A 72,089-nucleotide genomic window follows, 5' to 3' on the forward strand; every position below is an offset into this window, starting at 1 on the left:
TGAAAACATCGTTAGTCCGCGTTAGTTGTATCCAAAACACAAAAATTAGAGGCAAAACAATAGCAAAAGTGTTCGGGAAAGTAGATACATTTTGGACGTATCAACTCCCCCCAAGCTTAGCTTATTGCTTGTCCTCAAGCAATTCAGTTAACAACTGAGTGCGATAAAAAGAACTTTCATGAACACATTTGCTCATATGATGTAAATATTCTCATGATATGGCAAACACTTAAGCAGTTCATAATAAGATACATGCAAATAAGATTATCTAATAGCTATGTCAATCATGGAAAGGTACCAACAATTAATAATAAGCATCATGAATCATGTCTATAACCAGGATTGCAATGTTCATAAAAGAGTATGATAAAGTGGTATCTCGCTTGCCCATATTTGATCAGCAAAACATAAATGCCCAGGCACCTCTGAGGTTCATAGAAAGACTAGAAATAGAGATTGTCAAAGATAAAAGCATCAAGGTTATACCACAGTCAATCATATTTTGGGACAAGCATATTATACTAAGAATGACAGTTGTGCTCTCAAGAAAGTGCTCAAAGAAAGGATGGAGACACAACATAAAAGTAAAAGATTGACCCTTCGCAGAGGGAAGCAGGGATTAACATGCGCTAGAGCTTTTCATTTTTAAAATAGGAGTAAAATTATTTTGAGAGGTGTTTGTTGTTGTCAACGAATGGTAATGGGTACACCAACTACCTCGCCAACCAGACTTTCAAGAGCGGCTCCCATGAAGGACGTTATTTCTACCAGCAAGGTAGATCATCCCTCTTCTCTTTTGTTTACACATGTACTTTAGTTTTTATTATGAGTGACACTCCCCCCAACCTTTGCTTACACAAGCCATGGCTAACCGAATCCTCGGGTGCCTTCCATCAATCTCATACCATGGAGGAGTGTCTATTTGTAAAATTAAGTTTCTTTCTGATGAATCAGAGCAAAACATGTGAAGAAAATTATTGATAAAGTTATTAGTTGGGGCTGGGCACCCCGTTGCCAGCTCTTATTATGAAAGTCCATCAAAAGTAAATGACAAGGTCGAAAGATAAACACCACATACTTCCTCATGAGCTATAAAACATTAACACAAATTGAGAAGCATTTTGAAGGTTTTAAAGGTAGCGCATGAGAATTTACTTGGAATGGTTTGAAATGCCATGCATAGGTATTTATGGTGGACACTTTGGAACAACTTGGTTTTCAGGTGTTTGGAAGCACGAGCAGCGTTCCCGCTCAGTACAAGTGAAGGCTAGCAATAGACTGGGGAGCGACAAATCAAGAGAGCAGTCACTGTCATAATTATGCTTGCGGAAAAATAAATTAACGGAGGCATAAAAGTGATACAAGAACTCTGAAACAATGTAAATCATAGAGGCTTAATTGACTTTTGTTCAGTCATATGCATGCGTGAGCATGTGCCAAGTCGATACAAATGAATTATTCAGAGGAGGATACCACAATGTCATACCTACTTATGAATAAAACAATGCAAGCAAACATCCATGATATGCTACTCATATTAATAAACTAGAGCTAAACATGAGAGATCACGAACTACTAGACTTTCTTAAATGACATATACCTCACATGAACCAACTAAGCATGCTCACATGGATGAGTATATGTACAAAAATGAAAACAAATAGAGTTCATACCAGCCTCTCACCACAATCGAATTGTCGTAGATCGTCATTATTGCCTTTCACTTGTGTAGCTTGGATAATATGAAATGAAAACCACGCTCCAGCCACCGAAGACCATTGAACTCATAGTGAACTTTACAAAACCAAAGAAGAACAGCAAATATTTTTGGTGTTTTTGTGTTTTAGGAAGGAAACAAAGCAAAAAACAAGAAAATGGAAACTAGAAGAGTCACATAAACACAAAGCAGCAGAAATTTGTCAAACTTGACAGCAGTATAGTACTCGATTTTAAAGAAATTCTTCCACTGCTCAAATCGAAAAGTGTTCAACTAATGAAAGTTAGATAACAACCTGGGAACATGCACAAAAATTGGCTTCGCAAAATATCGTTCTGGCTATTTTTGAGATTTTTTTGGTAACAGTCCAAAATCTGTTTTCAGGCAGCACTTCCCCAAATATCATCTCCCTCTCATTAGAAAACCACTCAAAGAAACTAAACAAGTATATACAAGTATCCAGCAACCATAATATGCAAAGAATGAGTGATGCCGGTATACCTCCCCCCAAGCTTAGGCTTTTGGCCTAAGTGGAGTTCAACCCCAGCGAGGGTCGCTGTTCCACGCCGGTGGATCATACATGTCGTAGTCATAGTGAGGTCCCTGTGCAGAAGAAAAGCGTGGAGGCTCCACATGTCCAAAATGTTGATGCGAAGAACTTGCTGCATCGGATGACGAGTCGAGGTGTTCCTCGGCCTCCTCCGTGTTGTCTCTTGCATGATGGCCTCCTCCCTCTATGTGTGCATTCAGTGCACCTTCTGTGACTGACCAATCCTCCCTGGAATCAAGGTTAAATAGAACAGGCGCAGGCAATCTTACTAGTTTTTCAGTTTTCTTAGTTGTTCTCCAAGTCTTCTTGTAAAATGTTATCTTGTAAGACAGGTTACTCAAGTTAGATGAATCAGAAACAAATTCATGTTTAATCATGGAGAATATGTCAAGTTTTTCTATGGAAAGTTGAATATCAAGATGGTGAGGTTCTACACCATGCAAAGCTAGTAAACGAGAGGCGATGAGACCTCCACAAATTCCGCCCTTCTCACGGTTAGTAGCAAGTCTGTAGGCTATCAATGCACCCAAATTATAAGCCATATTGCTTTGCAGTGCAGCAGCTAGAAAAGCTAAATCCTGGACAGATAATTTACTACCATTCTTTCTAGCAAGAACGCATTTAGTAATGAAATAAGCAAAGTAGCGGATAGCTGGGAGTTGAATGCTAGTGATTTTACCACCATCCTCTGAGAAACTCCTTCCATGACAAATCATCTCGAAGAGGCTTAAGAGCTCTCGCGGCGATCCCCTTATCTTCTCGCATGATCCCCATTGCGGTACTCTAATTGCTGTACAAAAATCATTGAATGGCAAGTTGACAGTTTTATTATAAATCTTGTACTGAACCATGGGGTTAGATTGCGACAAATTGAACTTAAAATCCTGCACAACATACATAGTCAACTTTGCATATTGGCATGGTTCTCCGTCAACAAAGTCATTCAACCCTGCACGAGAAATTTGATTCTGAACATCTCCCAAGATTCCTGCACTTCTCATGAAATCTGTGCACGGGTAGTAAGAGGGGTATACTCCCTCTTCGCGGTTCACTCTCATGACTTGTTGCACCTCCAATTCTTGTTGGTTTAGCTGATGTCTATTCCACTCCATTTTCTGAAATTTTCAACAATCATTATAAAATTTGATTTGGTGAAATATAATTGAGGGGAACTACTATAGGAACTTGCTGGAGTACTAATCATGCATCAAAACTAGTTTCTACAACTTAGGACAAGCATGCAAACTCACTAAACATGTTACCTACAGCAGCAAAATATTCAAAATATACTCAACCAAACAAAATTGTACTTGGATAATCGGAGGAGTCACATACCGGAGAGCAAATGTGCCAAATTTCAGACAGAAATCTGGGCTGAGCAAAGAGATCGAAAAATCCTGAGCTCTTGAGCAAAAACGCGAGTGAGAGAAAGCTGGTGTTGATTTTTTCGGGAGAGAGAAGAGTGTGGGAGGAAGAGATGCTGAAGTGGGGCAAAGGGGAGCCCACACAACAGGTTGGCGCGCCCCCCTTCCAGGCCGCGCCGGCCTGTGGGGTGCCACCCTGGGGTGCCCCACTGGTCATCCCCAGGTGCTCCCGAGTGCATTTTCGAAAAATAGGACCAACGGTATAATTTTTGTGAATTTTTGAAAACTTTGAAAAATGCACATTTCTGGGTATTAAGTTTATTATTACTGGCCAGGAAATTTTTTGAAATCTCTAATTAACTAAGGAACTTTGCAAAACAAAAGTGCTACAGCAAGTAGAACAAGTGGAGGAAGAAAGAGATGTTGTTTACCTCCTCTATGCATATAAAAAGTATTTGTTAACAAGGTTGATCAAGTCTTGCCACCAAATAAATTTTACATAGCATAAGAAGAAATAAACCTCAAATCAATCATGTTACCTTGAATTGTATTGATATGGATCCAATCATAAGATTTTGATATCCTTCTTTAGGCTCATATATAGGACAATCGATAGTTCCAACTTTGATAGTTCTCACATTAGAAATGGTATTAACTCCACATACTTTATCAATCCTCTTGGGGAAATAGACGGTATGCTCCTTATCATCAACATTGAAAGTAACATTTCCTTTATTGCAATCAATAACAGCCCCTGTGGTGTTAAGAAAAGGTCTCCCAAGAATAATAGACATATTATCATCTTCAGGCATTTCCAACACAACAAAATAAGTTAATATCAAGCAGTTATTAGTAACTTGAACAGGAACATCCTCACATATACCAACAGGAATAGCAGTAGATTTATCAGCCATTTGCAAAGATATATCAGTAGGTATCAACTTATCTAAGTAAAGTCTCTTATAAAGAGAAAAAGTCATAACACTAACACCGGCTCCCAAATCACATAGAACAGTTCTAACATAATTATTCTTAATAGAATAAGGAATAGTAGGTATACCTGGGTCGCCCAACTTCTTTGGAACTTTGCCATTGAAAGAGTAATTAGCAAGCATAGTGGAAATCTCCTCATTGGGGATTTTCCTCTCGTTAGTGACAATATCTTTCATATACTTTGAATAAGGAGGCGATTTAATAGAATCAGTCAAAGGGATTTGCAAGAATAGAGGTTTCATCCAATCGCAAAATTTATTATAGTGTTCTTCTTCCTTTGATTTTAGTTTCTTAGCAGGAAAAGGCATTTGCTTTTGTACCCAAGGTTCCCTTTCATTACCATGTTTCTTAGCAATAAAATCTTCTTTAGTATACTTTTTATTTTTAGCATGCTTTTCAGGTTCATCTTCAACCTCTTCTTTATCAGAAGCATCTTTCTTATCATTATCATTATCATTATCATTATCATGTTCATTACCACTTTCAGTTTCAGCATCAGATTTAGAAATACTATTAGGATCATTAACAGGTTCAGAGGATTCTACAACATTTTTATGTTTCTTTTTCTTTTTCTTAGAAGGAGCACTAGTTTCAATTCGTTGAGAATCTTGTTCAATTCTTTTGGGATGCCCTTCAGGATATAGAGGATCCTGGGTAGAGACACCACCTCTAGTTGTTACTTCATAAGCATGTTTCTCTTTAGAATTATTTTTTAACAAGTCATTTTGCACTTTAGTGAGTTGATCAATTTGAGTTTGAACCATTTGAAAATGTTTAACAAGCATCTTAACATCATTGGAGGTTCTCTCCACAATATCATGCAAATTGCTAATAGCTTGAGAATTTTCCATTAGATGATTCTCTACTCTCATATTAAAATTTTCTTGCTTAACAATATAATTATCAAACTCATCTAAGCATTGAGCAGGAGGTTTTGAATACGGAATATCTTCCCTAGTAAAGCGTTGAAGGGAGTTTACCTCAATCATGGATGAAGGGGGAGTTATCTCACATATATCTTCTATGGGAGGTAGATTCTTCACGTCTGCGGATTTAATACCTTTCTCCTTGAGAGACTTCTTGGCTTCCCTCATATCTTCATCATTCAATTTAATTAAACCCCTCTTCTTCAATATTGGCGTTGGAGTTGGTTCAGGTGTAGTCCAATCATCATGATTCCGGCCTATTTTAGCCAATAATTCTTCAGCTTCGTCTGGAGTTCTTTTCCTGAAAACACAACCAGCACAACTATCCAAATATGCCCTAGACTCAACGGTTAGTCCACTATAGAATATATCAAGTAAATCATGCTTTTCCAATTCATGTCTAGGTCGAGCCCTGATAAGAGAGCAAAATCTTGCCCATGCTTCAGGCAATTTCTCTCCATCTTCCTGGTCAAAGCTATAAATTTTCTGTAAAGCAGCATGTTGAGCACTAGCGGGAAAGTATTTCCGAAAGAAAACATCAAGCAAATCACCTTGACTTTTAATAGAACCAGGAGGCAAATTATTATACCAAGTTTTAGCATCATCCTTTAATGAGAAAGGAAAAATTTTAGCAACGAAATAAGTACGCATCTTAACATCATCAGAAAACAAGCTACTCATAGAAGAAAGTTCATTCATGTGTTCTACAACACTTTCTTTTTCAGTACCACAAAAGGGTGTTTTCTCAACAATAGCTATATGAGATAGATCAAGAGAAAAATCATAATCTTTATCCTTAATGCATATAGGAGATGTGGCAAATTTAGGATCAGGAGATAGCTTATGTCTAACAGTATATTGTGCGAGAAACTTTTTATTTTTTCTTGCATCAGCAGTAGCATTGCATCTATTAATAAAATCATCATTAAGCTCCACATAATCCTCATCAGGATCATCACTAGAATAATCAAGTTCAGGTGAATTAACAGGTGTAGCAGCATTAGGAGTTTCAGTATTTTCAATTTGTCTAGACCTAGCAATTGTAGCATCTAGAAAGGATCCCAATGAACCACTATCATCAAGCACAGCAGAACCATTATCAATATTATGAGAGTTTTCAGATTCAGCAGAAGTACCAGCAAGTGAAGCTTGCGACGGTGAAACAAGTTGACTTATCACAGATGGTGAATCAAGAGTAGCAGAGGTACTCAAAGTTGTACCTTTTCTTGTAGTGGATGGTAATATGGCGACTTTAGGATCGCGAGTTTTACCCATGATGGAGAATTTGCAGCGAACAATATCAATCCAAGTGAACTTCCAAATAAATCTATGCTCCCCGGCAACGGCGCCAGAAAACAGTCTTGATAACCCACAAGTATAGGGGATCGCAGCAGTCTTCGCGGGTAGTAAAACCCAATTTATTGATTCGACACAAGGGGAGACAAAGAATACTTGAAAGCCTTAACAGCGGAGTTGTCAATTCAGCTGCACCTGGAAACAGACTTGCTCGCAAGAGTTTATCAGTAGTAACAGTTTTATAGCAGTAGCAGTAGTGAAATAACAGCACCAGAGTAACAAAGACAGCAGTAGTGATTATAGTATACAGCAGGATTAAAATACTATAGGCACAGGGATGGATGACGGGCGTTGCATGGATGAGAGAAACTCATGTAACAATCAAAGCAGGGCATTTGCAGATAATAATAAAGCGGTGTCCAAGTACAAAGCAATCCATAGGCATGTGTTCCATATATAGTCGTACGTGCTCGCAATGAGAAACTTGCACAACATCTTTTGTCCTACCAGCCGGTGGTAGCCGGGCCTCTAGGGAATCTACTGGATATTAAGGTACTCCTTTTAATAGAGTACCGGAGCAAAGCATTACACTCCGTGAACACATGTGATCCTCACATCACTACCATCCCCTCCGGTTGTCCCGATTTCTGTCACTTCGGAGCCTTTGGTTCCGGACAGCAACATGTGTATACAACTTGCAGGTAAGATCATAAAACAATGCATATCATGATGAAATAATAACATGTTCAGATCTCAGATCATGGCAGTCGGGCCCTAGTGACAAGCATTAAGCATAACAAGTTGCAACAATATCATCAAAGTACCAACTACGGGCACTAGGCACTATGCCCTAACAATCTTATGCTATTACATGACCAATCTCATCCAATCCCTACCATCCCCTTCAGCCTACAGCAGGGGAATTACTCACACATGGATGGGGGAAACATGGCTGGTCGATGGAGAGACGTCGGTGGTGATGATGGCGATGATCTCCTCCAATTCCCCGTCCCGGCGGAGTGCCAGAACAGAGACTTCTGCCCCCCGAGACGGAGTTTTGCGATGTGGCGGCGTACTGGAGGGTTTCTGGCGACTTCGACTTCTTCCTCGTGATTTTTAGATCGAAACATTTTTATAGTCCAGAGGGGGGCGTCGGAGGCCAGCCGAGGGGGCCACACACTAGGGCGGCGCGCCCCCCCTGGGCCACGCCGGCCTGGTGTGTGGGGCCCTTGGGCCTCCACCTGGCTTTCCCTTCTGGCTCCCCAAGTCTTCTGGTAAAATAGGCCCATTGATATAAATTCCAAGGATTTTCCCGAAAGTTGAATTTCTGCACAAAAACAAGACACCAGAGCAATTCTGCTGAAAACGGCGTTAGTCCGTGTTAGTTGTATCCAAAACACAAAAATTAGAGGCAAAACAATAGCAAAATGTTCGGGAAAGTAGATACGTTTTGGACGTATCAGCCCGACACGTCAGCGGCATAGAAAAAATTCGTCCACCGCTCCCGCCTACTCACGCCTCTCCAGCCACATCGCTCCTCTCCCGCCGCACATTTATGCCATCCCAACACATTTGACCTATCCCGCCCGCCGATACATTTCTCCCTCCCGCCGTCGCTACGCTGTTCCTCCCGCCGCCACCCTCTCCCCATCCATGGTGCCTACAATGTGTTCAATGAAATGATTGTGCTTCCTTTGGTTAATTTGACGAGGCCATGGATTTGTACCGGAGGAACTCGGATGGGCATAAGTCGTTCGCGTTGATGCATTGCTATACCAAGCTCAAGAAGAACCACAAATGGAGGTTGACGCGAGTTTCGTTGTCGAAGGGGAAAGACGCCATTTATCTGGATGCGCCGCTGGCAACATCGGCAGGACGCCCTATTGGCAACAAGGCTGCCAAGGCCGCCTTGGCCGAGGCTGCGTCGGCCGAGAAGATGTAGGCGTCGCTCACGCAATGCCTCGTTGAGGTCTCCCCGACCTTGCTCTCTCGCGCCAAAAAGGCCGAGGAAAGGTGGGTGATACGTCTCCAACGTATCGATAATTTCTTATGTTCCATGCTTGTTTTATGACAATACCTACATGTTTTATACATACTTTATGTCATATTTATGCATTTTCCGGCACTAACCTATTAACAAGATGCCGAAGAGCCAGTTGCTGTTTTATGCTGTTTTTGGTTTCAGAAATCCTAGTAAGGAAATATTCTCGGAATTGGACGAAATCAACGCCCAGGATCTTATTTTTCCACGAAGCTTCCAGAAGTCCGAAAGGGAAACGAAGTGGGGCGACGAGGCGGCGACACGCCAGGGCGGCGCGACCCAGGCCCTGGCCGCGCGGCCCTGTTGTGTGGGCCCCTCGCATCGCCCCTAAACCTACCTCTCGTCCTATAAGAAGCCTTCGTCGATAATAACTCCAGTACTGAGAGCCACGATACGGAAAACCTTCCAGAGACGCCGCCGCCGCCAATCCCATCTCGGGGGATTCAGGAGATCGCCTCCGGCACCCTGCCGGAGAGGGGAATCATCTCCCGGAGGACTCTTCACCGCCATGGTCGCCTCCAGAGTGATGTGTGAGTAGTTCACCCCTGGACTATGGGTCCATAGCAGTAGCTAGATGGTTGTCTTCTCCTCATTGTGCTATCATTTGTAATTCTACATGTTGCGTTTGTTGGGATCCGATGAATATTGAATGCTATGTTATGTTGATTATCAATCTATCATCTATGTGTTGTTTATGATCTTGCATGCTCTCCGTTATTAGTAGAAGCTCTGGCCAAGTCGTTACTTGTAACTCCAAGAGGGAGTATTTATGCTCGATAGTGGGTTCATGCCTCCTTTAAATCTGGGACAGTGACATAAAGTTCTAAGGTTGTGGATGTGTTGTTGCCACCAGGGATAAAACATCAATGCTATGTCGAAGGATGTATTTGTTGATTACATTACGCACCATACTTAATGCAATTGTATGTTGTTTGCAACTTAATACTGGAAGGGGTTCGAAAGATAACCTGAAGGTGGACTTTTTAGGCATAGATGCATGCTGGATAGCGGTCTATGTACTTTGTCGTAATGCCCAATTGAATTTCACACTACTCATCATAACATGTATGTGCATTGTCATGCCATCTTTATTTGTCAATTGCCCAACTGTAATTTGTTCACCCAACATGCTATGTCTTATCGGAGAGACACCACTAGTGAACTGTGGACCCCGGTCCATTCTTTTACATCGAATACAATCTACTGCAATACTCGTTCTACTGTTTTCTGCAAACATCATCATCCACACTATACATCTAATCCTTTGTTACAGCAAGCCGGTGAGATTGACAACCTCACTGTTAAGTTGGGGCAAAGTATTTTGGTTGTGTTGTGCAGGTTCTACGTTGGCGCCGGAATCCCTGGTGTTGCGCCGCACTACACTCCGCCGCCATCAACCTTCAACGTGCTTCTTGACTCCTACTGGTTCGATAACCTTGGTTTCTTACTAAGGGAAAACTCGCTGCTGTACGCATCACACCTTCCTCTTGGGGTTCCCAACGGACGAGTGCTTTACCGTCACACGCCAGCAGCATTTTTTCTGGCGCCGTTGCCGGGGACGTGAAGGAAATTACACCACAAAGATTTCTAACTCCCCCGTCAACTACACGCCAGCAGCATTTTTTCTGGCGCCGTTGCCGGGGAGATCAAGACACGCTGCAAGGGGAGTCTCCACTTCCAATCTCTTTACTTTGTTTTTGTCTTGCTTTATTTTATTTACTTCTTTGTTTGCTGCATTATATCAAAATACAAAAAAATTAGTTGCTAGCTTTACTTTATTTACTGTCTTGTTTTCATTCTCCAAATTAAAAACACAAAAAAATTAGTTACTTGCATTTACTTTATTTGATTTTTGTTTATTTCATCATGTTTCCTCCTAAGTTTATTCTTAAAGATGTACCGGTAGGCCGAGGGTCTATCCTTGGGAAAGATAATATAGAAGATTTTTTTCACTCATATTAGCACGGTTGAAGATTTTGAAGATAGACACTTGGTAGAACTTGCTCCTACTTATGAAATTGATGTTGCTTCTTTAGTACACACGTTAGAAGCTAGATTTGTTAATCTCAATCCCATGATTCAACATATGTTTCTTACACTCAGTGATATGGAAGAAGGAGAAAAGAAAGATTTTGTATTAGAAACCCTTCTTAAAGAATTTGGTGGTGTAGCAAGAGAAGCTAGAAAAGTCTTTGCTAAATATAATATGCTTGGCTCTTATACCAACTTTGCTAGTACCCTTGAAAAGATGGAAAAAGATAGACAAAAGTACACTAATCAAGTTAATTATGAGGGGGATATTAAAACATCAATACCTTGCAAGCTCTTAGGAATGTGCGAGTCACTAGAAAACAATTATGATTGGATTGTTCCTGAAAATTTGTTTGATGAGAATAGCAAGCATAGTAATGAAAAAGGAACCTCTGAAACTTACATAGATAAGATACAATGCATAGTTGAGAAAACTCCAAACCCCGCTGTTAATGCATCATCTCTTGATGACACTTGATACACACTTTCTGCGCCTAGCTGAAAGGCGTTAAAGAAAAGCGCTTATGGGAGACAACCCATGATTTTACTTCTGTACTTTTGTTTTATATTTGAGTCTTGGAAGTTGTTACTACTGTAGCAACCTCTCCTTATCTTTATTTTATTGCATTGTTGTGCCAAGTAAAGTCTTTGATAGTAAGGTTCATACTAGATTTGGATTACTGCGCAGAAACAGATTTCTTGCTATCACGAATTTGAGCAGTAGTTTCTGTAGGTAGCTCAGAAAAATCTGCCAGTTTACGTGAGTAATCCTCAGATATGTACGCAACTTTCATTCAATTTGAGCATTTTCATTTGAGCAAGTCTGGTGCACCTAAAAAATTCGTCTTTACGGACTATTCTGTTTTGACAGATTCTGCCTTTTATTTCGCATTGCCTGTTTTGCTATGTTTGATGGATTTCTTTGTTCCATTAACTTTCAGTAGCTTTGTGCAATGTCCAGAAGTGTTAAGAATGATTATGTCACCTATTAACATGTGAATTTTGATTATGCACTAACCCTCTAATGAGTTGTTTTGAGTTTGGTGTGGAGGAAGTTTTCAAGGATCAAGAGAGGAGGATGATACAATATGATCAAGGAGTGTGAAAGATCTAAGCTTGGGGATGCCCCCGTGGTTCATCCCTGCATATTTCAAGAAGATTCAAGCATCTAAGCTTGGGGATGCCCAAGGCATCCCCTTCTTCATCGACAACATTATCAGGTTCCTCTAGTGAAACTATATTTTTATTCCGTTACATCTTATGTGCTTTACTTGGAGCGTCTGTATATTCTTGTTTTGTTTTGTTTGAATAAATTGGATCCTAGCATTCATTGTGTGGGAGAGAGACACGCTCCGCTGTTGCATATGAACACATATGTTCTTAGCTTTACTCATAATGTTCATGGTGAAGGTTGAAACTGCTTCGTTAATTGTTATATGGTTGGAAACGGGAAATGCTACATGTAGTAATTGGTATAATGTCTTGAATAATTTGATACTTGGCAATTGTTGTGCTCATAAGGATCTTATTTAAGCTCTTGCATCATATACCTTGCACCTATTAGTGAATAAATACATAGAGCTTGCTAAAATTCGGTTTGCATGATTGGTCTCTCTAAGGTCTAGATATTTTCTAGTAAGGGTTTGAACAACAAGGAAGACAGTGTAGAGTCTTATAATGTTTGCAATATGTTTTTATGTGAGTTTTGCTGTACCGGTTCATACTTGTGTTTTCTTCAAACAACCTTGCTAGCCTAAGCCTTGTATTGAGAGGGATTACTTCTCGTGCATCCAAAATCCTTGAGCCAAAAACTATGCCATTTGTGTCCACCATACCTACCTACTACATGGTATTTTCTGCCATTCCAAGTAAATTGCTTGAGTGCTACCTTTAAAATCCAATTTTTTATCTTTGCAATATATATCTCATGGGAAAAATAGCCTAAAAACTATTGTGGTATTGAATATGTACTTATGTATCTTATTTCTTATTAAGTTGCTTGTTGAGCGATAACCATGTTCCTGGGGACGCCATCAACTATCTTTGTTGAATATCATATGAGTTGCTATGCATGTTCGTCTTGTCTGAAGTAAGGGTGATTTATCATGAGTTGAATGGTTTGAGTATGCATATTGTTAGAGAAGAACATTGGGCCGCTAACTAAAGCCATTATCCATGGTGGAAGTTTCAGTTTTGGACAACAATCCTCAATCTCTTATGAGAATATTATCTGTTGTTGAATGCTTATGCATTAAAGAGGAGTCCATTATCTGTTGTCTATGTTGTCCCGGTATGGATGTCTAAGTTGAGAATAATCAAAAGCGAGAACTCCAATGCGAGCTTTCTCCTTAGACCTTTGTACAGGCGGCATAGAGGTACCCCTTTGTGATACTTGGTTAAAACATATGTATTGCAATGATAATCCATGAAAATCCAAGCTAATTAGGACAAGGTGCGGGCACTATTGGTAATCTATGCATGAGGCTTGCAACTTATAGGATATCTTATACATAACACATATGCTTTATTACTACCGTTGACAAAATTGTTTCTTGTTTTCAAAATAAAAGCTCTAGCACAAATATAGCAATCCATGCTTCCCTCTTCGAAGGGCCATTCTTCTACTTTTATGTTGAGTCAGTTTACCCACTTCTTTCCACCTTAGAAGCAAACACTTGTGTTAACTGTGCATTGATTCTTACATACTTGCATATTTGCATTCATCATATTACTTTTCATTAACAATTATCCATGAGATATACATGTTACAAGTTGAAAGCAACCGCTGAAACTTAATCTTCCTTTGTGTTGCTTCAATGCCTTTACTATGAATTTATTGCTTTATGAGTTAACTCTTATGCAAGACTTATTGATGCTTGTCTTGAAAGTACTATTCATGAAAAGTCTTTGCTATATGATTCAATTGTTTAACCATTATCTTTACCATTGCTTCGAATCGCTGCATTCATTACATGTGCTTACAATAGTATTGATCAAGATTATGATAGCATGTGATACGTCTCCAACGTATCGATAATTTCTTATGTTCCATGCCACTTTATTGATGATATCTACATGTTTTATGCATACTTTATGTCATATTTATGCATTTTCCGGCACTAACCTATTAACAAGATGCCGAAGAGCCAGTTGTTGTTTTCTGCTGTTTTTGGTTTCAGAAATCCTAGTAAGGAAATATTCTCGGAATTGGACGAAATCAACGCCCAGGGGCCTATTTTTGCACGAAGCTTCCAGAAGTCCGAGGGAGAGACGAAGTGGGGCCACGAGGTGGTGACACACTAGGGCGGCGCGGCCTAGCCCTTGGCCGCGCGGCCCTGTTGTGTGGGGTCCCCGTGACGCCCCTTGACCTGCCCTTCCGCCTACTTAAAGCCTTTGTCGCGAAACCCCCAGTACCGAGAGCCACGATACGGAGAACCTTCCAGAGCCGCCGCCGCCGCCAATCCCATCTCGGGGGATTCAGGAGATCGCCTCCGGCACCCTGCCGGAGAGGGGAATCATCTCCCGGAGGACTCTTCACCGCCATGGTCGCCTCCGGAGTGATGTGTGAGTAGTTCACCCCTGGACTATGGGTCCATAGCAGTAGCTAGATGGTCGTCTTCTCCTAATTGTGCTGCATTGTTGGATCTTGTGAGCTGCCTAACATGATCAAGATCATCTATCTGTAATGTTATATGTTGTGTTTGTTGGGATCAGATGAATAGAGAATACTATGCTATGTTGATTATCAATCTATTACCTATGTGTTGTTTATGAGCTTGCATGCTCTCCATTACTAGTAGAGGCTCTGGCCAAGTTTTTGCTTGTAACTCCAAGAGGGAGTATTTATGCTCGATAGTGGGTTCATGCCTCCATTAAATCTGGGACAGTGACAGAAAGTTCTAAGGTTGTGGATGTGCTGTTGCCACTAGGGATAAAACATCGATGCTATGTCTAAGGATGTAGTTGTTGATTACATTACGCACCATACTTAATGCAATTGTCTGTTGTTTGCAACTTAATACTGGAAGGGGTTCGGATGATAACCTGAAGGTGGACTTTTTAGGCATAGATGCATGCTGGATAGCGGTCTATGTACTTTGTCGTAATGCCCAATTAAATCTCACACTACTCATCATATCATGTATGTGCATGGTCAGGCCCTCTTTATTTGTCAATTGCCCAACTGTAATTTGTTCACCCAACATGCTTATTCTTATCGGAGAGACACCTCTAGTGAACTGTGGACCCCGGTCCATTCTTTTAATCGAATACAATCAACTGCAATACTTGTTCTACTGTTTTTTGCAAACAATCATCATCCACACTATACATCTAATCCTTTGTTACAGCAAGCCGGTGAGATTGACAACCTCACTGTCACGTTGGGGCAAAGTAATTTGGTTGTGTTGTGCAGGTTCCACGTTGGCGCCGGAATCCCTGGTGTTGCGCCGCACTACACTCCGCCACCATCAACCTTCAACGTGCTTCTTGGCTCCTACTGGTTCGATAAACCTTGGTTTCTTACTGAGGGAAAACTTGCCGCTGTACGCATCACACCTTCCTCTTGGGGTTCCCAACGGACGCGTGCTGTACGCGTATCAAGCTATTTTTCTGGCGCCGTTGCCGGGGAGATCAAGACACGCTGCAAGGGGAGTCTCCACCTCCAATCTCTTTACTTTGTTTTTGTCTTGCTTTACTTTTATTTACTACTTTGTTTGCTGCATTATATCAAAACACAAAAAAATTAGTTGCTAGCTTTACTTTATTTACTATCTTGTTTGCATTCTCGATATTAAAAATCTTGCATTTACTTTATCTAGTTTTCTTTATTTACTGTTGCTAAAATGGATACTCCTGAAAATACTAAGTTGTGTGACTTCACAAACACAAATAATAATGATTTCTTATGCACACCTATTGCTCCACCTGCTACTACAGCAGAATTCTTTGAAATTAAACCTGCTTTACTAAATCTTGTTATGAGAGAGCAATTTTCTGGTGTTAGTTCTGATGATGCTGCTGCCCATCTTAATAATTTTGTTAAACTATGTGAAATGCAAAAGTATAAGGATGTAGATGGTGACATTATAAAATTAAAATTGTTTCCTTTCTCATTAAGAGGAAGAGCTAAAGATTGGTTGCTATCTCTGCCTAAGAATAGTATTGATTCATGGACTAAATGCAAGGATGCTTTTATTGGTAGATATTATCCTCCTGCTAAAATTATATCTTTGAGAAGTAGCATAATGAATTTTAAACAATTGGATAATGAGCATGTTGCCCAAGCATGGGAAAGAATGAAATCTTTGGTTAAAAATTTCCCAACCCATGGACTGACTACTTGGATGATCATCCAAACCTTTTATGCAGGACTGAATTTTTCTTCGCGGAACCTATTGGATTCAGCTACTGGAGGTACCTTTATATCCATCACTCTAGGCGATGCAACAAAGCTTCTTGATAACATGTTGATTAATTACTCTGAATGGCACACGGAAAGAGCTCCACAAGGTAAGAAGGTAAATTCTGTCGAAGAAACCTCTTTCTTGAGTGATAAGATTGATGCTATTATGTCTATGCTTGTGAATGGTAGGACTAATGTTGATCCTAATAATGTTCCGTTAGCTTCATTGGTTGCTCAAGAAGAACATGTTGATGTAAACTTCATTAAAAATAATAATTTCAACAACAATGCTTACCGGAACAATTCTAGTAACAACTATAGGCCATATCCTTATAATAATGGCAACGGCTATGGTAATTCTTATGAGAATTCTTATAACAATAATAGGAATTCACCCCCTGGACTTGAAGCCATGATTAAAGAATTTATTAGTACACAAACTGCTTTTAACAAATCTGTTGAGGAAAAGCTTGGGAAAATTGATATACTTGTTTCTAAAGTCGATAGTCTTGCTGCTGATGTTGATCTATTGAAATCGAAAGTTATTCCTAATGAAAATAATAATAATAAAATTGTTACTACAACAAATGCCATCCAAGTTAGAATTAATGAGAATATAAGATTGATGGCCGAATTGCGTGCTAGGTGGGAAAAAGAAGAAAATGCTAAAGAAGATAATATAGCTAAAGTTTGGACTATTACCACCACTAGTAATGCTAATGCTCCACATGTTGCTGCACCTCCTACTATTAATGGTAAAATAATTGGTGTTGGCAATGTTTCCACTTCTAATGCAAAGCGTGAAAAACTGCCTAAAACTGCTAAAACTGCTGAAACTGCCTGTGATAAAACTGCTGAAATTTTTTCCAACATTGGGGACAATGATCCCATTGCTTTAGATTATAATGGTTTGGATTTTGATGATTGCCACATCTCTGAATTTATAAAGTTCTTACAAAAACTTGCTAAGAGTCCTAATGCTAGTGCTATAAATTTGGCTTTCACGAAACATATTACAAATGCTCTCATAAAAGCTAGAGAAGAGAAACTAAAACTTGAAACTTCTATTCCTAGGAAGTTGGAGGATGGTTGGGAGCCCATCATTAAGATGAAGGTCAATGACTTTGATTGTAATGCTTTATGTGATCTTGGTGCAAGTATTTCCGTTATGCCTAGAAAGATCTATAATATGCTTGACTTGCCACCATTGAAATTTTTTTATTTGGATGTTAATCTTGCTGATAATTCTACAAAGAAACCTTTGGGGAGAGTTGATAATGTTCGCATTACCGTTAACAATAACCTTGTCCCCGTTGATTTTTTTGTCTTGGATATTGAATGCAATGCATCTTGTCCCATTATATTGGGAAGACCTTTTCTTCGAACTGTTGGTGCTATTATTGATATGAAGGAAGGTAATATTAAATATCAATTTCCTCTCAAGAAAGGTATGGAACACTTCCATAGAAAGAGAATGAAGTTAACTTTTGATTCTATCATTAGAACAAATTATGATGTTGATGCTTCGTCTCTTGATAACACTTGATACACACTTTCTGCGCCTAGCTGAAAGGCGTTAAAGAAAAGCGCTTATGGGAGACAACCCATGATTTTACTACTGCACTTTTGTTTTATATTTGAGTCTTGGAAGTTGTTACTACTGTAGCAACCTCTCCTTATCTTAGTTTTGTTGCATTGTTGTGCCAAGTAAAGTCTTTGATAGTAAGGTTCATACTAGATTTGGATTACTGCACGGAAACAGATTTCGTGCTGTCATGAATCTGGGCCTAATTCTCTGTAGGTAACTCAAAAAATTATGCCAATTTACGTGAGTGATCCTCAGATATGTACGCAACTTTCATTCAACTTGAGAATTTTCATTTGAGCAAGTCTGGTGCCTCTTAGAAATTCGTCTTTACGGACTGTTCTGTTTTGACAGATTCTGCCTTTTATTTCGCATTGCCTGTTTTGCTATGCTTGATGGATTTTTCTATTCCATTGACTTTCAGTAGCTTTGTGCAATGTCCAGAAGTGTTAAGAATGATTATTTCACCTCTGAACATGTGAATTTTGATTGTGCACTAACCCTCTAATGAGTTGTTTTGAGTTTGGTGTGGAGGAAGTTTTCAAGGATCAAGAGAGGGAGATGATACAATATGATCAAGGAGAGTGAAAGCTCTAAGCTTGGGGATGCCCCGGTGGTTCACCCCTGCATATTTCAAGAAGACTCAAGCGTCTAAGCTTGGGGATTCCCAAGGCATCCCCTTCTTCATCGACAACATTATCAGGTTCCTCTAGTGAAACTATATTTTTATTCTATCACATCTTATGTACTTTGCTTGGAGCGTCGGTTTGTTTTTGTTTTTGTTTTGTTTGAATAAAATGGATCCTAGCATTCATTGTGTGGGAGAGAGACACGCTCCGCTGTTGCATATGGACAAATATGTCCTTAGGCTTTACTCATAATGTTCATGGCGAAGGTTGAATCTTCTTCGTTAAATTGTTATATGGTTGGAAAAGGGAAATGCTACATGTAGTAATTGGTAGAATGTCTTGAATAATGTGATACTTGGCAATTGTTGTGCTCATGTTTAATCTCTTGCATCATATACTTTGCACCCATTAATGAAGAAATACATAGAGCTTGCTAAAATTTGGTTTGCATAATTGGTCTCTCTAAGGTCTAGATAATTTCTAGTAAGGGTCGAACAACAAGGAAGACGGTGTAGAGTCTTATAATGTTTACAGTATGTCATTTATGTGAGTTTTGCTGCACCGGTTCATACTTGTGTTTGATTCAAATAACCTTGCTAGCCTAAACCTTGTATCGAGAGGGAATACTTCTCATGCATCCAAAATCCTTGAGCCAACCACTATGCCATTTGTGTCCACCATACCTACCTACTACATGGTATTTCTCCGCCATTCCAAAGTAAATTGCTTGAGTGCTACCTTTAAACAATTCAAAATTTATTACCTCTGATTTGTGCCAATGTTTTATAGCTCATGAGGAAGTATGTGGTGTTTATCTTTCAATCTTGTTGGGCAACTTTCACCAATGGACTAGTGGCTTCATCCGCTTATCCAATAAATTTGCAAAAAGAGCTGGCAATGGGATTCCTAGTCCCAAATTAATTAACCAAAATAGACACTCCTCCATGGTATGTGATTGTTGGACGGCACCCGAAGGATTCGGTTAGCCATGGCTTGAGAAAGCAAAGGTGGGGAGGAGTGTCATCATAATAAAACTAAAATAAAAAGGCACTCCTTCATGGTATGAGATTGTTGGCAGGCACCCGAGGATTCGGTTAGACATGGTTTGTGAAAGCAAAGGTTGGAAGGAGTGCCACCCAAAAATAAAAATAAAATGGGAGCCGCTCTTTGAAGGTTTGTCTGGCAAGGGGGTTAGAGTGCCCACTACCATTCGTTGACAACAACAAACACCTCTCAAAATTTTACTTTTATGCTCTCTATATGTTTTCAAAATCAAAGCTCTAGCACAAATATAGCAATCGATGCTTCGCTCTGAGAAGGGCCTTTCTTCTACTTTTATGTTGAGTCAGTTCACCTATTTCTCTCCATCTCAAGAAGCAAACACTTGTGTGAACTGTGCATTGATTCCTACATACTTGCATATTGCACTTATTATATTACTTTATGTTGACAATATCCATGAGATATACATGTTACAAGTTGAAAGCAACCGCTGAAACTTAATCTTCCTTTGGGTTGCTTCAATACCTTTACTTTGAATTTATTGCTTTATGAGTTAACTCTTATGCAAGACTTATTGATGCTTGTCTTGAAAGTACTATTCATGAAAAGTCTTTGCTATATGATTCATTTGTTTACTCATGTCATTTACATTGCTTGGATCGCTGCATTCATTACATGTGCTTACAATAGTATGATCAAGATTATGATGGCATGTCACTCCAGAAATTATCTTTGTTATCGTTTACCTACTCGGGACGAGTAGGAACTAAGCTTGGGGATGCTGATACGTCTCCAACGTATCGATAATTTCTTATGTTCCATGCCACTTTATTGATGATATCTACATGTTTTATGCATACTTTATGTCATATTTATGCATTTTCCGGCACTAACCTATTAACAAGATGCCGAAGAGCCAGTTGCTGTTTTCTGCTGTTTTTGGTTTCAGAAATCCTAGTAAGGAAATATTCTCGGAATTGGACGAAATCAACGCCCAGGGGCCTATTTTTGCACGAAGCTTCCAGAAGTCCGAGGGAGAGACGAAGTGGGGCCACGAGGTGGTGACACACCAGGGCGGCGCGGCCTGGCCCTTGGCCGCGCGGCCCTATTGTGTGGGGCCCCCGTGACACCCCTTGACCTGCCCTTCCGCCTAATTAAAGCCTTCGTCGCGAAACCCCAAGTACCGAGAGCCACGATACGGAAAACCTTCCAGAGACGCCGCCGCCGCCAATCCCATCTCGGGGGATTCAGGAGATCGCCTCCGGCACCCTGCCGGAGAGGGGAATCATCTCCCGGAGGACTCTTCACCGCCATGGTCGCCTCCGGAGTGATGTGTGAGTAGTTCACCCCTCGACTATGGGTCCATAGCAGTAGCTAGATGGTCGTCTTCTCCTAATTGTGCTTCATTGTTGGATTTTGTGAGCTGCCTAACATGATCAAGATCACCTATCTGTAATGTTATATGCTGTGTTTGTTGGGATCCGATGAATAGAGAATACTATGCTATGTTGATTATCAATCTATTACCTATGTGTTGTTTATGATCTTGCATGCTCTCCGTTACTAGTAGAGGCTCTGGCCAAGTTTTTGCTTGTAACTCCAAGAGGGAGTATTTATGCTCGATAGTGGGTTCATGCCTCCATTAAATCTGGGACAGTGACAGAAAGTTCTAAGGTTGTGGATGTGCTGTTGCCACTAGGGATAAAACATCGATGCTATGTCTAAGGATGTAGTTGTTGATTACATTACGAACCATACTTAATGCAATTGTCTATTGTTTGCAACTTAATACTGGAAGGGGTTCGGATGATAACCTGAAGGTGGACTTTTTAGGCATAGATTCATGCTGGATAGCGGTCTATGTACTTTGTCGTAATGCCCAATTAAATCTCACACTACTCATCATATCATGTATGTGCATGGTCATGCCCTCTTTATTTGTCAATTGCCCAACTGTAATTTGTTCACCCAACATGCTTATTCTTATCGGAGAGACACCTCTAGTGAACTGTGGACCCCGGTCCGTTCTTTTAATCGAATACAATCAACTGCAATACTTGTTCTACTGTTTTCTGCAAATAATCATCATCCACACTATACATCTAATCCTTTGTTACAACAAGCCAGTGAGATTGACAACCTCACTGTCACGTTGGGGCAAAGTAATTTGGTTGTGTTGTGCAGGTTCCACGTTGGCGCCGGAATCCCTGGTGTTGCGCCACACTACACTCCGCCACCATCAACCTTCAACGTGCTTCTTGGCTCCTACTGGTTCGATAAACCTTGGTTTCTTACTGAGGGAATACTTGCCGCTGTACGCATCACACCTTCCTCTTGGGGTTCCCAACGGACGCGTGCTGTACGCGTATTAGCATGTCACTTCAGAAATTATCTTTGTTATCGTTTACCTACTCGAGGACGAGTAGGAACTAAGCTTGGGGATGCTGATACGTCTCCAACGTATCGATAATTTCTTATGTTCCATGCTTTTTTTATGACAATACCTACATGTTTTATACATACTTTATGTCATATTTATGCATTTTCTGGCACTAACCTATTAACAAGATGCCGAAGAGCCAGTTGTTGTTTTCTGCTGTTTTTGGTTTCAGAAATCCTAGTAAGGAAATATTCTCGGAATTGGACGATCAACGCCCAGGATCTTATTTTTCCACGAAGCCCTTCCAGAAGTCCGAAAGGGAAACGAAGTGGGGCGACGAGGCGGCGACACGCCAGGGCGGCGCGGCCCAGGCCCTGGCCACGCGGCCCTGTTGTGCGGGCCCCTCGCGTCGCCCCTAAACCTACCTCTCCGCCTATAAGAAGCCTTCGTCGATAATAACTCCAGTACCGAGAGCCACGATACGGAAAACCTTCCAGAGACGCCGCCGCCAATCCCATCTCGGGGATTCAGAGATCGCCTCCGCACCCTGCCGGAGAGGGGAATCATCTCCCGGAGGACTCTTCACCGCCATGGTCGCCTCCGGAGTGATGTGTGAGTAGTTCACCCCTGGACTATGGGTCCATAGCAGTAGCTAGATGGTTGTCTTCTCCTCATTGTGCTATCATTGTCGGATCTTGTGAGCTGCCTAACATGATCAAGATCATCTATTTGTAATGCTACATGTTGCGTTTGTTGGGATCCGATGAATATTGAATGCTATGTTATGTTGATTATCAATCTATCATCTATGTGTTGTTTATGATCTTGCATGCTCTCCGTTATTAGTAGAGGCTCTGGCCAAGTCGTTACTTGTAACTCCAAGAGGGAGTATTTATGCTCGATAGTGGGTTCATGCCTCCATTAAATGGGGATGATGACAGAAAGTTCTAAGGTTGTGGATGTGCTGTTGCCACTAGGGATAAAACATCAATGCTATGTCGAAGGATGTATTTGTTGATTACATTACGCACCATACTTAATGCAATTGTTTGTTGTTTGCAACTTAATACTGGAAGGGGTTCGGATGATAACCTGAAGGTGGAATTTTTAGGCATAGATGCATGCTGGATAGCGGTCTATGTACTTTGTCGTAATGCCCAATTGAATTTCACACTACTCATCATAACATGTATGTGCATGGTCAGGCCCTCTTTATTTGTCAATTTCCCAACTGTAATTTGTTCACCCAACATGCTATTTCTTATCGGAGAGACACCACTAGTGAACTGTGGACCCCGGTCCATTCTTTTACATCGAATACAATCTACTGCAATACTCGTTCTACTGTTTTCTGCAAACATCATCATCCACACTATACATCTAATCATTTGTTACAGCAAGCCGGTGAGATTGACAACCTCACTGTCACGTTGGGGCAAAGTAATTTGGTTGTGTTGTGCAGGTTCCACGTTGGCGCCGGAATCCCTGGTGTTGCGCCGCACTACACTCCGCCACCATCAACCTTCAACGTGCTTCTTGGCTCCTACTGGTTCGATAAACCTTGGTTTCTTACTGAGGGAAAACTTGCCGCTGTACGCATCACACCTTCCTCTTGGGGTTCCCAACGGACGCGTGCTGTACGCGTATCAGCATGTCACTTCAGAAATTATCTTTGTTACCGTTTACCTACTCGACGACGAGTAGGAACTAAGCTTGGGGATGCTGATACGTCTCCAACATATCGATAATTTCTTATGTTCCATGCTTTTTTATGACAATACCTACATGTTTTATACATACTTTATGTCATATTTATGCATTTTCCGGCACTAACCTATTAACAAGATGCCGAAGAGCCAGTTGTTGTTTTCTGCTGTTTTTGGTTTCAGAAATCCTAGTAAGGAAGTATTCTCGGAATTGGACGAAATCAACGCCCAGGATCTTATTTTTCCACGAAGCCCTTCCAGAAGTCCGAAAGGGAAACGAAGTGGGGCGACGAGGCGGCGACACGCCAGGGCGGAGCGGCCCAGGCCCTGGCCGCGCGGCCCTGTTGTGCGGGCCCCTCGCGTCGCCCCTAAACCTACCTCTCCGCCTATAAGAAGCCTTCGTACATAATAACTCCAGTACCGAGAGCCACGATGCGGAAAACCTTCCAGAGATGCCGCCGCCAATCCCATCTCGGGGGATCAGGAGATCGCCTCCGGCACCCTGCCGGAGAGGGGAATCATCTCCCGGAGGACTCTTCACCGCCATGGTCGCCTCCGGAGTGATGTGTGAGTAGTTCACCCCTGGACTATGGGTCCATAGCAGTAGCTAGATGGTTGTCTTCTCCTCATTGTGCTATCATTGTTGGATCTTGTGAGCTGCCTAACATGATCAAGATCATCTATTTGTAATGCTACATGTTGCGTTTGTTGGGATCCGATGAATATTGAATGCTATGTTATGTTGATTATCAATCTATCATCTATGTGTTGTTTATGATCTTGCATGCTCTCCGTTATTAGTAGAGGCTCTGGCCAAGTCGTTACTTGTAACTCCAAGAGGGAGTATTTATGCTCGATAGTGGGTTCATGCCTCCATTAAATGCAGGACAATGATGTAAAGTTCTAAGGTTGTGGATGTGCTGTTGCCACTAGGGATAAAACATCAATGCTATGTCGAAGGATGTATTTGTTGATTACATTACGCACCATACTTAATGCAATTGTATGTTGTTTGCAACTTAATACTGGAAGGGGTTCGGATGATAACCTGAAGGGTGGACTTTTTAGGCATAGATGCATGCTGGATAGCGGTCTATGTACTTTGTCGTAATGTCCAATTGAATTTCACACTACTCATCATAACATGTATGTGCATTGTCATGCCATCTTTATTTGTCAATTGCCCAACTGTAATTTGTTCACCCAACATGCTATTTCTTATCGCAGAGACACCACTAGTGAACTGTGGACCCCGGTCCATTCTTTTACATCGAATACAATCTACTGCAATACTTGTTCTACTGTTTTCTGCAAACATCATCATCCACACTATACATATAATCCTTTGTTACAGCAAGCCGGTGAGATTGACAACCTCACTGTTAAGTTGGGGCAAAGTATTTTGGTTGTGTTGTGCAGGTTTCACGTTGGCGCCGGAATCCCTGGTGTTGCGCCGCACTACACTCTGCCGCCATCAACCTTCAACGTGCTTCTTGACTCCTACTGGTTCGATAACCTTGGTTTCTTACTGAGGGAAAACTCGCTGCTGTACACATCACACCTTCCTCTTGGGGTTTCCAACGGACGAATGCTTTACCGTCACAAGCAGTGGGCGGCGCTGCTCAAGAGGCAAGAGGAGAAGATGGAGCTGAAGAAACGCAGGGACGGCATGTCCCTGCTGAGAGCGTCGACAGAAGGAATGTCTTCCCGGACGCGGGCGGTGCACAACTTCTTCAAAGGCCAGATCCTTGACGACATCGAAGCCAAAATGGTAGCAGCCGATGCGGAGTCCGAGGCGGCGGCCCAGGCAGCTGTAGCGGCAGCGGCCCCAACCCCGAAGCAAGAGCCGGCAGACGCATCCTCTACTACACCTGCGTCGGCCTCTGCCTCGACGTTAGCCACGGAGCATGTACACCGGGCAGATCACGACGAGTTCATCGTGATCGACGGGCTTACGTCGACTCAGGATGCGCCGTCGGAGCCCAACCCCTTCTTTTAATTATATCGTCGGCCTGTAATATGATCGCGCGCCCAGTACTTTGAACGCCGCTACTCTGATCGCGACGACTTCGGTGGGAACGATCTCTTTTGAATGCAAACTATTTGAATTCCTCATCGGGGATGGCCTTTGAGGGACGCAACTGGGGAGCGACGTCCCCCAAACGCGGCACGAACAAAGCATGTCCCCCAAACGCTTGATCCGACGCGATTTGGGGGACGGTTTGGGGGGCGCGACTGGAGATGCTCTAATCTCGTGTTTCCACCCAAGTGCACACATACTTGTCGTCTAAGCCATCACTGCCCTAATTTCTGTTATTGTACTCCCTCCGATCCTAAATATAAGTAATATAATTTTGGCACGAATATTAAAGAATGCATTTGGAGGCAAAGCTAGAGCAGATTTGGGCAAGATTATTTCTGACTAATTGATGTGAGAAAATATAAAAGTTCACATTAGATAAGTAAAGATAATATAATTTCTAAAAATATATTCATACAATTGATACAATCGCAATATATCTTATATTTTAGATTTTTTTCTCAAAAAACTATATGGCTTATGCAAAGGAACGGAGGGAGTATTGATTAGACCATCGCGGAGCATATATAGAGGTAGACGGTCGACTTGACCTAGAGTGCTTGTTTATCTCTACGTATACGTAGTCTAACATACCAATCAGTCGTAGCGGGAGTGAAGCGGGCGATTCCTACTGGATTTCAATTCTCGTGATTTCGTTATCTTCTCCTCCATGTCATCATCAAATGTGGTTGACTCGAGTTGTTGCCGATATGTAGTGGTAGTCGTTGTTGTTGATGTCAATCTCGAGGTAGCTGATCGTGATGTAGCCGTGGTCGAGATAGTCATGGCCGAAGGATGTAGTCGTCATCATAGGTGGTGTAGCCGCATTTACGAGAGGCGGAAATTGCGCGGGTTTCTTCTTCCTTTTCTTTAAGCGTGGATGCTAGCATGGTCAATGTTTTCCCACTTGAGAGGTACCGTCGGAGGCGTCTTGCAGATATCAGAGGACGCGGTCATAAGTGAGACCACCAATTTTGCTAGGACTGGAGGAAAACCAGGCACACAACGGTTTTGCCAGAACCATATGTGCGGTTGTGAGGGCATCACAATTGTGACGGCGGTTTGTCGATGCATTTTTAGCCATCGAACAGGGTCAATATAGTCATCGCTGACGTGGACGCGGTCATGCCGTCGTCGTGTCTTGTAGTTGTACTGTTAGTGGGCGTTGTAGTTATTTCTTGTAGGTCCATCTAGGCGGCGGCAGTGTGTTAACGAAAATGTCGATGAAGACCATATTGATGTAGACCTTGGCGATAATGTTTCAGTGATGTCGGGGCCTTAAGCATGTCGATGATGGTGTGACGTTTGGAGGCGTCCCTTGCGGTGATGTGTGTCGGTACCTGGCTGTCAAGAAGTCGATGGAGTTCCACACCAGCCTAGCGTGTGGATGGTGATGTCGTTTCTCGTATATGTTCTCGACGAGGAACTTCGCTCGTGACCCCGTGTCGTAGTTCAACTCGTCGTAGTTCCAATGCATATAGTTGATGTGGGTGTTCTGTTGGAGATATGCCCAAGAGGCAATAATAAAAGTGGTTATTATATATCTTTATGTTTATGATAAATATTTATATACCATGCTATAATTGTATTAACCGAAACATTGATACATGTGTGATATGTAAACAACAATGAGTCCCTAGTATGCCTCTTAACTAGCTTGTTGATTAATAGATGATTAGTTTCATAATCATGAACATTGGATGTTATTAATAACAAGGTTATATCATTATATGAATGATGTAATGGACACACCCATTTAAGCGTATCATAAGATCACGTCATTGAGTTATTTGCTATAAGCTTTCGATACATAGGTACCTAGTCCTTATGACCATGAGATCATGTAAATCACTTATACCGGAAAGGTACTTTGATTACATCAAACGCCACTGCGTAAATGGGTGGTTATAAAGGTGGGATTAAGCATCCGGAAAGTATGAGTTGAGGCATATGGATCAACGGTGGGATTTGTCCATCCCGATGACGGATAGATATACTCTGGGCCCTCTCGGTGGAATGTCGTCTAATGTCTTGCAAGCATATGAATAAGTTCATAAGAGACCACATACCACAGTACGAGTAAAGAGTACTTGTCAGGAGACGAGGTTGAACAAGGTATAGAGTGATACCGATCACTAAGTCATCGTTGAATATGTGGGAGCCATTATGGATCTCCAGATCCCGCTATTGGTTATTGGTCGGAGAGAGTTCTCACCCATGTCCACATAGTTCGCGAACCGTAGGGTGACACACTTAAGGTTTGATGTTGTAATAGTAGAACTTGAATATGGAATGGAGTTCGAAGTATTGTTCGAAGTCTCGGATGAGATCCCGGACATCACGAGGAGTTCCGCAATGGTCCGGAGAATAAGATTCATATATAGGAAGTCATTTTATAAGTTTGAAAATGATCCGGTGATTTTATGGAAGGTTCTAGAAGGTTCTAGAAAAGTCCGGAAGAAATCATTAAGGAAGGAGGAGTCCCGGAGGGACTCCACCTCCCCATGGCCGGCCAACCCTAGAGGGGGGAGTCCAAGGTGGCCTCCACCAAGGGGGCCGGCCACCCCCCCTCATGGAAGGGTGGGAATCCCACTTGGGTGGGAGTCCCACCTTGGGTAGGTTTCCCTACTACATGGAAGGTTTTGGGTTGGGCTCTTATTCGAAGACTTGTAGTCCAACACTTGGGGGTTCCACCTATATAATGAGGGGCATAGGGGAGGGGGCCGGCCACCACAAGCCCTCAAGCTGGCCGCACCCCATAGTGGCCGGCCACCCCCTCTCCCAAACCCTAGCCGCCCCCTCTCCTCCACCTCTCCCGCAACGCTTAGCGAAGCTCCGCCGGAGATCTCCATCGCCACCGCCACCACGCCGTCGTGCTGCCGGATTCAAGGAGGAGCTACTACTTCCGCTGCCCGCTGGAACGGGGAGAAGGACGTCGTCTTCATCAACACCGAACGTGTGACCGAGTACGGAGGTGCTGCCCGATTGTGGCACCGTCAAGATCTTCTACGCGCTTTTGCAAGCGGCAAGTGATCGTCTACCGCAGCAACAAGAGCCTACTCTTGTAGGCTTTGGAAATCTTCAAGGGTGAGTCTCGATGATCCCCTCGCTGCTCCCGTCTTCTAGATTGCATCTTGGCTTGGATTGCGTTCTCGCGGTAGGACAATTTTTGTTTTCTATGCAACGAATCCCTACAGTGGTATCAGAGCCGTGTCTATGCATAGATGGTTGCACGAGTAGAACACAATGGTTTTGTGGGCGTTGATGCTTATGTTGTCTTTAGTTTGAGTACTTTGCATCTTTGTGGCATAGTGGGATGAAGCGGCTCGGACTAACTTTACATGACCGCGTTCATGAGACTTGTTCCTCGTTCGACATGCAACTTGTATTGCATAAGAGGCTTTGCGAGTGTCTGTCTCTCCTACTATAGTGAAGATTCAATTTACTCTTCTATTGACAACACTAGTATCACCGTTGTGGTTCATGTTCGTAGGTAGATTAGATCTCTCTCGAAAACCCTAAACCACGTACACTACAGGAAGAATAGCATGTAAAGACATCTAATTTAGAGACTAGAGACGCTATATTTCATCTCTACGTGGTTGTAAAGACGCTACTATAAAGCGTCGTAGAAGCGTCTTCTTATGCACCGTCTCAAATACCTTAAAGACGCATGAGTCAACGTCCCAAAATAAGGTGAGACGTTTTCAAAAGCGTGTTTATCTTTGATAGAGCCACTTTATGGATGTCCAACATATCATCTCTACCAACATTGAATCATATGCATTCTTGAATCTGTTTTTTGCGTGTTATATATAAATCTATTCATTCTTCAAATCCTTGCAGAATTTGGAGCAATGCACATCATATGATGGAAATCATATACCATCCATCACAAAACAATAAAGAATTACAAACACTCATTGTGCCGCAAACAACATCAATTATATTATCTGATGGTAATTGTCATACTGCAAGTGAAAAGTACATCCTTACAAATATTGGCATACACGAATAAACAAGTTCCTATAATTTGTGTATGTAGTTTCCTAAGTAATATGAATTTATCTGTTAGATTCGATGCTCTCTAGTTCACTTCTTCTGCAGACTTTATTTGCTCTCGATGTTGCGCCGCTTGAAAAATATTGGCGCAGTAATACCTGCAGAGGAACAACTACACGACCAAAACAACACACTTGGTAAAATATTAACAATCTCATAGCAAGTTAATATGCTTATAATCTTAGAGAAATACCTTGTGAAGCTGCAAATTTTTTTCCAAGAGTTACCGTCCGATACACATGTACTAGATGAGTTCAGCAAATCTGACCCTCGTACACAAATAAACATGTTCCAAACCGAGGAAGCTTAGCGTATTTATAAATAACTCAAAACTAGAAGCTACTTTCTGTTAGTCGATGCCCTCCGCTGTGAATAGCAGCTCCAAGGTTTGGCAGTGCTAAAACTGCAACGATATCCATTACCTGTATGCCAATACAAGGATCACAAACATAATTCACTAATCTGTAGCAAACAAAAAAGGAAGGTTTCTGAAATCTTAGAGGGGAGAGACGGAATAAATACCTAATTGCAGAGAGGAACCATAGCCCAGCGGCAAAGAACACTTGATCGATCCCAGCCACGAACAGTAGTTTATCGAGCACAGTAGCAATGAAAAATTAATATAGTACAACGGTAAGGAACTGACCAAATTCAACACTGACCCAACAACCGGATGGATCCTTGGAATCCATTACCTGTATGCAAATACAAGGGTGCAAACAAAGAAATGTTTCTGAAATCTTAGAGGGCAGAGACGGAATAGGTACCTAATTGCAGAGAGGAACGATAGTCCAGCGGCAAGGAACACTTGATCGATCCCAGCCGCGGAGAACAGTTTATCGAGTACAGTAGGAATGAATAATTAATCTACTACAACGGCAAGGAACTGACCAAATTCAACGTTTACGCAGCAGCTGGATGGATCCTTGGAATCGTACGCCGTCACATGGGTCTCGAGAGAAGCATTTTTACACGCCCTAGGAAGCCAAAGGAGAAGTTCGCCAAAGAGAGGCAACACGATCGGATCTGGTGGCGGCGCTAGGTTTTACACGCCCTAGGGGATAAGGTAAACGTGTGGATGTGGTACTTCGTTTTTTTCTTGTGTAAACCTAGAAGTTTAAGACGTAAGGTGCTGCGTCTCAACAAACGTCTCAACTGATGGCTCGATTAAGGATATAGGGACGAACATAAAAGCGTCGAACGGGTAGCGTCTTTATATGACTTTTTTGTTGTAGTGGTAAAATATGCAAACCAAATTAGAGACGTCTAACTTGTTTTTGCAGGGTTTGGTGATGTGATATGGCCATAATGTGATGACGAATATGTATGAGATGATCATTATTGTATAGTGGCAACCGGCAGGAGCCTTATAGTTGTCTTTAAATTTCATGTTGAGTAGTATTTCAAAGTAGTTGTAATAGTTGCTACATGAGGTGAACAACCATGAAGACGGCGTCATGGACCTTGACGCTACGCCGACGATGATGGAGATCATGCCCGTTGATGATGGAGATCATGTCCGTGCTTTGGAGATGAAGATGAAAGGCGCAAAGACAAAAGGGCCATATCATATCACATATGAACTGCATGTGATGTTAATCCTTTTATGCATCTTATTTTGCTTAGATCGCGACGGTAGCATTATAAGATGATCCCTCTCACTAAAATATCAAGATAATAAAGTGTTCATCCTTAGTAGCACCGTTGCCAAGACTTGTCGTTTCGAAGCATCTCGTGATGATCGGGTGTGATAGAATCAACAAGTGCATACAACGGGTGCAAGCCAGTTTTGCACATGCGGATACTAAGGTGGCCTTGACGAGCCTAGCATGTACAGACATGGTCTCGGAACACGTGATACCGAAAGGTAGAGCATGAATCATATGATTGATATGATGAACACTTTGAGTGTTCGCCATTGAAATTACATCTTGTCTCGTGATGATCGGACTTAGGTGTGGTGGATTTGGTTCGTGTGATCACTAAGACAATTCGAGGGATATTGTTTTGAGTGGGAGTTCACCTAGATTTTTAATTATGTTGAATTAAAATTTGAACTCAATTTGTCATAAACTTAGTCTAAACTATTGCAAATATATGTTGTAGATATGGCGTCCCCAATCAATTTTAATCAGTTCCTAGAGAAAGAAAAGCTTAAGAGCAACGGTAGCAACTTCACCGACTGGTTCCGTAATGTGAGGATCTTCCTCGCTGGTGGAAACCTGCAATATGTGCTTGATGCACCGCTAGGTGACTGACACGCGTACAGCACGCGACCGTTGGGAACCCCAAGTGGAAGGTGTGATGCGTACAGCAGTAAGTTTCCCTCAGTTAGAAACCAAGGTTTATCGAACCAGTAGGAGTCAAGAAGCACGTTGAAGGTTGATGGCGGCGAGATGTAGTGCGGCGCAACACCAGGGATTCCGGCGCCAACGTGGAACCTGCACAACACAAACCAAGTACTTTGCCCCAACGAAACAGCGAGGTTGTCAATCTCACCGGCTTGCTGTAACAAAGGATTAGATGTATAGTGTGGATGATGATTGTTTGCTGAAAAACAAAGAGAACAAAGATTGCAAGAGATTGTATTTCAGTAAAGAGAATTGGACCGGGGTCCACAGTTCACTAGAGGTGTCTCTCCCATAAGATAAACAGCATGTTGGGTGAACAAATTACAGTTGGGCAATTGACAAATAAAGAGGGCATGACCATGCACATACATATTATGATGAGTATAGTGAGATTTAATTGGGCATTACGACAAAGTACATAGACCGCTATCCAGCATGCATCTATGCCTAAAAAGTCCACCTTCAGGTTATCATCCGAACCCCCTCCAGTATTAAGTTGCTAACAACAGACAATTGCATTAAGTATTGCGCGTAATGTAATCAGTAACTACATCCTCGAACATAGCACCAATGTTTTATCCCTAGTGGCAACAGCACATCCATAATCTTAGAGATTTCTGTCACTTCCCCAGATTCACGGAGACATGAACCCACTATCGAGTATAAATACTCCCTCTTGGAGTTACAAGCATCTACTTGGCCAGAGCATCTACTAGTAACGGAGAGCATGCAAGATCATAAACAACACATAGATATAAATTGATAATCAACATAACATGGTATTCTCTATTCATCGGATCCCAACAAACACAACATATAGAATTACAGATAGATGATCTTGATCATGTTCGGCAGCTCACAAGACCCGACAATTAAGCACAATGAGGAGAAGACAACCATCTAGCTACTGCTATGGACCCATAGTCCAGGGGTAGACTACTCACACATCACTCCGGAGGTGACCATGGCGGCGTAGAGTCCTCCGGGAGATGATTCCCCTCTCCGGCAGGGTGCCGGAGGCGATCTCCTGAATCCCCCGAGATGGGATTGGCGGCGGCGGCGTCTCTGGAAGGTTTTCCGTATCGTGGCTCTCGGTACTGGGGGTTTCGCGACGAAGGCTATTTGTAGGCGGAAGGGCAGGTCGAGGGGCGTCACGAGGGGCCCAGATGACAGGGCCGCGCGGCCAAGACCTGGGCCGCGCCGCCCTGTAGTCTGGCCGCCTCGTGGCCCCACTTCGTTGACTCTTCGGTCTTCTGGAAGCTTCGTGGCAAAATAGGACCCTGGGCGTTGATTTCGTCCAATTCCGAGAATATTTCCTTACTAGGATTTCTGAAACCAAAAACAGCAGAAAACAGCAACTGGCACTTCGGCATCTTGTTAATAGGTTAGTTCCAGAAAATGCACAAATGTGACATAAAGTGTGCATAAAACATGTAGATATCATCAATAATGTGGCATGGAACATAAGAAATTATCGATACGTCGGGGACGTATCAGCATCCCCAAGCTTAGTTCCTGCTCGTCCCAAGCAGGTAAACGATAAACAAAGATAATTTCTGGAGTGACATGCCATCATAATCTTGATCATACTATTTGTAAGCATATGTAGTGAATGCAGCGATCAAAACAATGTAAATGACATGAGTAAACAACTGAATCATATAGTAAAGACTTTTCATGAATAGTACTTCAAGACAAGCATCAATAAGTCTTGCATAAGAGTTAACTCATAAAGCAATAATTCATAGTAGAGGCATTGAAGCAACACAAAGGAAGATTAAGTTTCAGCGGTTGCTTTCAACTTGTAACATGTATATCTCATGGATATTGTCAACATAGAGTAATATAATAAGTGCAATATGCAAGTATGTAGGAATCAATGCACAGTTCACACAAGTGTTTGTTTCTTGAGATGGAGAGAAATAGGTGAACTGACTCAACAATAAAAGTAAAAGAATGGTCCTTCAAAGAGGAAAGCATCGATTGCTATATTTGTGCTAGAGCTTTGGTTTTGAAAACAAGAAACAATTTTGTCAACGGTAGTAATAAAGCATATGTATCATGTAAATTATATCTTACAAGTTGCAAGCCTCATGCATAGTATACTAATAGTGCCCGCACCTTGTCCTAATTAGCTTGGACTACCGGGATTATCGCAATGCACATGTTTTAACCAAGTATCACAAAGGGGTACCTCTATGCCGCCTGTACAAAGGTCTAAGGAGAAAGCACGCATCGGATTTCTCGCTATTGATTATTCTCAACTTAGACATCCATACCGGGACAACATAGACAACAGATAATGGACTCCTCTTTTATGCATAAGCATGTAGCAACGATTAATTTTCTCATTTGAGATTGAGGATATATGTCCAAAACTAAAACTTCCACCATGGATCATGGCTTTAGTTAGCGGCCCAATGTTCTTCTCTAACAATATGCATGCTCTAACCATAAGGTGGTAGATCGCCCTTACTTCAGACAAGACGAACATGCATAGCAACTCACATGATATTCAACAAAGAGTAGTTGATGGCGTCCCCAGTGAACATGGTTATCGCACAACAAGCAACTTAATAAGAGATAAAGTGCATAAGTACATATTCAATACCACAATAGTTTTTAAGCTATTTGTCCCATGAGCTATATATTGCAAAGGTAGAGGAATAGAAATTTAAAGGTAGCACTCAAGCAATTTACTTTGGAATGACGGAGAAATACCATGTAGTAGGTAGGTATGGTGGACACAAATGGCATAGTGGTTGGCTCAAGTATTTTGGATGCATGAGAAGTATTCCCTCTCGATACAAGGCTTAGGCTAGAAAGGCTATTTGAAACAAACACAAGGATGAAGCGGCGCAGCAAAACTCACATAAAAGACATATTGTAAACATTATAAGACTCTACACCGTCTTCCTTGTTGTTCAAACTCAATACTAGAAATTATCTAGACTTTAGAGAGACCAAATATGCAAACCAAATTTTAGCATGCTCTATGTATTTCTTCATTAATAGGTGCAAAGTATATGACGCAAGAGCTTAAACATGAGCACAACAATTGCCAAGTATCACATTATCCAAGACATTTTAGCAAATTACTACATGTATCATTTTCCAATTCCAACCATATAACAATTTAACGAAGGAGAAACTTCGCCATGAATACTATGAGTAGAACCTAAGGACATACTTGTCCATATGCTACAGCGGAGCGTGTCTCTCTCCCACACAATGAATGCTAGGATCCATTTTATTCAAACAAAACAAAAACAAAAAACAAACCGACGCTCCAAGAAAAGCACATAAGCTGTGATGGAATAAAAATATAGTTTCAGGGGAGGAACCTGATAATGTTGTCGATGAAGAAGGGGATGCCTTGGGCATCCCCAAGCTTAGACGCTTGAGTCTTGTTGATATATGCAGGGGTGAACCACCGGGGCATCCCCAAGCTTAGAGCTTTCACTCTCCTTGATCATGTTGTATCATCTCCCTCTATTGATCCTTGAAAACTTCCTCCACACCAAACTTAGAACAACTCATTAGAGGGTTAGTGCACAATTAAAATATACATGTTCAGAGGTGACATAATCATTCTTAACACTTCTGGACATTGCACAAAGCTACTGAAAGTCAATGGAATCAAAATATCTATCGAACATAACAAAACTGGCAATGCGAAATAAAAGGCAGAATCTGTCAAAACAGAACAGTTCGTATTGACGAATTTTATTGAGGCACCAGACTTGCTCAAATGAAAATTCTCAAATTGAATGAAAGTTGCGTACATATCTGAGGATCACTCACGTAAATTGGCATAATTTTCTGAGTTACCTACAGAGAATTTTGCCCAGATTCGTGACAGCAAAGAAATCTGTTTCTGCGCAGTAATCCAAATCTAGTATGAACTTTTCTATCAACGACTTTACTTGGCACAATAAAACACTAAACTAAGATAAGGAGAGGTTGCTACAGTAGTAAACAACTTCCAAGACAAAAAAAAAACAAAGTACTGTAGTAAAAAACATGGGTTGTCTCCCATAAGCGCTTTTCTTTAACGCCTTTCAGCTAGGCGTAGAAAGTGTGTATCAAGTATTATCAAAGGATGGTGCATCGTTATCACAAACTCCCCCATCTGTGGTGGTACTAAGGGCTTTGTCAATTTTAGGCCTATAATAATATTTCTTTGGTTTAGGCACTTTAGAGACATACATAAACTTTTGCTCCTTACCCACATAAGCTTTCTCCTTATATTTAAGAGAAGAAAATGTTGAACCCAAGGTTCCCATAGCTTTTTCAAGTTCGTCAATCCTATTGATTTGATCATCATGGACAACACAAGTTCCTAGGACACTAATTCTTTCATCAATTCCTCCTAAGGATTTATCGAGTTCATCAGTTTTATCAAGTAACATTTCCAATTTAGTTTCAATACTTGGAAATTTTTTCTCTATGGTTTCCAATTTTTTCATAACATCTTCAAGAGAGATTTCAGTTTTAACTTCATCAACAGGGGGTATTCCAAATAGACTCTCAATAATGCAGCTAGCTTCTAATGCAGGAGTACTTAGGAAGTTACCTCCCGCGAGACAATCAAGAACATACCTATTCCCGCTAGAGATACCAACATAAAAATTCCTGAGTAAAATAGTGCTGGAGTGTTTCTTAGTGCACCTATTATGGGCATTACTAATTCTATACCAAGCATCTCTTAAACATTCTCCCCCTTGTTGCTTAAACGAACGAACTTCAACTTCAGGATTACTCATCTTAGCAATAGTAAATAAAACAAACTAGATAAAGTAAATGCAAGTAACTATTTTTTTTGGGTTTTTGATATAGCAAACAAGATAGCAAATAAAGTAAAACTAGCAACTAATTTTTTTGTATTTTGATTTAGTGCAGCAAACAAAGTAGTAAATAAAATTAAGCAAGACAAAAACAAAGTAAAGAGATTGGGATGTGGAGACTCCCCTTGCAGCGTGTCTTGATCTCCCCGGCAACGGCGCCAGAAATTTAGCTTGACACGCGTACAGCACGCGACCGTTGGGAACCCCAAGTGGAAGGTGTGATGCGTACAGCAGTAAGTTTCCCTCAGTTAGAAACCAAGGTTTATCGAACCAGTAGGACTCAAGAAGCACGTTGAAGGTTGATGGCGGCGAGATGTAGTGCGGCGCAACACCAGGGATTCCGGCGCCAACGTGGAACCTGCACAACACAAACCAAGTACTTTGCCCCAACAAAACAGCGAGGTTGTCAATCTCACCGGCTTGCTGTAACAAAGGATTAGATGTATAGTGTGGATGATGATTGTTTGCAGAAAAACAGTAGAACAGTATTGCAGTAGATTGTATTTCAGTAAAGAGAATTGGACCGGGGTCCACAGTTCACTAGAGGTGTCTCTCCCATAAGATAAACAACATGTTGGGTGAACAAATTACAGTTGGGCAATTGACAAATAAAGAGGGCATGACCATGCACATACATATTATGATGAGTATAGTGAGATTTAATTGGGCATTACGACAAAGTACATAGACCGCTATCCAGCATGCATCTATGCCTAAAAAGTCCACCTTCAGGTTATCATCTGAACCCCCTCCAGTATTAAGTTGCTAACAACAGACAATTGCATTAAGTATTGCGCGTAATGTAATCAGTAACTACATCCTCGAACATAGCACCAATGTTTTATCCCAAGTGGCAACAGCACATCCATAATCTTAGAGATTTCTGTCACTTCCCCAGATTCACGGAGACATGAACCCACTATCGAGCATAAATACTCCCTCTTGGAGTTACAAGCATCTACTTGGCCAGAGCATCTACTAGTAACGGAGAGCATGCAAGATCATAAACAACACATAGATATAAATTGATAATCAACATAACATGGTATTCTCTATTCATCGGATCCCAACAAACACAACATATAGAATTACAGATAGATGATCTTGATCATGTTCGGCAGCTCACAAGACCCGACAATTAAGCACAATGAGGAGAAGACAACCATCTAGCTACTGATATGGACCCATAGTCCATGGGTAGACTACTCACACATCACTCCGGAGGCGACCATGGCGGCGTAGAGTCCTCCGGGAGATGATTCCCCTCTCCGGCAGGGTGCCGGAGGCGATCTCCTGAATCCCCCGAGATGGGATTGGCGGCGGCGTCTCTGGAAGGTTTTCCGTATCGTGGCTCTCGGTACTGGGGGTTTCGTGACGAAGGCTATTTGTAGGCGGAAGGGCAGGTCGAGGGGCGTCACGAGGGGCCCAGATGACAGGGCCGCGCGACCAAGACCTGGGCCGCGCCGCCCTGTAGTCTGGCCGCCTCGTGGCCCCACTTCGTTGACTCTTCGGTCTTCTGGAAGCTTCGTGGCAAAATAGGACCCTGGGCGTTGATTTCGTCCAATTCCGAGAATATTTCCTTACTAGGATTTCTGAAACCAAAAACAGCAGAAACAAAGAATCGGCACTTCGGCATCTTGTTAATAGGTTAGTTCCAGAAAATGCACAAATGTGACATAAAGTGTGCATAAAACATGTAGATATCATCAATAATGTGGCATGGAACATAAGAAATTATCGATACGTCGGGGACGTATCAGTGACCCTCCTGCAGAAACTGAAACCGATGAAGTAAAGAATGTTTACGCGACTCGGAAAACTCGGTACTCTCAAGTTCAGTGTGCCATCCTGTGCAGTCTGGAAGCCGATCTTCAAAAACGTTTTGAGCACCACGATCCTCATGATTTGGTCAATGAGCTGAAAGCTATATTTGAAACTCATGCGGCCGTGGAATGCTATGAAGCATCGAAACACTTCTTCAGCTGCATGATGGAAGAAGGCAACTCCGTTAGTGAGCACATGCTCGTTATGACCGGGCATGCGAAGAAACTCAGTGACTTGGGAATAGTGATTCCTAACAGACTGGGGATTAATCGTGTCCTTCAATCACTGCCACCTAGTTACAAGAACTTTGTGATGAACTACAATATGCAGAACATGAACAAAGAGTTACCTGAACTCTTTGGCATGCTAAAAGCTGCTGAGATTGAGATCAAGAAAGAGCACCAAGTGTTGATGGTCAACAAGACCACCAGTTTCAAGAAACAGGGCAAGTCTAAGGGAAAATTCAAGAAGGGTGGCAATAAAGCTGCCACGCCTCCTATGAAACCTAAGAACGGCCCTAAGCCTGATGTTGAGTGCTATTACTGCAAGGAGAAGGGACACTGGAAGCGTAATTGGTCCAAGTATCTGGCTGATCTGAAGAGTGGCCTTGTCAAGAAGAAGAAAGAAGGTATATCTGATATACATGTTATAGATGTTTATCTCACTGGTTCTCGTACTAGTACCTGGGTATTTGATACTGGTTCGGTTGCTCATATTTGTAACTCGAAATAGGAACTAAAGGATAAACGAAGACTACTGAAGGATGAAGTGACGATGCGCTTTGGAAACGGATCCAAAGTCGATGTGATCGCTGTCGGCACACTTCCTCTACATCTACCTTCGGGATTAGTTTTAAGCCTAAATAATTGTTATTTTGTACCTGCGTTGAGCATGAACATTATATCTGGATCTTGTTTAATGCAAGACGGTTATTCATTCAAGTCTGAGAATAATGGTTGTTCTATTTTTATGAATAATATCTTTTATGGTCGAGCACCTGAAAAGAATGGCTTATTTCTGTTAGATCTCGATAGTAGTGATACACATATACATAACATTGATGCTAAACGGATTAAATTGAATGATAATTCTACTTATATATGGCACTGTCGTCTTGGTCATATTGGAGTGAAACGCATGAAGAAACTCCATACCGATGGATTACTTGAATCACTTGACTTTGAGTCACTTGATAGATGCGAAGCATGTCTGATGGGAAAAATGACTAAGACTCCATTTTTCGGTATTATGGAGCGAGCTACTGACTTATTGGAAATCATACATACCGATGTGTGCAGACCAATGAGTGTAGCATCGCGCGGTGGTTATCGTTATGTTCTAACCTTCACAGATGATCTGAGTAGATATGGGTATATCTATTTCATGAAACCTAGATCCGAAACTTTCGAGAAGTTTAAGGAATTCCAAAGTGAAGTAGAAAATCAACGTAACAAGAAGATTAAATTTCTACGGTCTGATCGTGGAGGTGAATATCTGAGTTATGAGTTTGGCATGCATTTAAAGAAATGCGGAATACTTTCACAATTGACACCTGATGTCTACGCACACTCCTTTTCCTGTAGACAGTGTTGGGCCTCCAAGAGCAGAGGTTTGTAGAACAGCAGCAAGTTTTCCCTTAAGTGGATCACCCAAGGTTTATCGAACTCAGGGAGGAAGAGGTCAAAGATATTCCTCTCAAGCAACCCTGCGATCACAATGCAAGAAGTCTCTTGTGTCCCCAACACACCCAATACACTTGTCAGATGTATATGTGCACTAGTTCGGCGAAGAGATAGTAAAATGCAAGTAATATGGATGTATATGAGTGGTAATAGCTATCTGAATAAAATATGGCAGCGAGTAAACATCCAGTGGAACAGTAAACAAATAGTGACAACGGCGCCAGAAAATGCTTGCTGGCGTGCAGTTGACGTGGGAGATAGGAATCTTTGTGGTGTGACTTTTCTATTCGGAGACAAGGCCTAGGGATCATACTTTCACTAGTGGACACTCTCAACATCGATCACATAACTGAATAGATAAATGCTATACTCTACACTCTCTTGTTGGATGATGAACACCACTAGTTGTGTAGGGCTACAAGAGCACCTCAATGCCGGAGTTAACAAGCTCCACAACATTCGATATTCATATTTAAATAACCTTAGAGTGCATGATAGATCAACACAACTATACCAAGTACTAACATAGCATGCACACTGTCACCATCATACTATGAAAGGAGGAATAGATCACATCAATACCATCATAGTAATAGTTAACTTCATAATCTACAAGAGATCACAATCATAAACTACGCCAAGTACTACATGATGCACACACTGTCACCATTACATCATGAAGGAGGAATAGAGTACTTTAATAACATCACTAGAGTAGCACATAGAGTAATAGTGATACAAAGCTCATATGAATCTCAGTCATGTAAGGCAGCTCATGAGATCATTGTATTGAAGTACATAGGAGAGAGATTAACCACATAGCTACCGGTACAACCCTTAGCCTCGATGGAGAACTACTCCCTCCTCATGGGAGACAGCAGCGTTGATGAAGATGGCGGTGGTGTCGATGGAGATGCCTTCCGGGGGCACTTCCCCGTCCCGGCGGCGTGCCGGAACAGAGAATTATGTCCCCCAGATCTTGGCTTCGCGATGGCGGTGGCTCTGGAAGGTTTCTCGTACCGTGGCATTTCCGTATCGAACATTTAGGTCAGGGGGCTTCTTATAGGCGAAGATGCGGAGTCGGAAGGCTGACGGGGCCGCCACACAATAGGGGGGTGCGGCCCCCCCTCTGGCCGCGCCGGCCTGGCGTCTGGTGGCCCTGTGGCCCCCCTCTGGTCCCTCTCGGATGTTCTGGAAGCTTCGTGGAATTATAAGATGCTGGGCGTTGATTTCGTCCAATTCCGAGAATATTTCCTTACTAGGATTTCTGAAACCAAAAACAGCAGAAAACAGGAACTGGCACTTCGGCATCTCGTCAATAGGTTAGTTCGGAAAACGCATAAATATGACATAAAGTGTGAACAAAATATGTAGGTATTGTCATAAAACAAGCATGGAACATCAGAAATTATAGATACGTTGGAGACGTATCAGCATCCCCAAGCTTAGTTCCTACTCGTCCTCGAGTAGGTAAACGATAACAAAGATAATTTCTGAAGTGACATGCTACCAACATGATCTTAATCATACTATTGTAAAGCATATGAGATGAATGCAGCGATTCAAAGCAATGATAAAGACAATGATTAAACAACTGAATCATATAGCAAAGACTTTTCATGAATAGTACTTTCAAGACAAGCATCAATAAGTCTTGCATAAGAGTTAACTCATAAAGCAATAGATTCTAAATAAAGGCATTGAAACAACACACACTACAAGAGGACCCTGCCTACAGCAACAGATATATCTGTATCTAAATGACAATATGGACGTTGCTAGTGCATTTACCAACGTATAATAATGCGTTGCGTTTTTGGGTGTTGCTAGGGTACAATGCAACGCATATAGCTTCGTTGGTAATAGGAGCGTTGCAACGGAGCAACACATAAATTTGAGTTTAGCAACCCTTGTATATGTTGTTGCTTACCCTACTCGATGCAATAATACAATTTTTAATATAATCAGATATCAACAAATCAGTTTTTCTCTTTTTCATGTTCTTCTACTCCACAATCAATCTTTTGATTATCCAAGCATATCATTGATGCAAAATTTAATGAACATATCAATCAAAACTCAAAGGTATACGCTTGAATAAATTATTAACCTTTTTTAATTAAAATTTATAAATCCAATCTGAGTTAGATACATCCAATCTGAGTTACATACATCGGCTTGATACAAATTACAAAATGGACATTAGATCAACCTGTTATCCACAAATTTCGTGGCACAGGTTTACTCATACCTTAATCTAATCTAAGAAATAAAAATAAAATTATCTATTATGCCTTCTTCCCCATGGCCTGGACGCTGATTGCAGAATATCCCTTCATTATATTACCTCCTGCAATAGAAAATTAAGTATATTTAGCTCATACTAGTATCAAAAAATATCCATTTAAAAAAAAACAAGCCAACATAACTTTTACGACAAAGAACATAACATAGGACAATAATATCCTATTGGCTGCATAATCAGACAGCTGAGGAAGTAAATTGCTATAACTACTCACTTGTGCCCTTGCGAAATTTTTCCAATGCTCCAGATATACAACTCACAATATCTGATTGCCTGCACAATAAAACTTTGGCGTGAACACAGTAACTCTATCAGCAATATCTATTAGAAACATATTACATGTTTACAGCAGAAGGTATTGCGCTGCTTTGGTAACAATGCACGATTGAGATAATTGGTAGTTCACCACTTTGTTAAGCGATGGTACTATTTTGGAAAGGTGGATTGACTTATAGAAAGAAAGTGCGCTAACAATTTCACCGTATCAGCTATGCATGGTGGCATGCCTTAGAAGTAAAGGTTGCCATTACGAATGAATTCAGGGGTGGTTCCACTTGTGTAACTTACGTTTGTGATTGAGGGCTAGATATTCAGCAAGCAAGCCTTTTTGACTAATTTTAGTGTTAATTTGATGGTAGAATTTATAACAACGACTGAAATATATTCCGTAGGCAATAGAACTTAACAGAGCAGTAAATATTGACTTATAGAGTACATACCCGGTAGGGCATAATGAACATGCCTTCTTCTGCTACAAACTCAAACATGCCAATGTGAAATCCATTATTAGAACCTTTGTGCAGATCATCTAGCATTGGATACTCAATGTGCAGCAAAGTCATTAAATCAAAACTAATGCATATAAATTCTGTAGGAGTGATCCAAGTCGACAACAGGATGCTACTAAGCAATAAATTAAGGTAAACATGTATTCCAACAAAAACTCATGCAGGTTGTCAAACGACAAGCAAAAATAACGGTTTTCCGATGTGTACAATTATGCTCTGCAGTATACACATCTAGATCATAGGATAATAAGCAAGAAGCTATGAGAAATAACCTTGTTGTGCACTAGTTGATCATATACACACAGAAAGTGCAATATTAGGATACAGCATCGAGTAGCACTTCCTATTCTGCTCGTGTTGCTGTCTCGAATCACCTGTCGTGAGAACAAGGAACCACGTCGCCAGGCGGATGCTCCTTGCGGGGCCCAGGTTGAGGTCTCGCTTCCATCCGTTGTGCATCGTCATCGATCATGGGCATCAGTTGCTGCTGCTCCTGTTAGCTCTTTGGCCTCAGTGGATATGCGATCTGCCTTGGAGGTGCAAGCCGGGTTGATTCAAGAGGCCGTCCGTCCTCTTCACGAGGCTGTTGACTCCTTGCATGACTGGATGCTTGCGATTGGGGGCTTTCTGGAACGGGCGGAAGCTGTGTTGGATAGGCTCTCCCGATTGCCTGCCGATCCTTTGGTTCTACCTGTTGTTGGCAAAGTGGGTGCGACCGGAGCGAGCCTTCATGGTTGTTTCTCTCCTCGTGCTAGGGCGAGCTCGGTGATCACGGCTCCGGTCATGAAGATCATGCCTGAGATCCTAGAGTTGTGTGGTGGTGTGCTTACGCCTCCCTCCGTCGAGGAAGTGAGGTCCGACTCACACGTTTCCTCGGATGTGGCTTCTCCGACGTGTCTTGGCTTTGAGAAATGTGATGTTGTTGATGCAGTCTCTCTCTCGCTTGACTCCGACAGACAGATGGTTCCTATTGATGATGGGGTACCTAAGTCTGGACTGTCGGCTTTCGTGCCTGGAGCTATCGTCGCCAGGGAAGTTTGCGATTTTCTCGCCACCTTGGCTACTGCCTACCCTGGATCTGCGGTTGGATCTACGGTTGGCTGACGGGTGCCCACAATGTCGTAGCATGTCCTTGACGGCTCAATGTTGGAGTGTCTTGCGTGAGTGTTTGTTAGTGCTGCGGTGTTGAACTGTTGGAGTATCTTGTTTGTGGGTGTGTGTGGGTGTGTTCTTTGTGTGGGCTTGGCCCTGTCGTTGTAGGTTTTCGCCCGGTTTTCTCCTAAAAACTGGGCACTCTCTTCTTAATTAATAGATGAGGCAAAGCTTTTGCCTCTATTTCAAAAAAAAAAAAAACTGTAAAGAAGTAAATGTATTATTTTACTCCTTAAAAGAAATAACAGGGAACATTCAAGCTGCATATATGATAAGGCATTTTAGCTCAGACAATCTGCTTATTAGTTAAGGATATGAATTGAAAAATCATTTTCTAACATCAATATAAGATGTTTGACATGCCAAAAGCAGGAGACGTTATTTTTTTTTATTAGTTTAGTTTTCCAACTAAATAACATTCTTACCTAGCTAGCTATAGTTAGGAAGGTGTCACATTATCAAAATAGCCGAAAAGAAACCTGCAGGCTGCACACATAAGGCAATCAGTACTAATGAATCAATCTGAGGTAGCAGTAAAAACCTCCAGTCCTTCGCACGTCTCTTCTGATTACATATCGACTTTTCAGATTCAGTTATGCAGATTCATGAACGGGAGACCTGGCATGGAATGTTGAATACAAAAGATTAGCAGAAAGTGACAAGGAATTGGTAGCATCAAACCACATCTCGTAGGCACAATAATTGCAAAGCAAACAAATTAGTCATGTAATCCATGTCTCCCTGTAGATAGCGCCAAACCCAAATCTTCAGTGCACGGTATTCAGTTCGCCCATTACAAGCACACAGGAGTAGACGGGATTTAATCTGCTTGGTGCAAAACACAGAACTGAATCAATTGATTTGGTATCATAATAGAAAAGAAGAATCACATAATTATGTGGTTCCACAGACGGAAATACCTAGAACAGGTTAGTAATTTTAAGTCAACCGATATCACAATTGCTACTTCAAACTGAACACCGCTACTAATCTGTTGATCTGCTAAGCATTTTTTTTACTCAATTCTAGTTCAAACCTCAGCTAGCAGCACCAGCAATCCAGCACGCTCAGCCCTCTGTACCTCAGATTAGAGAAACCCAACATCCGGACTAACCTGGTTGTTTGAATCGAGGAAGCAACAGCTGGGGGCAAACATAAGTATCGCATGACAGCAGCGACACATGAATGGCGGCGGCAAGACAACGACGTCAACACGGAATGAAGAAACCCTAGGCCATGGCGATGGAGGCGGCTGGGTGCTGGGACCTGGCAGTCGGACGTGCGTCTGATTCTCTCGATCTCCGGCGCAGGTATGGAGTCGGATGGGTTCTTGTTCCACAGCCCCGTCAGTACCTCAATCAGAGCAGGCCGCCGAGCGCAAGTTGCGTTGATCTGCCGCCCATAATTCCTCCGACAAGGACCGCCGGCTTCCCCTCGGCGACACTGGCAAGGGCAGCCGAGTAGAGATGCGCCCGGATAGTGAGGACATCGAAGGAGGAGGAAGAGCCAATGAGAGGAAGGGGTGCGGCGGTGGGAGACGAGGCGGTGAGGAGGAGGCTGATAGATCGGACTAGCACTAGATCGGGATTGCAGTTTCAAGACTCTGAGAGTAGATAAGGCAGAAACGTCCTTAGCGCAAGGCCCAATTATGTACCGCTGAAATTTCCATGTACGCGGCAATAACTCCCGCCGAAGCGCCCAAAATTTCCTCATAGGGAATATTGATCTTTTCGGATAGCAACTGCGCTTTGTTAGCTAACGGATGAAGGGGCAACGCATGTATCCGTATCTACCATAAAAATTTGCAACGCATATACAGAGGGTTGCAAATTAACTGTTGTTGTATGGTGGTATTTCTTGTAGTGACAAAGGAAGATTAAGTTTTAGCGGTTGCTTTCAACTTCAACATGTATATCTCATGGATATTGTCAACATAAATTAATATGATGAATGCAAATATGCAAGCATGTAAGAATCAATGCACAGTTAACACAAGTGTTTGCTTCTAAGACAAAAAGAAGTAGGTGAACTGACTCAACATAAAAGTAGAATAAAGGCCCTTCGAAGAGGGAAGCATTGATTGCTATATTTGTGCTAGAGCTTTTATTTTGAAAACATAAAGAGAGCATAAAAGTAAATTTTGAGAGGTGTTTGTTGTTGTCAACGAATGGTAATGGCACTCTAACCCCCTTGCCAGACAAACCTTCAAAGAGCGGCTCCCATGAAACATTTTTATTTTTGGGTGGCACTCCTTCCAACCTTGCTTTCACAAACCATGGCTAACCGAATCCTCGGGTGCCTGCCAACAATCTCATACCATGAAGGAGTGCCTTTTATTTTAGTTTTATTTAGATGACACTCCTCCCCACCTTTGCTTTCTCAAGCCATGGCTAACCGAATCCTCGGGTGCCGTCCAACAATCACATACCATGGAGGAGTGTCTATTTATAAAATTATGAAAGTTAATTAATTTGGGGCTGGGAACCCCATTGCCAGCTCTTTTTGCAAAATTATTGGATAAGCGGATGAAGCCACTAGTCCATTGGTAAAAGTTGCCCAACAAGATTGAAAGATAAACACCACATACTTCCTCATGAGCTATAAAACATTGACACAAATAAGAGGTAATAACTTTTGAAGTGTTTAAAGATAGCACTCAAGCAATTTACTTTGGAATGGCAGAGAAATACCATGTAGTAGGTAGGTATGGTGGACACAAATGGCATAGTTTTTGGCTCAAGGATTTTGGATGCATGAGAAGTAATCCTCTCAATTAAAAGTCTTAGGCTAGCAAGGTTGTTTGAAGCAAACACAAGTATGAACCGGTACAACAAAACTCACATAAAAACATATTGCAAGCATTATAAGACTCTACACTGTCTTCCTTGTTGCTCAAACCCTTACCAGAAAATATCTAGACCTTAGAGAGACCAATCATGCAAACCAAATTTTAGCAAGCTCTATGTATTTCTTCACTAATAGGTGCAAAGTATATGATGCAAGAGCTTAAACATGATCCATATGAGCACAACAATTGCCAAGTATCAAGTTATTCAAGACATCATACCAATTACCACATGTAGCATTTCCCCTTTCCAACCATATAACAATTAACGAAGAAGTTTCAACCTTCGCCATGAAAACTAAAAGCTAAGAACACATGTGCTCATATGAACCAGCGGAGCGTGTCTCTCTCCCACACAAGCATTTATTCAAAGAATGAAAATAACAAAAACGAAAATAAAAGCACAGAGACGTTCCAAGTAAAGTACATAAGATGTGACGGAATAAAAATATAGTTTCAAGAGAAGAAACCTGATAAATTGTTGATGAAGAAGGGGATGCCTTGGGAATCCTCAAGCTTAGATGCTTGAGTCTTCTTGAAATATGTAGGGATGAACCACGAGGGCATCTCCAAGCTTAGACTTTTTACTCTTCTTAGTCATATATCATCCTCCTCGCTTGACCCTTGAAAACTTCCTCCACACCAAACTCAAAACAAACTCATTAGAGGGTTAGTGCATAATCAAAAATTCACATGTTCAGAGGTGACACAATCATTCTTAACACTTCTGGACATTGCACAAAGCTACTGGAAGTTAATGGAACAAAGAAATCCATCCAACATAGCAAAAGAGGCAATGCGAAATAAAAGGCAGAATCTGTCAAAACAGAACAGTCCGTCAATACGAATTTTTTAGAGGCACCAGACTTGCTCAGATGAAAATACTCAAATTGAATGAAAGTTGTGTACATATCTGAGGCTCACTCACGTAAATTGGCAGATTTTTCTGAGTTACCTACAGAGAACACTGGCCAAATTCGTGACAGACAAAAATCTGTTTCTGCGCAGTAATCCAAATCTAGTATCAACCTTTCTATCAAAGACTTTACTTGGCACAACAATGCAATAAAGTAAGATAAGGAGAGGTTGCTACAGTAGTAACAACTTCGAAGACTCGAATATAAAAGAAAATTTCTGTAGTAAAATAAAAACATGGGTTATCTCCCAAGAAGTGCTTTCTTTATAGCCATTAAGATGGGCTCAGTAATTTTAATGATGCACTCCCAAGAAATAAGAGTTGAAGCAAAAGAGAGCATCAAAAAGCAAATTCAAAACAAATTTAAGTCTAACCCACTTCCTATGCATAGGAATTTTGTACACAAATAGATTCATGAAGCATAATGCAACAAGCATAGAAAGATAAAACAAGTGCAGCTTCAAGATTTTCAGCAAAAAGAGAGGTGTTTTAGTAACATGAAAATTTCTACAACTATATTGTCCTCTCTCATAATAATGTCCAGTGGCATCATGAGCAAACTCAACAATATAACTATCACATAAAGCATTCTTGTCATGAGTCTCATGCATAAAATTATTACTCTCCACATAAGCATAATCAATTTTATTAGTAATAGTGGGAGCAAATTCAACAAAGTAGCTATCATTATTATTCTCATCAAGTGTAGGAGGCATAGTATAATCATAATAAAATTTACTCTCCATAGTAGGTGGTACCAAAAGACTACTATCATTATAATCATCATAAATAGGAGACAAAGTATCATCAAAGAAAATTTTCTCCTCAATGCTTGGGGGACTAAAAATATCAAGCTCATCAAAACCAGCTTCCCCAAGCTTAGAATTTTCTATATCATTAGCAACAATGGTATTCAAAGCGTTCATACTAATATGTTCCATAGGTTTTTTAATTTTCGCATCACACAATTCATGTCATAACTTAGGAAATAAATTAAAAAGCTCATAGTTGTTTTCCATTATGCCTTACTAGTGTAAAACAAGAAACAAAAAGATGCAATTGCAGGATCTAAAGGAAATAGCTTCGAGCACTTACAACGGCGCCGGAAAATAGCTTAGTAGCCGAGATCCGGAGTGTGAGTACCTTTTACCTTTCCTCCCCAGCAACGGCGCCAGAAAATAGCTTATAACTGGCGCGTGGTTGACGAGGGAGGTTGATGCGGGGTGGCCTTCGGTCACGTCCACACCAAGACCAACAAGTCCCCCAAGTGGACCGATGACACGAGCCCGAGTCAAGGCTCTACATGATGAGGTGAATTCGCTCCTCACCACCCTTGATCTTGGTACCCCTTTGGATGGATTGCTACCTCATGCCGACGTGCTATGTGTCATTAGGTACAAGGCGCATCAAGACCTCGGAGAGGAGGAGACGCCAAGGTCAAGGGAGGGAGAGAAGCAGCTGGACATGGAGATGATCATGAAGCCGAAGCCGACGTCGCTCGAAGCGCTCCAAGGAAGAGACGGACGCTGGCCGGTCCAGGACCCGGTCAGACCGGACCTACAACCGGACGCCCCGGTCACAGGCCCGGTCAACCGGGCGCAAACCGGCGCAGCTCCCTCGTACCGGACGACGACCGGACCCAGGACCGGAAACTTCGCAGTTTCCCGGTTTGCGCCCGGTCGACCGGACCCATGACCGGACAGCCCGGTCACAGGCCCGGTCAGACCGGGACCCATGACCGGACAGCCCGGTCACAGGCCCGGTCAGACCGGACCCAAACCGGATCTGACGGGAATGACCCACCAAACTGCCTTAACTTATCCATTCGCGTACCTGTTCGCCCTTGCTGGCCATGTGTGCCTATATAAGTAGCTTGGACCCCTCCTTTACCCCTTAGACTTGTTTTGAACTCAAACCTACCTTTGAGCTTAGTCTCCCTTGGGTATCATCCCTCTGTAATCAAGGCACCTTGGTTGTTGACTTTGATCTTGTTGAGTGAGATTCTAGTACAAGTTACTCTCTCTCCCTCACCAAGCTCTTCCTCTCCAACCCCAATCTCTCTCCGGGAATTCTGCCACGTGCCTCTTCCTCGGAGATTCTATTGGCGTGGTCCATCGAGCCACGGAGGTAAGCATCGGGTGTATCGGGTTGGTGTGCGTGCGTGAGTCTCGGAGTTCCTCGTGTTCGTCGTGTTCTTCGTGTTCCTCGCGTTCTCCCATCTCTCCCCTTGGTTTCGAAGTCAATCCGCGAGATCGGGCCACACACGGGGTCTTAGACCTCATCATATGGTATCAGCAGCTCTTGGTTACCGCGGATTTGACCCTCCACCCACCCGATTTCGTTCCTAGAAAATTTTCCAAAAAAAAATCCCCAAAAAATAGCCCCAAATTGCCTCTTGACCGATCTGTGATTTGGTTGCGTTTTGAGTGGTTTTGGTCCGTGGATCTAGTGTTGTTGTGCTTGATCTACTATTTCCCCAACTTTCAGCCTCCAATTCCATCGTTTTCCCGTCGATTTGCTCTTTTGGATTTGGTTTGGGGAAGAACATGAGAGAGAAAGCTCCAAATCGTGAAACCCGGTTGCGAACCCGGTCAACCGGATCCACGACCGGCCGAGCCAGCCCAGAACCCGGTCGACCGGGCGGCAACCGGACAGGCCGGTCCAGGATCCGGTCCAACCGGGCCCCAGACCAGGCGCAGCAACGCGCCCTCCTTCGAGCTCGACTTCCGGCGATCTCCACCACCACCACCATCGCAGGTATAACTTGCAGCTTTCACCTTGTAACCCCTCTTCCTTTTGCGATCTATCCCATCGAGCATTGCTTGTCTAGTGTTGCGAGACATTACACGTGGCCCCGCATTGTGAGGTGTGTGTGTCGCGTTGAGTAAGGCATCCAAGCAAACACTCGTGTGGCAAGATAGCAAAAGTGAGGCTAACGCTAACATAGTGCGTGAAAAAGCCCCAAAAACACAAAAAGAGTGCGAGTAGCACCATACATCCATACATCCATACATCCATACATCCATACGCCCATACATACAAAAGTGTCCACGTGCCACCAAAGATACAAACGAGTGCAAGTGCCACCATATACAAAAGAGAAAAAGCTTTTAAGCAAAGAGAGATAGGAGAAGAGAGGCCACGTGTGAATCTTGTTGTCTCTTCCTTTGCAACCGAAGCTTTGGCTCTCCTTGTGTTAGTGTGACACCGAGCACTTATACATACACTTTTCCGCTCACTTTTGGTTGCACTAACCCCGCTTATCTCGTGTGTGTGTTCCACAACTTTTTCCGTGTTTATAGTGATCTTCACATTGACATTTGGATTTTTGGACCTCACCCACTTTTAACAACATACTCGATCTTGGATTTGTCTTTTGGCTTTCCACAACACTCGCCTAACACCATATTTGCTAGCTTTTGCGTGTGTTCCCGATACACTTGATCTTACTTTTGACTTAGTGGATTGCCTCAATACTATCTTACCTTGGTAAGAGTGCGAGGAAGTCTCCTTCCACTAACATACACAACATAGTTCTTGTCTTTCCATCATGGATAGGAACGGAGATACCACAAGGGATGAAGAGATCCTCCGCAACACCGAGAGGTTGGCTACTCAACACAACCTATGGACACAACGACAAGAGTTCAAGGAGCAACTCACCCTCTTCGAGACGCGCATCGATGAGCAATATGATGAGGTGGCTCACAACTTCTCTGCCATGAACCAAGACTTGGCTCTTCTTTGTGAAGCTACGGACAACTTGAATGGCCAAATGGCGGCCAATGATGCCAACATGGAGCGGCGCATGGATAGCCTCGAGCGCGGCATCACCAACTTGGGTCGTCATCGTCGACACCGCTCTACTTCATCATCCTCAAGCTCGCCACAAGATTACTACTCTCATGGTGGCCTTTCGTCCTCAAGCTCGTCCTCAAGGCATGAAGACCATCATCGACCTCATCGCCAACAAGCTCGTCATGAAGACTCTCACTCCAACTCTAGGTGCGGAGAAATCCATCGCCATGCTCGCCCACATGAGCGTCCTCCACAAGACCAAGTCCTTCAACAAGATCGTCACCAAGCGGATCGCCATGCCCACCATGGGCGTGATGGCCATCCCCAAGACCAAGGTCCTCAAGATCCACCTCGACGAGACCTCCGGCGCCATCCTCGCCATGATCAACGTGGAAGAGGAGATCCACCACATGATCAAGATGAGAGGGCCAACAATGAGCCTCGTCAACAACATCGACAAGATCTTCAACAACATCACCGTGAACCAAGTGAAGCTAGTGTTCAACTTCAACGCCGACCCAATGCTATGGTTGGTCGTCCAAGACTTCCTATCCCACCTCAAGCCGCAAGAGATGAAGGCAACCGTCCTCGCCGAAGAACCTTGGAGGATGAAGAGAACATGTTCGGAAGGCTCAAGTTCACCATGCCAAAGTTCAAGGGAGAAGAAGATGCCGAGGCGTACCTCTCATGGGCACTCAAGGTTGACAAGATATTCCGCATCCACAACTACTCCGGTGCCAAGAAGGTGGCTATGGCGTCTCTTGAGTTCGAGGACTACGCCAACACTTGGTGGGAGCAAGTCCTCACTCTTCGAGAAGAGAAGGGTGAACCTCCTATTGACACTTGGGAAGAGATGAAGAAAGAGATGCATGCTCGCTTTGTCCCAACTCACTACATGACCGACCTCTTCAACAAGCTCCAAAAGTTGAAGCAAGGCACCAAGACCGTTGAGGAGTTCTACAAGGAGATGGAGCTCACTATGATGCGAGCCAACATCCAAGAGTCCGAGGAACAAACCATTGCTCGCTTCTTCAATGGCCTCACTTACCCCATCAAGAGGATCGTCGAGTTCCAACCCTACTCCAACATGGTTGAGTTGGTCCACCAAGCATCGAAGGCCGAGCGCCAAGTGATTGAGGACATCAAGTACTCCAAGGCCAAGACCTATTTCTCCTCCAAGCTCGCTACATCAACTCCTCCTACTACATCAACTCCTCATGCTACAAGTGCCAAGGCCGACGTGTCCTCTACACCATCCAAGAAACCGACTATCCAAAGTCGCATGAAGCAAACGGTCTCCTCCACCGCCTCCTCTAAGGCATCCACGGGACCCTCTAGTGTCACTTGCTTCAAGTGTGGCACCCAAGGTCAGAAATCGTTTGAGTGCAAGAACACCAAGGTTATGATCACTATGGAGAATGGTGACATCGAGACGCTAGATGAAGATGAATATGAAGCCCTTGTGCAAGCCGCCGTGGAAAGTGAAGAAGCTTATGAGCAAGAAAGTGGAGAAGATCCTCTCTTATGTGAGCATGACCCAAGTCCCTCACTTGTGGTCACAAGGGTGCTAACAACACAACCCCAAGCTATGGAAGACCAACGGTGCAACATCTTCCAAACCCGTGCCGGAATTGGTGGCAAGTCGATCAAGGTCATCATAGATGGTGGAAGTTGCCATAACCTTGCAAGCACCGAGTTGTGTGAGAAGCTCAACCTCACTCTCCGCAAGCATCCTCACCCTTACCATATCCAATGGTTGAGTGACAAGGGCAATGTCAAGATACAACATACCGTCACCGTCACCTTCAAGATTGGACCTTATGAGGACACTATCGAGTGTGACGTGGTACCCATGACGGTGTGCCACATGTTGCTTGGCCGCCCTTGGCAATTTGACAAGAAGGCATACATGATGGACTCTCCAACACATACACCTTCAAGGTCAACGAAAAGAAGTTCGAGTTGCGCCCGATGACTCCTAGCCATATCATCGCGGATAATGCGAAGGCTTTAGCGAGGGCACGACTCCGCACCCACCATAGTGAGATGAGAGGAGAGGGAGCGACCCACCACAAAGATAGTGAGCGCCACAAGCCATATATGAGTGAGTCCAAGAGTGTCGTTCTAGCCACCAAGAGTGAGTGGAGAGAGCTCCAAGAGAACCCATCCACCATATTGCACTATGTGCTCATATGCAAGGGACCCTCGTCGACGACTAATGACTTAACCAACATTCCTCCGTCTTTGTTGTCTCTTTTGCAGGAATTTCAAGACGTCTTCCCCGACGAGCTCCCTCATGGACTACCACCACTCCGAGGCATAGAACACCGCATCGACCTCATACCCGGCGCTCCGCTTCCAAACCGTGCCGCCTACCGCACCAACCCCGAAGAGACAAAGGAGATCCAACGCCAAATTCAAGATCTCCTCGCCAAAGGGTATGTCCGCGAAAGCCTTAGCCCTTGTGTGGTTCCCGTGATTCTTGTGCCTAAACCGGATGAGACGCAACGGATGTGTATGGATTGTCGCCCCATCAATGCCATTACCGTCCGTTACCGCCATCCCATTCCGCGTTTAGATGACATGCTTGATGAACTTAGTTGTGCCACGATTTTCTCTAAAGTCGATTTGCGTAGTGGTTACCATCAAATCCGCATGGCCATTGGTGATGCATGGAAAACGGAATTCAAGACCAAACTCGGTCTCTATGAATGGCTCGTTATGCCTTTCGGTCTTTCCAATGCTCCATCTACTTTCATGCGCCTCATGAATCACATCTTGCGTCCTCTCATTGGCAAGAGTGTGGTTGTCTATTTCGATGATATTCTCATCTATAGCAAAAGTCTCGAGGACCATGTGCAACATGTGAGAGAGGTCTTGTGCATCTTGCGTCATGAAAAGCTTTATGCTAACCTTCCCAAGTGCACCTTTGCTCAAAACAAATTGGTTTTCCTTGGCTTTGTGGTTTCCGCTAATGGGATTGAAGTTGATTCTTCCAAGGTGGAGGCCATCCACAATTGGCCTACTCCTACTAATGTTGGTCAAGTCCGAAGTTTTCATGGACTTGCCGGGTTTTACCGCCGCTTTGTGAAAGATTTTAGCACCATTGCTTGCCCTTTGAATGAGCTTACCAAGAAGAATGTTCCGTTTGTTTGGGGCAAGGCCCAACAAAATGCTTTTGATGAGTTGAAGAAACGCCTTACCGAAGCTCCCCTTCTTGTTCTTCCAAATTTTGCAAAAACTTTTGAGATTGAGTGTGATGCAAGTGGGCTTGGTATTGGTGGTGTTCTTATGCAAGAGGGCAAACCCGTGGCATACTATAGTGAGAAGTTAGATGGCGCACGCCTCAACTATCCTATATATGACAAGGAGCTCTACGCTTTGGTTCGTGTTCTTGAAGTTTGGCAACACTATCTTTGGCCAAAAGAGTTTATCATTCATTCCGACCATGAGTCCTTGAAATATTTGAAAAGCCAACACAACTTGAACAAACGACATGCAAAATGGGTCGAGTTCATTGAGTCCTTCCCATATGTGATCAAATACAAGAAGGGCAAGGACAATGTTGTGGCGGATGCTCTTTCCCGCAAAAACACCCTTTTGCTAACTCGTTTGGATTTTCATGTTTTGGGACTTGAAGAGATCAAAGAACTCTATCCTTCCGATTCTTTCTTTGCTCCCATATTTGAGAAGTGCTCCGTTGAACGAGGAGTGGATGATTTCTATTTGCATGATGGCTACTTGTTTAAAGCTAACAAGATTTGCATTCCCGAGTCTTCGCTTCGAAAATTGCTTTTGCAAGAGTCACATGGAGGTGGTCTTATGGGACACTTTGGTCGAGAGAAGACGTATGCCATGCTCTCAACCCACTACTATTGGCCAAGAATGTACCGCGACGTGGAACGCCTTTGCCGCCGGTGCACTACATGCTTACAAGCTAAGTCTACCTCCAACCCCTATGGTCTTTACACTCCATTGCCTATTCCATATGCACCATGGATCGATATTAGCATGGATTTCGTTTTAGGCTTGCCTCGCACTAAGCATGGTCATGATTCTATATTCGTGGTAGTGGATAGATTCTCTAAGATGGCTCATTTCATACCTTGCCATAAGAGCGACGATGCTTCACACATTGCTTCTTTGTTTTTCAGGGAAATTGTTCGCCTACATGGAGTACCGCAAAGCATTGTGTCGGATCGAGACGTCAAGTTCATGAGTTATCTTTGGAAGTCGCTCATGGCAAAGTTTGGAGTGAAGCTCTTATTCTCATCATCCTCGCACCCGCAAACGGACGGCCAAACGGAAGTGGTCAATCGAAGCCTCTCCACCCTCCTACGCATCCTCGTGAAGAAGAACTTGAAGTCATGGGAGGAATGCCTTCCACACGCGGAGTTCGCCTACAACCGCGCCAAGCACTCGACTACATCAAGGAGTCCCTTCATGGTCGTCTACGGGTTTGAGCCGCTCACGGCACTCGACATACTCCCGCTCCCCCTTCATGAGCGGATCAACATGGATTTCGACAAGCGCACCGCCGCCGTGAAGAAACTTCATGAAGAAACAAGAGCTACCATTCAAGAACATGTGCGTCGTCAAGCTACCCGCCTCAACGCCAAGAAGAAGGAACGCATATTTCAAGAAGGCGACCTCATTTGGATCCACCTCCGGAAGGAAAGATTCCCTCATGAACGCAACTCGAAGCTCAAGCCAAGAGGAGATGGTCCCTTCAAGGTCCTCAAACGCATCAACAACAACGCTTACGTCATCGACATCCCCACCTCCAAGTACTTGGTGAGCAACACATTCAACGTTGCGGACTTGTCGCCATATCATGAAGATGAGGAGGAACAAGAGTCGAGGACGACTCTTTCCCAAGGGGGGGGGGGAGATGATGCGGGGTGGCCTTCGGTCACCTCCACACCAAGACCAACAAGTCCCCCAAGTGGACCGATGACACGAGCCCGAGTCAAGGCTCTACATGATGAGGTGAACTCGCTCCTCACCACCCTTGATCTTGGTACCCCTTTGGATGGATTGCTACCTCATGCCGACGTGCTATGTGTCATTAGGTACAAGGCGCATCAAGACCTCGGAGAGGAGGAGACGCCAAGGTCAAGGGAGGGAGAGAAGCAGCTGGACATGGAGATGATCATGAAGCCGAAGCCGACGTCGCTCGAAGCGCTCCAAGGAAGAGACGGACGCTGGCCGGTCCAGGACCCGGTCAGACCGGACCTACAACCGGACGCCCCGGTCACAGGCCCGGTCAACCGGGCGCAAACCGGCGCAGCTCCCTCGTACCGGACGACGACCGGACCCAGGACCAGAAACTTCGCAGTTTCCCGGTTTGCGCCCGGTCGACCGGACCCATGACCGGACAGCCTGGTCACAGGCCCGGTCAGACCGGACCCATGACCGAAAAGCCCGGTCACAGGCCCGGTCAGACCGGACCCAAACCGGATCTGACGGGAATGACCCACCAAACTGCCTTAACTTATCCATTCGCGTACCTGTTCGCCCTTGTTGGCCATGTGTGCCTATATAAGTAGCTTGGACCCCTCCTTTACCCCTTAGACTTGTTTTGAACTCAAACCTACCTTTGAGCTTAGTCTCCCTTGGGTATCATCCCTCTGTAATCAAGGCACCTTGGTTGTTGACTTTGATCTTGTTGAGTGAGATTCTAGTACAAGTTACTCTCTCTCCCTCACCAAGCTCTTCCTCTCCAACCCCAATCTCTCTCCGGGAATTCTGCCACGTGCCTCTTCCTCGGAGATTCTATTGGCGTGGTCCATCGAGCCACGGAGGTAAGCATCGGGTGTATCGGGTTGGTGTGCGTGCGTGAGTCTCGGAGTTCCTCGTGTTCGTTGTGTTCTTCGTGTTCCTCGCGTTCTCCCATCTCTCCCCTTGGTTTCGAAGTCAATCCGCGAGATCGGGCCACACACGGGGTCTTAGACCTCATCAGAGGTAGAGTCTTGTTCCTTCAGTTCCCCGGCAACGGCGCCAGAAAATAGCTTGATGTCTACGCACACTCCTTTTCCTGTAGACAGTGTTGGGCCTCCAAGAGCAGAGGTTTGTAGAACAGCAACAAGTTTTCCCTTAAGTGGATCACCTAAGGTTTATCGAACTCAGGGAGGAAGAGGTCAAAGATATTCCTCTCAAGCAAACCTGCGATCACAATGCAAGAAGTCTCTTGTGTCCCCAACACACCCAATACACTTGTCAGATGTATAGGTGCACTAGTTCGGCGAAGAGATAGTAAAATGCAAGTAATATGGATGTATATGAGTGGTAATAGAAATCTGAATAAAATATGGCAGCGAGTAAACATGCAGTGGAACAGTAAACAAACAGTGACAACGGCGCCAGAAAATGCTTGCTGGCGTGAAGTTGACGTGGGAGATAGGAATCTTTGTGGTGTGACTTTTCTATTCGGAGACATGGACTAGGGATCATACTTTCACTAGTGGACACTCTCAACATCGATCACATAACTGAATAGATAAATGCTATACTCTACACTCTCTTGTTGGATGATGAACACCACTAGTTGTGTAGGGCTACAAGAGCACCTCAATGCCGGAGTTAACAAGCTCCACAACATTCGATATTCATATTTAAATAACCTTAGAGTGCATGATAGATCAACACAACTATACCAAGTACTAACATAGCATGCACACTGTCACCATCATACTATGAAAGGAGGAATAGATCACATCAATACCATCATAGTAATAGTTAACTTCATAATCTACAAGAGATCACAATCATAAACTACGCCAATTACTACATGATGCACACACTGTCACCATTACATCATGAAGGAGGAATAGAGTACTTTAATAACATCACTAGAGTAGCACATAGAGTAATAGTGATACAAAGCTCATATAAATCTCAATCATGTAAGGCAGCTCATGAGATCATTGTATTGAAGTACATAGGAGAGAGATTAACCACATAGCTACCGGTACAGCCCTTAGCCTCGATGGAGAACTACTCCCTCCTCATGGGAGACAGCAGCGTTGATGAAGATGGCGGTGGTGTCGATGGAGATGCCTTGCGGGGGCACTTCCCCATCCCGGCGGCGTGCCGGAACAGAGACTTCTGTCCCCCAGATCTTGGCTTCGCGATGGCGGCGGCTCTGGAAGGTTTCTCGTACCGTGGCTTTTCCGTATCGAAGATTTAGGTCAGGGGGCTTCTTATAGGCGAAGATGCGGAGTCGTAAGGCTGACGGGGCCGCCACACAATAGGGGGCGCGGCCCCCCCTCTGGCCACGCAAGCCTGGCATCTGGTGGCCCTGTGGCCCCCCTCTGGTCCCTCTCGGGTGTTCTGGAAGCTTCGTGGAATTATAAGATGCTGGGCGTTGATTTCGTCCAATTCCGAGAATATTTCCTTACTAGGATTTCTGAAACCAAAAACAGCAGAAAACAGGAACTGGCACTTCGGCATCTCGTCAATAGGTTAGTTCCGTAAAACGCATAAATATGACATAAAGTGTGAACAAAACATGTAGGTATTGTCATAAAACAAGCATGGAACATCAGAAATTATAGATACGTTGGAGACGTATCAACACCGCCGGGAACACCTCAACGAAACGGTGTGTCCGAACGTCGTAATCGAACTCTCTTAGATATGGTTCGTTCTATGATGTCTCTTACTGATTTGCCGTTATCATTTTGGAGTTATGCATTAGAGACAGCCACATTCACTTTAAATAGAGCACCATCAAAATCCGTAGAAACGACACCGTATGAATTATGGTTTAATAAGAAACCTAAGCTATCGTTCCTTAAAGTTTAGGGTTGCGAAGCCTATGTAAAGAAGTTACAACCGGACAAGCTAGAACCCAAAGCGGAGAAATGCGTCTTCATAGGATACCCTAAGGAAACTATAGGGTACACTTTCTATCACAGATCCGAAGGCAAAATCTTTGTTGCTAAGAATGGAACCTTTCTTGAGAAAGAATTTCTCACTAAAGAAGTGACTAGAAGAAAAGTAGAACTCGATGAGATTGATGAATCTTTATTCGTTGATCAGAGTAGCGCAGTGCCGGAAGTTGTTCCTGTGCCGCCTGCACCGGCAACAGAGGAAGCTAATGATAATGATCATGAAACTTCGAACGAGGAAGCTACTGAACCTCGCAGATCGACAAGCGAACGTGCCACTCCTGATTGGTATGATCCTTGTCTAAATGCCATGATTGTGGACAACAATGATGAAGACCCTGCGATGTATGAAGAAGCGATGATGAGCCCAGATTCCAACAAATGGCAAGAAGCCATGAAATCCGAAATGGGATCCATGTATGATAACAAAGTGTGGACTTTGGTAGACTTACCTGATAGCCGCAAGGCTGTCAAGAATAAATGGATCTTCAAGAGAAAAATAGATGCTGATGGTAATATTACTGTCTATAAAGCTCGACTTGTCGCAAAGGGTTTCCGACAAATTCAAGGTGTTGACTACGATGAGACTTTCTCACCTGTAGCGAAGCTAAAATCTGTAAGGATTTTGTTAGCAATAGCTGCATTTTTCGATTATGAGATTTGGCAGATGGATGTCAAAACGGCGTTCCTTAATGGAGACATTGAGGAAGAGTTGTATATGGTACAACCCAAAGGTTTTGTCGATCCTAAAAATGCTGCAAAGTATGCAAACTTCAGCGTTCAATTTATGGACTGAAGCAAGCATCGAGAAGTTGGAACTGACGCTTTGATAAGGTGATCAAAGACTTCGGGTTTATACAGTGTCATGGAGAGGCCTGTATTTACAAGAAAGTGAGTGGGAGCTCTGTAGCATTCCTGATATTATATGTAGATGACATATTATTGATTGGGAATGATATAGAACTATTCAGTGTAAAAGGTTATTTGAATAATAGTTTTTCAATGAAAGACCTTGGTGAAGCATCGTATATATTAGGCATCAAGATTTATAGAGATAGATCAAGATGCCTAATAGGGCTATCACAAAGTACATACATGGACAAGATTCTAAAGAAGTTTAGAATGGACGAAAGTAAGAATGGATTCTTACCTATGTTACCAGGCAAGGTCTTGAGTAAGACTCAAGGACCGGCTACGACAGAAGAAAGAGAAAGGATGAGTCAGATCCCCTATGCCTCGGCAGTAGGCTCTATCATGTATGCCATGCTATGTACTAGACCGAATATAGCACATGCTGGTAGTTTGACTAGCAGATATCAAAGTGATCCAGGGATGGAACACTGGGCAGCGGTCAAGAATATCCTGAAATACTTGACAAGAACTAAGGATATGTTTCTTTGTTATGGAGGTGACCAAGAGCTCGTTGTAACCAGTTACACCGATGCAAGTTGGAACACTGATCCTGATGACTCTAAGTCACAGTCTGGGTACATGTTTATATTGAATGGTGCTGCAGTAAGCTGGGCAAGCTCGAAGGAGTGCACGGTGGCGAAGTCTACAACAGAATCAGAGTACATAGCGGCTTCAGAGGCTTCATCAGAAGCGGTATGGATGAAGAGGTTCATTGTAGAGCTCGGTGTGGTTCCTAGTGCATTGGACCCACTAGTCATCTACTGTGACAACATGGGTGCCATCGCCAATGCACAAGAACCAAGGTCACACAAGAGGCTAAAGCATATCAAGCTGCGTTACCACTCGATTCGCGAGTACATCGAAGATGGAGAAGTAAAGATTTGCAAAGTACACACTGATCTGAATGTAACAGATCCGTTGACTAAAGCTCTCCCTAGGGCAAAGCATGACCAACACCAGAATGTCATGGGTGTTAGGTACATTACAATGTAATCTAGATTATTGACTCTAGTGCAAGTGGGAGACTGTTGGAGATATGCCCAAGAGGCAATAATAAAAGTGGTTATTATATATCTTTATGTTTATGATAAATGTTTATATACCATGCTATAATTGTATTAACCGAAACATTGATACATGTGTGATATGTAAACAACAATGAGTCCCTAGTATGCCTCTTAACTAGCTTGTTGATTAATAGATGATTAGTTTCATAATCATGAACATTGGATGTTATTAATAACAAGGTTATATCATTATATGAATGATGTAATGGACACACCCATTTAAGCGTAGCATAAGATCACGTCATTGAGTTACTTGCTATAAGCTTTCGAGACATAGGTACCTAGTCCTTATGACCATGAGATCATGTAAATCACTTATACCGGAAAGGTACTTTGATTACATCAAACGTCACTGCGTAAATGGGTGGTTATAAAGGTGGGATTAAGTATCCGGAAAGTATGAGTTGAGGCATATGGATCAACAGTGGGATTTGTCCATCCCGATGACGTATAGATATACTCTGGGCCCTCTCGGTGGAATGTCGTCTAATGTCTTGCAAGCATATGAATAAGTTCATAAGAGACCACATACCACAGTACGAGTAAAGAGTACTTGTCAGGAGACGAGGTTGAACAAGGTATAGAGTGATACCGATGATCAAACCTCGGACAAGTAAAATATCGCGTGACAAAGGGAATTGGTATCGTATGTGAATGGTTCATTCGATCACTAAGTCATCGTTGAATATGTGGGAGCCATTATGGATCTCCAGATCCCGCTATTGGTTATTGGTCGGAGAGAGTTCTCATCCATGTCCACATAGTTCGCGAACCGTAGGGTGACACACTTAAGGTTTGATGTTGTAATAGTAGAACTTGAATATGGAATGGAGTTCGAAGTATTGTTCGAAGTCTCGGATGAGATCCCTGACATCACGAGGATTCCGGAATGGTCCGGAGAATACGATTCATATATAGGAAGTCATTTTATAAGTTTGAAAATGATCCGGTGATTTTATGGAAGGTTCTAGAAGGTTCTAGAAAAGTCCGGAAGAAATCACTAAGGAAGGAGGAGTCCCGGAGGGACTCCACCTCCCCATGGCCGGCCAACCCTAGAGGGGGGAGTCCAAGGTGGACTCCACCAAGGGGGCCGGCCACCCCCCTCATGGAAGGGTTGGAATCCCACTTGGGTGGGAGTCCCACCTTGGGTAGGTTTCCCTACTACATGGAAGGTTTTGGGTTGGGGTCTTATTCGAAGACTTGTAGTCCAACACTTGGGGGTTCCACCTATATAATGAGGGGCATAGGGGAGGGGGCCGGCCACCACAAGCCCTCAAGCTGGCCGCACCCCATAGTGGCCGGCCACCCCCTCTCCCAAACCCTAGCCGCCCCCTCTCCTCCACCTCTCCCGCAACGCTTAGCGAAGCTCCACCGGAGATCTCCATCGCCACCGCCACCACGCCGTCGTGCTGCCGGATTCAAGGATGAGCTACTACTTCCGCTGCCCGCTGGAACGGGGAGAAGGACGTCGTCTTCATCAACACCAAACGTGTGACCGAGTACGGAGGTGCTGCCCGATTGTGGCACCATCAAGATCTTCTACGCGCTTTTGCAAGCGGCAAGTGATCGTCTACCGCAGCAACAAGAGCCTACTCTTCTAGGCTTTGGAAATCTTCAAGGGTGAGTCTCGATCATCCCCTCGTTACTCCCGTCTTCTAGATTGCATCTTGGCTTGGATTGCGTTCTCGCGGTAGGAATTTTTTTGTTTTCTATGCAACAAATCCCTACATGTTTGGCTGGGTGCTGTGCACATAGATTGATGTTGTAGCCTTAGGGCATCTCCAACGGGGCGGGTCAAAAATGCGTTTGTACCCAGGCCCAGTGGCCCAACGCATAGTGACTGGGTTGTCCGTGGAGATGCAAACACGACCGAAATATGCGCCGCAGATGCGTCTCTATGGACGCTGCGTGGTCTCGCCGTGTGACCGCTTGCGTCTGGACAGACGTTTCACCGGGCCCGCTTGGCAGCGACTTATGTCGATGCGTCTTCTCAGGCGCAACTCGAGACGAGGCGTCGCTTCGGCAGTCTGTGCCACGTTAATAGCGATGCCTCGCCTGCCGAGCGGACATCGCCCACCTCTGCCAACGAACTTAATAGCGATGCCACACGTGGTACGCCCTTCGAGTGCCTCCGATGTATATAAACAGGGCCACGCGCTCGGCTACCTCATCTCATCTCCTCCATGCAAACCATAGCCGCCACACAACCTCCACCGTAGTGCCAGTCCCCACAAGCCCGCGAGGGAATCCATGGCGGGTCCAGGTGGCCGGTGAGGCGTTCAAGGCCGCGGGCGTGGCCGCCATGGCCGAGGCCGTCGTGCTGGAGCAGCATCACCCCGCCGCTCACCGTCGCCTGCACCATCGTCGTCTTCGGAGGAGGCAAGATGCTTTGAGTTCATCCTCCGAATCGACGAGGACCCCCTTGGCATCAAGCGGCTGCCGGACAAGTTCGCCGAGTTCGTCGACAGCGCCGAGCCGGTCGAGTTGCAGCTGCGGGAGGCCAGATGCGGCTTCTGTCGGTGGCTTGTCGACGTCTTGTTCGACGGGCAGGGAAAGATGTACCTGCACACCGGGTGAGATAAGTTCGCTCGCGCCCATAACCTCGAGGCCGGATACCTGCTCACCTTCCTCTATGAAGACGACGGTGAGATAATCGTCAAGGTGTTCGACAAGACATCCTGCCGCAGGCACTACCACACGGACAAGTCCGGCGAGGTCATTGAGAACTAGTGTCGAGTGTTCTTTTTTTGCAGCGAAGATGGCCACCGGCCAATTGAAGCTACTAATGTATGTTTCTGGATGTTTTTCTTGGACATCTAAGAACATAGGCACGCATAACCCTGCTAGATTTTCTATTTTAGACAACTAGGTATTGTTTTTTCTTTGCAGCGAAAAAAATGAAACCCGCGAGTCCAACTATAGTTAGGTTTTCTTATTTTACAATTTTGAAACCATGATACAAACTATTTAGTAGTTTGTGTAATGTTTCTATCTACAATTGAATGAAAAAGAAAAAATAGACAAAAAATATTTATGTGTCAGCTCCTGGGGCTAAACGGACGCGCGGTTTATAGACGTACACTTTGACATGTACGTGACACCATCTGTAGGAAAGAAAAATAAAAATATTAGTCCGCAAACGTTACATGTACAAACACCGTCATGTATTCCTGACCAAAATAAAATCATCACGTGTATTGCACGGGAAATGAAAGTTGCAATTGGCTTTTGATTAGGATTCTAATCCAAACTAATTGTATGGAAATAATTTAGCGATAACAATGTCTAGATTTTAATCGGAATGTGGAGTGATCGAGTATACAAAACTAATACCCCTACTGAAGGAATTTCCAGTTAATTGATGTAATCAACATCCACTTATCCACGGACGTAGCATGAGGCAATAAAAAAAGATTCGTTCTATATTTAAAAGAGATACAGTTGGCACGATGTAAGGCCATTCGTCATACAAGCCGACATGATGAGCACTCCAAGTTTTCTGGGACAAACATCAGACCATCAACATATACATGCCATTATGAGGGGATCCCTTCCAAAAACCATAACTGTCGGCATAGATTTCAGCCACATTGCCCGCAGTTCCGCCAGCCTGACGGCGGTAGGTGTATGCACATGACCATATTAGAGGCCCCAGGCATATATAACAGTAGGATTTTTTGAACTTTTTTATCTGATCAACGTATCATGTGGCTACGAAAAATTGGATATGCGCTATGTTTAAAATCACAAACATGTGGCACAATATAGGAGTCACCGCCATATAGGCCGACATGCCGAGCGCTCCAAAACGGTCGTCGGCAAAACCTAGCCGTTGGCATACATGTGGGTATGTAGGGTGTGTTCTGGCACAGAACATCGGCATACATGCTATTATCCCGAGGGTGTTCACCATTAAAACAACTAGAAGGATACCCCGGACGTTGTAGCGGGAATCTCCTAAAAAATTATGTTGTCTAAATAGAATAGTATAATACATATGTAATATGAATTGTCTATAGAAATATGCAATATTCAATTGGTTAAAATAGTTGAGATGCTAAATTTAATTCACATTATTTTTATATTTGATGGCTATAAATTAGCTATGTGGACATTTTAATCAAAAAAATAACGACATAGATAGCTTGCATGCAAGGATACAACATTAATGAATGTTAGTGGCGATGGCATGGACATTTGATTGGCTAATGAAATAGATGATGTGAACGGCTTGCATGTAAAGATAGACTAACTAACATTAATTGTAGTTAGTGGGGTTTTGCTTCATAAGAAGTATAGATAGGCATTGGCATAGATTCTTGTTACGTGGCCTCGCGGTTCCATCCACCGATGGAAGCCTACCGGCAGTATGTGTATGCCGACGGCCACGTTAGAGGCCCTTAGCAACATACTTTTTTTTTATTTTTCATTTTCATATTATTTCCTCGGACTTTTTCTGATGGTCAATGTGCCAGTTATATGTAAAAAAACATTTTTTTTGCATGGTAATACGATTCTCATTGGTAAATAAAAGACGAGATACAAAGTACGTATACACCGATCTTACAGATCTGAAAAGATAGGATAAACCTATGTGACAAACCAACGCCTATCCATCTTCTTTGGCACCACCGTAGCAGCCACCAAGGAAAAAATGGACAGATCACCTCTTCACCTGAGCTCGACGCGGCTCCATCGCTGATCATCAACTTTTCGGACCTCCAATGTAGTTTGCCATAGAACAAACCATTGCCGTTGAAAGAATCAGACCAGGGCAGCATGTCCCTGGACACGCCATCGAACTTCAGTACTGGCACCCACGCACGACGATGTCGGAGTAGGGAACCAGAACCATCAGCCTTCAACCACGAACCCACCACAAGGTGCATCATCTTCCAGCTGTCACCAGTGCAGACCACCGTCTGCACGTACTCCTGGACGAATCCTCTCTCCTCCACCTTGGCGCCGGAGACAACGCCGCAGCAACGGGGACAGAGCAGGAGGAAAAAACCATCTGATGGAGTCATCGTCGCCGCCTCGCTGACACCATCCATGAACCCTAAAGCCACCGATCTGAAATATCGGCAAGCACACAGTGCCACCAATTCCGAGACGCCGCCATGAAGAACAGCGCCGGTGTGGGAGAAGAGTTGAGGCAGATTTATTTGCCCGGGCGCCGCTCCCACCACCCCAACGGCGCGCCATGCCAGAGAACTCCTAGCCCTAAGTACCATGCAAAAAAAGGGGTCCCCCTCCCTCCTACCGCCGAAGCGGCAAGCGGAAGGAGAGGGGCCCAACGCAGATGTCGGAGATTGGTGAAGGAGATATGCCCAAGAGGCAATAATAAAAGTGGTTATTATATATCTTTATGTTTATGATAAATGTTTATATGTCATGCTATAATTGTATTAACCGAAACATTAGTACATGTGTGATATGTAGACAACAAAGAGTCCCTAGTATGCCTCTTAACTAGCTTGTTGATTAATGGATGATTAGTTTCATAATCATGAACATTGGATGTTATTAATAACAAGGTTATGTCATTGTATGAATGATGTAATGGACACACCCAATTAAGCGTAGCATAAGATCACGTCATTAAGTTATTTGCTATAAGCTTTCGATACATAGTTACCTAGTCCTTATGACCATGAGATCATGTAAATCACTTATACCGGAAAGGTACTTTGATTACATCAAACGCCACTGCGTAAATGGGTGGTTATAAAGGTGGGATTAAGTATCCGGAAAGTATGAGTTGAGGCATATGGATCAACAGTGGGATTTTTCCATCCCGATGACGGATAGATATACTCTGGGCCCTCTCGGTGGAATGTTGTCTAATGTCTTGCAAGCATATGAATAAGTTCATAAGAGACCACATACCACGGTACGAGTAAAGAGTACTTGTCAGGAGACGAGGTTGAACAAGGTATAGAGTGATACCGATGATCAAACCTCGGACAAGTAAAATATCGCGTGACAAAGGGAATTGGTATCGTATGTGAATGGTTCATTCGATCACTGAAGTCATCGTTGAATATGTGGGAGCCATTATGGATCTCCAGATCCCGCTATTGGTTATTGGTCGGAGTGAGTACTCAACCATGTCCGCATAGTTCGCGAACCGTAGGGTGACACACTTAAGGGTTGATGTTGAAATGGTAGAACTTGAATATGGAATGGAGTTCGAATATTTGTTCGGAGTCCCGGATGAGATCCTGGACATCACGAGGAGTTCCGGAATGGTCCGGAGAATAAGATTCATATATAGGAAGTCATATTCCAAGTTTGGAAATGATCCGGTGCATTTATGGCAGGTTCTAGAAGGTTCTAGAAAAGTCCGGAAGAAATCACCATGGAAAGTAGAGTCCCGGAGGGACTCCACCTTGCATGGCCAGCCAACCCTAAAGGGGAGGAATCCAAGGTGGACTCCCCAAGGGTGGCCGGCCAACCCCCCTCATGGAAGGGGGGAATCCCACCCCAAGTGGGATTCCCACCTTGGGTAGGTTTCCCTACACATGGAAGGGTTTTGGTTCGGGTCTTATTCGAAGACTTGTAGTCCAACACTTGGGGCTTCCACCTATATAATGAGGGGCATAGGAGAGGGTACTGACGACCACAAGCCCATAGCTTGGCCGCACCCCTAGGTGGCCGGCCACCCCCTCTCCCAAACCCTAGCCGCCCCCTCTCTCCTCCTCTTCTCCCGCACGCTTAGCGAAGCTCCGCCGGAGATCTCCACCGCCACCGCCACCACGCCGTCGTGCTGCCGGATTCAAGGAGGAGCTACTACTTCCACTGCCCGCTGGAACGGGGAGAAGGACGTCGTCTTCATCAACACCGAACGTGTGACCGAGTACGGAGGTGCTGCCCGATCGTGGCACCGTGATCAAGATCTTCTACGCGCTTTTGCAAGCGGCAAGTGATCGTCTACCGCAGCAATAAGAGCCTACTCTTATAGGCTTTGGAAATCTTCAAGGGTTAGTTTTGATCATCCCCTCGTTGCTCCCGTCTTCTAGATTGCATCTTGGCTTGGATTGCGTTCTCGCGGTAGGAAATTTTTTGTTTTCTATGCAACGAATCCCTATAGTGGTATCAGAGCCAGGTTTATGCATAGATGGTTGCACGAGTAGAACGCAATGGTTTTGTGGGCGTTGATGCTCTTGTTATCTTTAGTTTGAGTACTTTGCATCTTTGTGGAATAGTGGGATGAAGCGGCTCGGACTAACTTTACATGACCGCGTTCATGAGACTTGTTACTCGTTCGACATGCAACTTGTATTGCATAAGAGGCTTTGCGGGTGTCTGTCTCTCCTACTATAGTGAAGATTCAATTTACTCTTCTATTGACAACATTAGTATCACCGTTGTGGTTCATGTTCGTAGGTAGATTAGATCCCTCTCGAAAACCCTAAACCACGTAAAATATGCAAACCAAATTAGAGACGTCTAACTTGTTTTTGCAGGGTTTGGTGATGTGATATGGCCATAATGTGATGATGAATATGTATGAGATGATCATTATTGTATTGTGGCAACCGGCAGGAGCCTTATGGTTGTCTTTAAATTTCATGTTGAGTAGTATTTCAAAGTAGTTGTAATAGTTGCTACATGAGGTGAACAACCATGAAGACGGCGCCATGAACCTTGACGCTACGCCGACGATGATGGAGATCATGCCCGTTGATGATGGAGATCATGTCCATGCTTTGGAGATGAAGATCAAAGGCGCAAAGACAAAAGGGCCATATCATATCACATATGAACTGCATGTGATGTTAATCCTTTATGCATCTTATTTTGCTTAGAACGCGACGGTAGCATTATAAGATGATCCCTCACTTTAATATCAAGATAATAAAGTGTTCTCCCCTCGTATGCACCGTTGATTTAGTTTGACGTTTTGAAGCATCTCGTGATGATCGGATGTGATAAACTCAACATACAACGGGTGTAAGCCATGTTGCACACGCGGAATACTTGGGTTTGCTTGACGAGCCTAGCATGTACAGACATGGCCTCGGGACAACGGAAACCGAAAGGTTGAACACGAGTCATATGGATGATATGATCAACATGTTGATGTTCACCATTGAAGCTACATCATCTCACGTGATGATCGGTTTTGGTGTAGTGGATTTGGATCGTGTACCACTTAACAACTACGAGGGATGTTGTATTAAGTGGGAGTTCATTAGTAATTAGATTAAAACATGAACTAATTATCATAAACATAGTCTGAGTAGTATTTTGAATTAATTTGTAGAATTGGCATCCGTTTACTACTATGCGTTAGTCTTGTAATTGAGATAGAAATACTGTTAAATCTGACAAATAACTTTACGGACTGGTGCCGTATTGTTAATGAATCAAGAAATGATTAAGTTCTATTGCAAACTTTTAGTAAACCTCACATTGTTGATTCAAAGAGCTATGGTTTCAATTAGTAACTAAAGTTATCTTGTCTCCGTGAAACTTGAAGTTCAAATCTGTTTGAAAAGTAAGGAGCTGAAAATTTAGTTTTCAGAAATAATCAAGGTATGAGATATATGTGATATCTAAGACCTTATTGCAAGATGATAGAATATAATTTGGTGAGACTACATAAACTCATAAGTTTTATGGGAATGTATGAAGGTTGAAGACGCAAGGCGTCCCAATCCTCCAACCATTGGGGCACTAATAATATTCGCATATCCATGAAGTAATCATCCTTAGTATGCACCGTTGGTAAGACTCGTCGTTTCGAAGCATCACGTGATGATCGGGTGTGATAGATTCTACGTGTGCATACAACGGATGCAAGTTAGATTTGCACATGCAAATACTAAGGTTAAAACTTTACGAGCCTAGCATGTACAGACATGGTCTCGAAAAGTCGTCATGATATGATGGATAAAATTATGAGTGAAATTGTTCATCATATTACAAAGTTACTAATAGTGAAATCTGAAACACTTGTCATATGATGATTGATGTCTACGCCCCCCTCCTTTTCCTGTAGACAGTGTTGGGCCTCCAAGAGCAGAGGTTTGTAGAACAGCAGCAAGTTTTCCCTTAAGTGGATCACCCAAGGTTTATCGAACTCAGGGAGGAAGAGGTCAAAGATATCCCTCTCATGCAACCCTGCAACCACAAAGCAAGAAGTCTCTTGTGTCCCCAACACACCTAATAGGTGCACTAGTTCGGCGAAGAGATAGTGAAATACAGGTGGTATGAATATATATGAGCAGTGGCAACGGCACCAGAAAAGTGCTTTGCCCGTGACGATAAACAAGCAAGAGTAACGCAGCAGTAGTAACGCAAAGAAACAAGAAACAAGCAGCGATAGCAGTATTTAGGAACAAGGCCTAGGGATCATACTTTCACTAGTGGACACTCTCAACTTTGATCACATAACAGAATAGATAAATGCATACTCTACACTCTCTTGTTGGATGATGAACACATTGCGTAGGATTACATGAACCCTCAATGCCGGAGTTAACAAGCTCCACAATTCAATGTTCATATTTAAATAACCTTAGAGTGTAAGATAGATCAACACAACTAAACCAAGTACTAACGTAGCATGCACACTGTCACCTTCATGCTAAGAAAGGAGGCATAGATCACATCAATACTATCATAGCAATAGTTAACTTCATAATCTACAAGAGATCATAATCATAGCATACGCCAAGTACTAACACGGATGCACACACTGTCACCATTACACCGTGCAGGAGGAATAAAACTACTTTAATAACATCACTAGAGTAGCCCATGGATAAATTGTGATACAAAACACATTGTAATCATAAAGAGATATAAATAAGCACTTCACTATGCCATTCATAACAGTGAATAAGTATTCTGTGAAATATAGCCTAAGAGACCCACACGGTGCACACACTGTCACCTTTACACACGTGGGACAAGGAGTCTCCGGAGATCACATA

General features: G+C 43.2%; 2 long non-coding RNA genes across 3 annotated transcripts; both read right to left on the minus strand.

Annotated features, from left to right (window-relative positions):
• Window positions 1–29,627: 29,627 nt before the first annotated feature.
• LOC127338210 (uncharacterized) lies at window positions 29,628–30,873 on the minus strand. Its single transcript, XR_007874238.2, has 3 exons — window positions 30,289–30,873; window positions 29,960–30,188; window positions 29,628–29,878 (listed from the first exon to the last, which is right to left on the minus strand). It is a non-coding gene; the product is annotated as an uncharacterized lncRNA (long non-coding RNA).
• Window positions 30,874–42,558: 11,685 nt separating this feature from the next.
• On the minus strand, window positions 42,559–45,638 carry LOC127341522 (uncharacterized). Of its 2 annotated transcripts, none has more exons than XR_007875589.2 (4): window positions 45,257–45,638; window positions 43,836–43,937; window positions 42,990–43,048; window positions 42,559–42,817 (listed from the first exon to the last, which is right to left on the minus strand). It is a non-coding gene; the product is annotated as an uncharacterized lncRNA (long non-coding RNA). The 2 variants fall into 2 exon arrangements; XR_007875588.2 differs by having other exon boundaries at window positions 43,495–43,937.
• Window positions 45,639–72,089: the final 26,451 nt, after the last annotated feature.

This window comes from Lolium perenne, chromosome 3, assembly GCF_019359855.2.
Source record: "Lolium perenne isolate Kyuss_39 chromosome 3, Kyuss_2.0, whole genome shotgun sequence".
NCBI lineage: Eukaryota > Viridiplantae > Streptophyta > Magnoliopsida > Poales > Poaceae > Lolium > Lolium perenne.